Genomic DNA, 61109 nt, shown 5'->3' with positions numbered 1-61109 from the left:
CATGTAAAATGAACAAACAAACAAACAGGAGTTTTACATAACTACAAGCTCAGGTAACTGCCTAGAAAGCCAGATGTTTACCGAGATGAACTGACAGAAATATATGTCCATAACATAGGGGTAGCTATTGCATTGCATGTGTCAATAATTGATTTGGTTTGGCTGTGTCCCCACTCAAATTTTACCTTGAAATGTAATAATTTTCATGTGTCAAGGGTGGGGCCAGGTGGAGATAATTGAAAAATGGGGTCAGTTTCCCTCATATTGTTCTTCTGGTAGTGAATAAGTCTCATGAAATTTGATGGTTTTATAAGTAGAAGTACCCCTGCACAAGCTCTCTTTCCTGCCACCATGTAAGATGTCCCTTTGCTCTTCTTTAATCTTCTGCCATGATTTGTGAGGCCTCCCCAATCATGTGGAACTGTGAGTCCATCAAACCTCTTTCCTTTATAAATTTCCTTTATACCAGTCTCAGGTATGTCTTTGTTAGCAGCATCAGAGTAGACTGATACAGTAAATTGGCACAGGGTAGTGGGGTGTTGCTGTAAAGATACCCAAAAATGTGGAAGTGACTTTGGAACTAGATAACAAGAAAGGATTGGAACAGTTTGGAAGACTCCAAAGAAGACACAAAAATGTGGGAAAGTTTGGAACCTCCTAGAGACTTGTCAAATGGCTTTGACCAAAATGGTGATAGTGATATGGGCAATAAGGTCCAGGTTGATGTGGTCTCAGATGGAGATGAGAAACTTGTTGGAACTGGAGCAAAGGTGACTCTTGCTATGTTTTAGCAAAGAGACTGGTGGCATTTGCTCCTGCCCTAGAGATCTGTGGAACTTTGAACTTGAGAGAAATGATTTAGGCCATCTGGTAGAAGAAATTTCTAAGCAGCAAGGTGTTAAAGAGGTGACTTGAGTACTGTTAAAAGCATTTGGTTTTATGCATTCACAAAGATATGGTTCGGAATTGAAACTTATGTTGAAAAAAGAAGCAGAGCATAAAAGTTCAGAACATTTGCAGCCTGACAATGTGATAGAAAACAAATACTCATGTTCTGACGAGAAATTCAAGCCAGCTGCAGAAATTCTCATACGTAACAAGGAGCCAAATGTTAATCACCAAGACAATGGGAAAAATGTCCACAGGGCAGTACAGAGGTCTTCACAGCTGCCCTTCCCATTACAAACTGGGGACCTAGGATGAAAAAATGGTTTCCATAGGCTGGGCCAGGGCCTTGTTGTTTTATGCAATCTCAGGACTTTGTTCCCTGCATCCCAGCTGTGGCTAAAAGGAGCCGATGTAGAGCTCAGGCCGTTGCTTCAGAGTGTGCAAGCCCTAAGTCTTGGTGGCTTACATGCAATGTTAGGCCTGCAGGTACATGAAAGTCAAGAATTGAGGTTTGAGAACCTCCATTTAGATTTCACAGGATGTATATAAACGCCTGGATGTTGAGGTAGAAGTTTGCTGCGAGAGTGGAGCCCTCACTGCTAGGGCAGTGTGGAAGGGAAATGTGGGGTGGCAGCCCCCACGCAGCATCCCCACTGAGGCACTGCCTAGTGGAGCTATGAGAAGAGGGCCACTGTCCTCCAGACCCCAGAATGGTAGATCCACTGACAGTTTGCACTGTGCTCCTGGAAAAGCTGCAGTCAGTCAAAGCCGGCCCAGGGAAGCAGCCGGAAGGGGGGCTTAACCCTGCAAAGCCACAAGGACAGAGTTCCCAAGACCATGGGAACCCACCTCTTGCATCAGTATAACCTGGATGTGAGACATGGAGTCAAAGGGGATCATTTTGGAGCTTTCAGATTTTACTGCCTCACTGGATTTCAGACTTGTGTGGGGCCTGCAACCTCTTCGTTTTTGCCAATTTCTGCCATTTGAAATGCATGTAATTACCCAATGTCTATACCCTCATTGTATCTAGGAAGTAGCTAACTTGCTTTTGATTTTACAGGCTCATAGGCAGAGGAACTTGCCTTGTCTCAAATGAGACTCTGGACTGTGGACTTTTGAGTTAATGCTGAAATAAATCCAGATGTTGGGTGACTGTTGGGAAGCGTGATTGGTTTTGAAATGTGAGAATATGAGATATGGGAGGGTCTAGGGCAGAATGATATGGTTTGGCTGTGTCCCCACCCACATCTCATCTTGAATTACAATAATCTTCAGGTGTCAAGGGCGGGGCCAGGTAGAGATAATTGAATCACAGTGGTGGTTTACCCCATATTGTTCTCATAGTAGTGAATAAGCTTCACGAGATCTGATGGTTTTATAAACAAAAGCTCCCCTGCACAAGGTATCTTGTCCACTACCATGTAAGATGTGTCTTTGTTCTTCCTTTGTCTTCTGCCATGATTGTGAGGCCTCCCCAGCCATGAGCAACTGTGAGTCCATTAAACCTCTTTCCTATAAATTACCTAGTCTCCATTAGGCCTTTATTAACATTGTGAGAACAGACTAATACAATGATATTACATCTTGGATGTTACAAGCACTACGATTATTTTTACTTCAGTAGTAAAATATCTAAACTGTAGTTTTAGAATTTGGAACACATAAATATAACATACATTATAAAACATAAAATGGGTTTGGGCAATATTAAAATATGAGTGTCACTCAGTAACTTAAAAACAGAATCTTAAGGTGTATTAACTGCCCAATTTTATGTCTATTCAATAGATAAACAGGTTATTCATTGATTGACACATGGGAGGACTAAATAATACATATTCACTATTCTGATGATATTTCTAGGAGACAAAAAAATTGGTAATAGAACATAAAAAAAGTTCTGTGGAGAAATTGAATAGTTAAAGAACAAAAAGAAACCTCTACAAATTTTGGAAATACCTCACAGAATCATATTTTAAACAAATCACCACATGGTGTGGAAAATTGATGGACAAACCCTGCTGCTGAGATCTGCTATTTTACTTCCTCTGGCATAAATATAATATACTATCTGAAAATCCCCAGACATTTAAGAAAGATCTCAGAAAAACTAAAATCAAAACATAAAAGAAACAGAGACATTGCAAGTAGCAAGAAAAAAAGTGGGGGAAAATCCCAATTAATAATTAATATCTTGTGGAATATTAAAAAAAAAAAAAAACCTACCTAACAAGGATAAGAAACTTTTTTTTTGAGACAAAGTCTCGTTCTGTTGCCAGGCTGGAGTGCAGTGTCACAATCTTGGCTCACTGCAACCTCCACCTCCTAGGTTCAAGCCATTTTTCTGCCTCAGCCTCCCAAGTAGCTAGAACTACAGGCGCATGCCACCCATGCTCAGCTAATTTTTGTATTTTTAGTAGAGAACAGGGTTTCACCATATTGACCAGGATGGTCTTGATCTCTTGACCTCATGATCTGCCCACCTTGGCCTCCCAAAGTGCTGGGATTACAGGCATGAGCCACTGTGCCTGGTTGAAACTTTTTTTTTAAAGGATATTTGGGGGAGGCAGAAGGAGTTGAAAATAGGAAACTAAATTTTAAAATTAATTTAGGGTAAGAAAGATAAATTGAGAAAACCTGCCAGAAATTTAATAATAATAAAAAAAACAGAAAAATAAGGAAGAAAAGAAATGAAAGGGGTAGGGAGGAAGAGAGAAAGAATGGGAATAAAAGATAAAATTAAATTTAAATATCCTATTGTAAGATGGCCACAGGTTTACGTTGGCCAGTAAAAAGAGAAATAACCATTGCAAGCAAAGTTGTACTCACTAAAAGGCCATGCTACTCTGATTCAGAAGACGCTAATCTTGGTATTTTTTATGCTCTGTTTCATATTTCATGAAGGCAATTTTCCCTCTGGATTCCTGGGTTTTGCATCTGTGGATTCAACCAAGTGCAAATCAAAAATATTCAGAAAAAAATAATGTAATAGAACTTCAAAAACCAAAACTTGAATTTGCTTTGCTGAGTACTATGTTGAATCCACACAAATGAAGTAAAATGTGTGGATTTTAATAGACAATGTAAATAATCTAGAGATTATTTAAACTACAGAGGAAAAAGTTTGTAGATCACATGCAAATACAAGACCATTTCATATGGGACTTAAGCATCCACAGATTGGGATATCTGAGGGGGATTCTGGAACAACTCTACCAAGGATTCCAAGAGACAATTGCACTCTTTTTCAAAATAAAATGTTTCATTTCTTCTACGAAACAGAATTATACACTGGATGTGGTGGACTCACACCTATAATCCCAGAATTTTGAGAAGCCAAGGTGAGTAGAACTCTTGAGCCCAGGAGATCGAGACCAGCCTGGGAAACATGACGAAACCCCATCTCTGCCAAAAGTATAAAAATTAGATGGGCATGATAGACATCTTTAGTCCCAGGTATTGGTAGCCTGAGGTGGAAGGATCAGTTAGCCTGAGAGGTTGAGTCTGTAGTGAGCCATGATCATGCTACTGCACTCTAGCCTGGCAACACAGTGATAATTTTTCAAAAAAAAAAAAAAAAAAAAAAAAAAAACTATATATAATTTGTAAAAGAGTTTGATATGGTTTGTCTGTGTCCCCACCCAAAATCTCATCTTGAATTGTAATCCCCATAATTCCCACATGTCAAGGGAGAGACCAGGTGGAGGTAATTGAATCATGAAGGCAGTTTTCCTTATGCTGTTTCCCTGATAGAGTAAGTTTGCCTTATGCTGTTTTCCTGATCTCATGAGATCTGATGGTTTTATAAGTGTTTAGTAGTTCCTCCTGGGTTCGTTCTCCTTTCTGCTGCCTTGTGATAAAGGTATCTTGCTTCCCCTTTATGCTTCTGCCATGATTGTAAGTTTCTTGAAGCCTCCCAAGCTATGCAGAACTGTAAGTCCTTTAAACCTCTTTCTTTTATAAATTACTCAGTCTTGGACAGTTCTTTATAGCAGTGTGAAAATGTGCTAATACAGTAAATTGGTACCCATAGGGAGTGGGGTACTGCTTAAAAGATACCTGAAAATGTGGAAGCAACTTTGGAACTGGGTAACAGGCAGAGGTTGAAACAGTTTGCAGGGCTCAGAAGACAGAAAGATGTTGAAAAGTTTGGAACTTCCTAGAGACTTGTGGAATGGCTTTGACCAAAATGCTGATAGTGCTATGGAAAATGAAGTCCAGACTGACGTGCTCTCAGATGGAGATGAGGAACTTGTTGGGAACTGGAATAAAGGTGATTCTTGCTATGCTTTAGCAAAGAGATTGGTGGCATTTTGCTTCTGCCCTAGAGATCTACAGTACTTTGAATTTGAGAGAATGATATAGGGTATCTGGCAGAAGAAACTTCTAAGCAGCAAAGGGTTTGAGATGTGACATGGGTGCTGTTAAAAGCATTCAATTTTAAGCATTCGCAAAAAGATGATTTGGAATTGAATTTACGTTTAAAAAAGAAGCAGAGCATAAAAGAAGTCTGGAAAATTTGCAGACCGATCATACAATAGAAAAAAAAAATCATATTCTGGGAAGAAATTTAAGCAGACTGCAGAAATTTGCATAAGTAACAAGAAGCCAAATGTTAATCACCAAGACAGTGGTGAAAATGTCTCCAGGGCATGTTAAGGGTTTTCATGGCAGCTACTCCCTTCATAGGTCTGGAGGAATAGGAGGAAAAAGTCATTTCATGGGCCAGGCCCAGAACCTTACTGCTTTGTGGAGTCTCAAAACGTGGTTCCCTGTGTCCCAGCTACAGCTAAAAGGGGCCAACATACAGTTGAGTCCATTGCTTCAGAGGGTACAAGCCCCAAGCCTTGGAAGCTTACATGTGGTGTTGCTCCTGCAGGTGCACAGAAGTCAAGAATTGAGGTTTGTGAACCTCCACGATTTCTGAGGATGTATGGAAACACCTGGATACCTAGGCAAAAGTTTGCTGCAGGGGTTGAGCCCTCATGGAGTACTTCTGCCAGGGCAGTATAAAAAAGAAAATGGGGGTTGGAGTCCCCACAAAGAGCCCCCACTGGGGCACTGCCTAGGGGAGCTGTGAGAAGAGGGCCACTGTCCTCCAGACCCCAGAATGGTAGATCTACCGACAACTTGCACTGTCCACCTGGAAAAGTCACAGGCAGTCGATGCCAGCCTGTGAAAGTGGCTGTGAGGGAGGCTGTACCCTGCAAAGCCACAAGGGTGTAGCTGCCCAAGGCTGTGAATATCTCCTTCTTGCATCAGCATGACCTGGATATGAGACATGGAATCAAAGGAGACCACTTTGAAGCTTTAAGATTTGACTGCCCCTCTCCATTTGGGACTTGCATGCAGTCTGGAGCCCCTTTATTTTGGCCAGTTGCTCCCATTTGAAAAGGGTGTATTTACCCAATGCCTGTATCCCCATTGTATCTAGGAAGTAACTAACTTGCTTTTGATTTTACAGGCTCATAAGTAGAAGGAATTTGCTTTGTCTCATATGAGACTTTGGACTTGGATCTTTTGGGTTAATGCTGGAATGAGTTAAGACTCTGTGGGAGTGTTGGAAAGGCATGATTGTGTTTTGAAATATGAGGACATGAGATATGAAAGGGGTCAGAATCAAGGGTAGAATGATATAGTTTAGCTGTATCCCCAGCCAAAACCTCATCTTGAATTGTAAACTCCATAAACCACATAATCCCCACATGACAAGGGAGAGACTAGGTGGAGGTAATAGTATCATGGGGGCAATTGCCCCCATACTGTTCTCATGATAACGAATGAGTTCTCACAAGATCTGATGGTTTTATAAGTGTTTGGTAGTTCCTCTTGCATTCATTTTCCTTCCTGCCACCTTGTGAACAAGATGCCTTGCTTCCCCTTTACCTTCCTCCATAATTGTAAGTTTCCTGAGTCCTCCTTCGCCATGCAGAACTGTGAGTCAATTACACCTCTTTCCTTTATATATTACTCTGTCTTGAGCAGTTCTTTATAGCAGTGTGAAAATGGACTAATACAGAGTTCTCGAAGTACTCCGCAAAGGTGACTCAGCTCTATTGTAATGGGAGAAAATGCGCTTCTTTTGAGAGGTCCCTCTGAAACTCATATCCTATGGTTATTCCAGGACTCAAGGGATTTTTTTTGTGGGTACATAGTAGGTATATTTAGGGGGTACATGAGATGTTTTAAGGTCTCAAGTCTTCTCCAAAAAATGGACTTTGAATTTTCACAAACTCTAATCCAAAGTAAGTATTTCCACAGCATACGACACTGACAGCTTTTGGGATCATTTGGAGCTACTGTGGACCTGTACCAAATTATTACCTGTGAGCACGAGGTTAAGCACCAAAAAAGCACCATTTTTCCAAATCTTGGAACTTCAAACAAGCATTTTTATGGGCAGGACAGATGGTAAAGTTTAACTTGATTGATTCTTGAGGACTTGGCCTCCTAGATAGGGAGTTAGCTTGCAGAACTTCTGATAGAATGCTGAGAGTGACTCAGAACCATCCATATGATAAAACAGCTGCAATTGCAATGGAGTTCAATACCTAGTCATACCAAGATTACAACTGGTTCTCCCACAAGCATGAATGCTGAGTAGAGGAATAGTGCTGACAACCAAGGTTCTGACATATCTTACTGCTATCAGGAAAATATTATATTCAGGAATGATAATCAAAAATATGACTGGGATGGCATGGGAGCTGAGCAATTAGAATAGATGCTGTGATTGATGGAATTATAAAGATTTCTCCCCAAGTTTTCTTTACCCTGGTTATTTGATCAAACATTAGTCTAGATTTAACTAAGGCTACCAATCAGTTGACCTTAAGATGGGAATAGCATTCTGGATTATCCAGGGGGGATTTAATGTAATCACATGAGGCCCAAACAGCAGATGAGGTAGTCAAAAAGTTGCATCAGAGATGGAGGTCAGACAAGTCACTGGTCCTGAGATGCAGGGGCCCCTGTGGACCTAAGGGTGGTTCCCCAGCTGACAACTAGCAAGGAAGCCAGGACCTCAGTTCTACATACTCAAGGTAATGGATTCTGCCAACAACCTAAAGGTGTTTGGAAGTGGATTCTTTCCAGGGCTTCCCACTAGTAAAAGCCCAATTGACCAACACCTGCTTTCAATCTCATGTGACCCAAATCAGAGAACCCACTTGTGATGGTTAATATTGACTGTAAGCTTCATTGTATTGAAGGATGCAAAGTATTGTTCCTGAGTGTGTCTGTGAGGGTGTTGCCAAAGGAGATTAACTTTTGAGTCAATGGACTGGGAGAGGCAGACCCACCCTCAATCTGGGTAAGCACCATCTAATCAGCTGCCAGCACAACTAGAATAAAGCAGGAAGGAGAAGATGGAAGAGCAGACTTGCTGAGTCTTCCAGCTTTCATCTTTCTCCTGTGCTGGATGCATCAGACTGCCCTCGAGCTTCAGGCTCCAAGTTCTTCAGCTTTTGGACTCTTTGGCTTACACCAATGGTTTTCCAGGAGCTCTCGAGTCATTGGCCAAGGACTGAAGCCTGCACTATCAGCTTCCTTGTGTTTGAGATTTTGGGACTCGGACTGATCCACCAATGGTTTCCTTACTCCTTAACTTGCAGATGACCTATCATGGGACTTTACTTTGTTATCATGTGAGTCAATTCATCTCAATAAAGTCCTTCTCATATATATACATATACCCTATTAGGTCTGTCCCTCTAGAGAACCCTGACTAATACACCACTCAAGCCTACCCAGATTTCTGACATACAGAAGTGTGAGGCAACAAATTTGCGTTGTTACATGCTGCTAAATCAGTGGTAATTTGTTAGAGCAGCAATAAAAATGACAAAAAAAAAAAAAAAACCCACTAATATAAGTGTCAACCAATTTGTATAACTTGCATTCAGGCACATAACTGCTAAATATCAGCCCAGACTATGCCATAAAATATTTTACCTAAAACTAGTAGCACTGCTGTCAACATAAATAGCAAAGAGAGAGGCTCTCTAAAAGACAAGATGTTTATTTGAGAATACAGCATTACAATTAGAGTATCCCTACCGTAGTACACCATGCTCATATTCAGGAATATAAAGAAAGACAAAGGTTTTTAACGGAAAAAATTAGGATTACCTAATTATTTTTTAAAAATTATCATTGGCTACAAAGATCAATAAGATGGGTGATACCAATCTGAGGTTGTACAGGCAGTTGCTGGGCAGATGTTCTTGCAGAAGGACTTTTTGTGTAAGGTTGTGGTGGCCTTTGTGCAAGGTTGTGGCTTTGTAGAGTCTTTTTTCCTATCAGGCATGTAAGCATGAGAACCTTCTCTTCATGGCCTTTCCAGGCTTTATTTGTCAGGATTTTCCTAATGGAATCATTACTGATCCATTTTGATTCTGACAACTTTTGTACTGCCAAACTAACTGCTGAATTACAGAAAGCTTGTTTGTTGCATATTTATTTCTGCATTCTATCTGCAAGCCTGTATGGATAAAATAGATACCAGACTCCTCATTCTCCATGTACACTAGTTCCATTTTGTACCACTACTTGTTAGCAACAACAAATAGGACTGATTACCTAATGATTTTATTCCTAGGACTTTAACTCACCCAAATAATTCTAGGTGCTCATATATTTGATGTATAAGGTTGCTCACCATGTTATATATAATAATAATGTTTAAATATACTATGATATAATTATTAGAAGAAATAATTTGCAAACCTTGAAATACATTTGTAGGGATCCAATTGTCATGTATAATTGGAAAGTAGGAAAGTAAATTGTATCAACAGTCTGAAGCGATTTTATTAAAAATACAAATAGAACTGCACACACAGAGAAGACTGGAAAGAAGAACATTATGTTTGAGAGGTTAATATGTAGTAAGGTTTTAGAAATTCTTATTATTTGTGTATTTTATAAAAGTTATATTTATTATGACTTCGTAATATATAGAACTTTTATAAAATAAAAAAGGTAATTAAGAAGACAATAATCTGTAGAATTAGCCTTCTATTTATATATATGTCACTAACTCTACATACTTCCTTGCCAAATTAACAATTTCGCAATTTAAAAATAAAATTGACCTAAAAGGCCTAGCATTGGTTTGAACACAAACATTCTAGAAATATCCAGATTTAGAAATCACTTAGTCCACTGCATTGCTATGAAAGAATACTTGAGACTGAGTAATTTATATATTTAAAAAAATGTTTATTTGTCTTACTGTTCTGCAGGTTGCAAAAAAAGCATGGTGCCAGCATCTGTTTCTGGTGAGGGCTACAGGCTGCTGCCACTCATGGCAGAAGGGGAAGGGGAGCCAGTGTTTCTAGAGATCACATGATGAGAGAAGAAGCAAGAGAGAGAGGAGGGAAGTGCAGAGTGAGAATTCACTCATTACTGCAAGGATGGCACAAAGCCCATTCACATAGGATCAACTGCCATGACCCAAGCACCTCGTTGTCGCCCCACCTCCAACATTAGAGATTAAATTTCAACATGAGTTTTGGGGGAAAAACATCCAAACTATAGCAAGCAGCTTCAAGAAAAGCTTAAGTGTATGATATATTGCCCTACAATCATCACCTCGATTTGGCAGTTTGCTGTTTCTGTCCTTCATGTCACTATTATACTGGTCCCTTACGAGCATTAACATATTCTGAACACTGTGAGTCTTCTACTAAGTCACAATAAATAGTCTTCTTTATTTTTCATCCTACTACTTCATTTTGAGTATGTTAAGACAGTACAAACTAGAAGGCAAATCACTGGAAAGTTGCTATCTTAATTTCTCACTTTAAGTAACATCTTATGTAAATGACGTCTATATAGAGTACTTTATTTGTGATTTTCCTTTTCAAATTCTTCATGCTATTATTATTTCCTGGTATTAATATTATACATATGAAAATAATATTTGTATGCCGAGACCAGCTTGGTCATGGAGACCCTAACCCAGCGGTGCTAGAGGAATTAAAGACACCACACACAGAGAAATATAGAGTGTGGAGTGGGAAATCAGGGGTCTCACAGCCTTCAGAGCTGACAGTCTCAGAGATTTACGCATGTATTTATTGACAGCAAGCTAGTCATAAGATCTACTAAAAGTATTCCTTACGGTAAACAAACGGATGGGCCAAAATAAAGGGATGGGTTGGGCTAGTTATCTGCAGCAGGAGCATGTCCTTAAGGCACAGATTGCTCATGCTATTGTTTGTGGTTTAAGAATGCCTTAAGTAGTTCTCCACCCTGGGTGGGCCAGGTGTTCCTTGCCCTCATGTTTGTAAGGAAGAATTTTAAATTAAGTTCATTATTTAAAAAATTATATAGATACGCTTACAAATACATAGAGACTATATTTATCAAAACTATTCTTCAAAATCATTTTAGCCATCTAATTTAAAGCTTAATAATCTAAGCACACATCAGCCTTCATGAATAAAAACATCTTATTTTTCATGCATATTATCCTAGAAGTAGATATATAAATCAATGTTCATGTAAAAGCAAATGTGATAAAATTCTTTTGGAAAGCATTTTGACAAGATGATAAAGCGTATCAAAATGTTCACGCACTATGACCCAGAAACCCACCTGGAAATTTATCTTCATGAAATGATTCAGAAGTTAAAAAAATAGAAAAATGATGGATATTTATTTCCGGTTTTTAAATTTTATTACATTTATGAGCATTATGAAATCTATAACCATCTATTGTGAATTGTTGAATTTCTCAACTACTATAGCCCAGACTAAATTTAACCTGGTAATACTCCAATTTGCAAAGGAATGAATTAGACATTCAGTACCCAGTGAAGGAAAGTTTTTAATCTGCTTGCCAGACTAACAAGTGAAAGTTACTTTCTTTGAAGTAACATCATATTTATCAAGCTAGCTATGAAAAATTTTTTCTTTATGATTATCTCTTTGCAGATAAATGACTCAATCTATAAATGAAATTCCTGCTTTGGTATAAATTTGTATTATATTAGTTTGCAGATGAATTCAGGTCACCATCTGAATTTTCAAACCTGCAATAAACATTAGTAATTACTTTCTTATATCACAAAAGAAATAACTAGCAGCTATCATTACTGGAAAATTCAAGATTAAAATATTACCCTTCTAAAATATAGATAAAATTTTGGACAACCACCAGTACCGAACTTGTGAAAGGAGAGCCAACATCTAAGAAACCATATGTGGTTGCCACATGTTACTGTTTGTTTTCAATTTTGATTCCACTGGTGACCTGGGTGTAGGTGTTACAAATAAAGAGTAAAGTGATCAGAGGACACAGCAAGCAAGGGGCAAACAAGATAGATTATAAGTAATTGTGATGTTTATCTATAGACCTTATGTAATATGTTACCTATATTGAACTCAGGTTAGATTTATATATGACAGATTCATAATGATTTTAAAGAACTAAGGGCATTATTGACCCTTTTTGGGTTTTTGTGATATTTTACTTTGTTTAAATTTAGCATTCATAAAGGAGTATGAATTTCACATCTAATCTCAGCCTCTGACTGAATAAGCAAATGTTTGTACTTCAGAAGTATGAACCCTTTTGTGATGGTTAATTGTATGTGTCAAACTGACTGGGTCAAGAAATGCCCAATAGCTTGTTGAACATTATTTCTGAGTGTGATTTGTGATATCATGAGGTAATAAGAAATATATATTTGGTGTCTGCCCCTAGGTTTCAGCACAGAACTCCTAAAACTATCTTAATTTCTTGAACAATGGGAGTGTTAGATGCATCCTTTGCTGGATTTTTTGTCTTTGATCCAGGTTCTTGATGCAGACACCCTCATTAATCCCTTGGAATTTACTGTATGATAGGAATATTTCTTGTTCTAGTGAGATAACTGTTGATGAGCTCCCAGATAGCCTCAGGAGCAAGCGGTTATCAAGAGAGACAACCATGTAATTAGAAGGTTGGAACTTTAAAGTCCCAACCCCTGGGAACACAGGGAGAGAGGCTGAAAGTTGAGTAGATAAGCAACAGCCTATGATTTAGTGAATCATGCCTACATAATGAAGCCACCAAAAAAAGGACTGGGTTTGGGGAGCTTCAGGATTGCTGAATCCATGTAGGAACCTAGAGGGTAACACACTCAGAGAGGTTATGGGAACTCCATTCTCCCTACCCCAGACCTCACCCTGTGCATCTCTTCATATGTTCATCTGTATCCTTTATCATATCCTTCATTTATATAATAAATCAGTAAATGGCAGTATTTCTCTGAGTTTTGTGAGCCATCCTAGCAAATTAGTCAAACCTAGGAGTGGGTCATGAGAACCCAATTTATAGCCTGTTGGTAAGAAGTATAAGTGACAATTTATTCCTCGTGATTGGCATCAGAAGTGGGGGCGACATTTTTGGGGGACTGATCCCTTAACCTGTAGGATCTGACTCTAACTCCAGGTAGACAGTGTAAGAACTAAATTGAATTATAGGATACCCAGTTGGTGTCCTTTTGGCATGTGAAGAAAAATACACAAACATCCATTGTCAGAAAGTGAGTGCTGAGTAGTGGGTGAGAATAGGAAAAACAAATTGTTTTTTTCTATCTCTTATAGACTGTGAGGGCGTTCCCCAAAGAGATTATTGTTTGCATTAGCAGACTGAGTAAAGGTCTGTCTCACCAAAGTGAGTAGGCAATATCCAATCCACTGAAGGACAGACGAAATCGAAGAAAAAGGCAAAGGAAGAGATGATTTTGCCCTCTCTTCTTCTGCTAGGGCATGCATCTTCCCCTGCCCTCAGACATCAGCATTTGTTGTTCTCAGGCATTTAGACTCTGGAACCCACACCACTGGCTTCCTTGATTCTTAGGCCTTCAGGCTTGGATCGGAACTACACTACTGGTTTTTTTGTGTTTCTCCAGCTTCCAGATGGCAAATTATGGAGCTTCTCAGCCTCCATAATCCCAGTAGCCAATCCCTCACAATAAATCCTTTCTATCACCTGTATGCTTCCTGTTGGTCCTGATTCTCTGAAGAGCCCTGACAAATACACCTTATATCTGAATCTTAGGATCTTCAGTTAATAGGGTTTCAAAGTGGTCTCAGAACTTTATATTAAAATGTCTCTTTCCTTGTTTTTGCTTGTGATACCTCCAGGAAAATTTATGTTTCCAATTAATAAATGTAGAGTTCAATGGATTCACGGTGAAGTTTAGGTTTTCATTACATATTATGGTTAGTGATCATGATATTTGCCTATAATGTCTTTTGAGTAAGCTTGGTTAACAGTAATTGAAGTAACTTTAAAAAAAATTCTAAATGTATTGCTGTATTTCATTATCTTCCCTTTTATTCTGCAAACAACTGAAATATAGTTTCTACCCCCACCATTTAAATAAAATTGACCTTTCTGTAATTGGTAATGGCCTTTTAATTGTTAGAGCTCAAGTAAACTTTTAAATATTGAACTAAAAGTGAGAAGAAATCTATGAAAATTCTTTTCTGTGTGTGCTTCAATTTCTATAATATTTGTCTCTTAAGATGGTCACTCAACAATTGGCTAAATAAGTAGAAAACTTTAGGCCATAAATCTAACCATTTTGTTTGGTTTGGGAGGTTTGGATTTGTGGTAAGTGGTAATTGTTTGCAAAGTGAATAAATGAAGCAGTCAAGTTCATCAGGTGGTGCTTGATAAAACCATAGCTGCAACTGGCTAGCCTCATAGATAGATTCAGCCTGTGCCTCCTCCCAGAGAAACCGGAGGCAGCAGCATGCTCACTCCCTTCCTGCTGGCTAAAAGAATGCTCTCTTTCTCTCCCCTGCCTGAAGAAAACATGGTAACTACATTAGTAAAACCAGAAACTACACTGTGAGTTCCTACTTTCTTTCCATTCAGATAGCATCTGCCCAGTAGGCTTCAGATTGTGGCATAACATTGTGGGATATATCTTCTGATTATTGACATTTTTTCCTTTATGGAACTGGGGGGATGGGGAGCATAGTCAATCAGACATTGTGTTTTACCACAAGGTATATGTAAGTATTCTTTCACTGACACTAGGTAAAAACAAAAGGACATGATACTATGTGAACTGTGAGGCAGGACTTGACGTCCACAGCTCCAAATTCTTTTATTTCCTTTCAATTTGTGACACCATTCATCACTTCCTTATGTAAGTCTGTCATATTTTAGTTTCATAAAAACCACATTGCTGTCTTACACATCTTTCTTGGTCTTCTCTTTCATTTGCTTTAGGAAAGATTAACAAACCCATGGTCTTTAAACACGAGTGTCCCCATTTCCCATACTTGAACTTCCTCTTCATGCAATAACATTTCAGCAGTGTTGATCTATCTAATCCATGGGTTCAATTACTGTGCATATAGCTGTTTCACTCCTAAGAGGTAAGCAAGATTATCTGAAGAAGCTATCAGTTTTTCCCACTTTGATGTCCCATAAGCCTCTCAAACTAAATTAATGTAACCAGACTGTTCCCCCAAATCTTCTTCTGCAATCCCTATATATACAGGTACCATCAATTGCCCAAGGTGGAAACATTCTTAAGATAATTCTCTTCCTTCCTCTCCCCCAAATCGATTGAGTGGCCAAGCATTGTCTATTCTTTTTTTAAAATTCCTTAGAGACCTCCCTCCTTTTTACTTAACACCACCTCACTATTTTAGTTCAGGATTACATTATTTTGATATTGAATTGTAACTAAAATGATCTAGCTGTTTGTTTCTCCTATCATACAAATCATTCTTCACACTGTCACTAATTTAGTCTTTTTAAAACAAGAGCTTAATAGTGTCTTTATGATACTTAAAATTATATCATTTTTCAATCTATCCTCCAAGATAAAAGCCAATGTCCTCTCTATGGTATACGGCCTTATACCAACGACTCCTTTTCAATCTTTCCAGGATTATTAGTTTGGATAGTGCTAGTTGCTATAACAAATTTTCCAACAGAATTTGTTTATCCCTTATATGACTATCAAGGTGAGAGTTTCTGGCTAATGGACAATTTCTATTCATGTGGAATTTCAGGGTGGAGGGATTCTTTGTTTTGCAGTTCAGCCATCCCTTAAGAGCTCATCATCTTCTGCATCAAACCAATGGATGGAAAATAGCAGTGAAGGCTCACCTATTAAAAATTCTTGCTTAGAACTTAAACCCTTGTTTCTTCTCACATTCTAATTGTCTAGAATTCAGTCACGTGGCCACACCTCTATGCAAGGAAATACAGTCCCAGGCTAGACAGCCACTTCTCAGCAACAATTCTATTCCATGAAAGAGAGAACACTAATTTTGATTCACAGTTAAGTGTCTCTTCCTCAAGATCCAGAGTCTCTGTAAATTCCATACCTTGCTCCATCTTGCACTATAGTCATACTTAACTTCTTGTATTCTTAAAATACACCATGGCCTTCCTTTGCTTATGTTGCTGTCTTTTGCTTGTGAATATCTTCTACTCTTCTTTCAAAACTTAGCTGAGAAGACTTTTCCTTCACAAGGTCAGCACAGAAATGTTATTTCTGCATTAATACCCTCCTTATGTATTCTATATTTTTCTCTTGCAATAAGGTGCTTGGAAAATCTTGATAGGTTCATTTGTAATTTCTACACATTATTATTCTAAAATATCCATTTTCTCTTTCTCAGAGGGACCTGAAAACATTGCCATTGAAAATCTGGCTTGCTAAAAATGATGGTTATTACAAACTTCTGGAAGTGTTTTTGTTACAGCACTAGGATTTAAGATTTTATAAATACTTGTGATCATATATCTGGCTGCAGCTTGTTAAAGAGGGGCTTTTATTTTGGCCTTACTCTTTAGTGAAAATCTTCAGAAGATGGTGTAAATATTTCTTAATTAATCACAAATATATTTCCTCATATTTCTGGGCAGATACTAGACAGCATCCTCCAGCCTCCTTTTCCATTAAGTGTGGCTGCTATCCAACTGACTTCAAACCAATACAATGGAACCAGAAATAATATGTGTCAATTTCATGTGTGGTTCATAAAAATCTCCCCTATACAACCCTTTTCTCCCATCTTCTGACTACAGACTCAATGTCAAAGCCCAGAGCCACCTGGGAAGCCATATATTAAAGATTCCAGAGTTTTCATTAACCTGGATTTCTAAATGATGCTGTGAAGCAGAGTCCTCCACTTACAAAGAGGAACATTTCTATGTAATTGTTTTATAGCCTAATTTTAATATTTTATTTGTTATTAAAGTCTTGGGGTTGATGGTAATGTCCCCAGCATTACCCAATATAATATAGCCCAATGTTGATTAACAAAATATTGGGAGGCTGAGACGGGTGGATCACGAGGTCAGAGATCAAGACCATCCTGGCCAACGTGGTAAAACCCCATCTCTACTAAAAACACAAAAATTAGCTGGGCATTGTGGCGCATGCCTAGAATCCCAGCTACTCAGGAGGCTGAGGCAGGAGAATCAGTTGAACCCGGGAGGTGGACGTGGCTGTGAGCCGAGATAGCACCACTGCATTCCAGCCTGGTGACGGAGCAAGACTCCGTAAAAAAAAAAAGAAAAGATTTTGTGTAATTTAGGTGACATTCAGGCACCCAGTTGTCAGGACCAGTGATTCAAAGTGAAATTTTCCTTCTGCTGCTGTTTCCCATAAAGCTCTGTTATATCAATTCTTCCTTGGAGCTGTGGGAATCTTGGAAGTATTGATTCTAAGCCAGAAAGCAGAGTTAAGAGCACTAAAGATTTCAGAAGGAATACAATTAAAACCCTCAGGAGTACAATGATTTTGACTACAAATAAACTTTTATAGCTCAAACAAAAAGCCATAATCACAAAGAACTACAACCATAGAATAAAATTGAAAAGAAACTCCACCATGCAGAAGAGAACAGCAATAAAGAAGCTTGCTTGAATTTGAAATCAGGTCAAGAGCAAAGAGAAATATCTATAGAGTTTATAACCACAAGCCAGCTTTCATGTAATGAGTCATCTGAAGTATGTGAGTCCTCCATGAGTGTAGTGGGTCATCAGTGCATCACGCGTCCTTAGAAAGATACGTAGAACATCTTGGATCCACCATCCTTAAGACTTGTTCTCTCATATTCTGTCATCTGAAGATAACTGCCATAATTCCACATATCACTGCCTTATACAAGAGAGAAAGAGGCACATATATACTTGTATGTGTATCTATGTGTGTATGCATGCAATCACACACACACACACACACACACACACAAATGTAAGCAGTAAACCCTTTCCTAGAAGCCCTCAAGAAGATTTTCCCTTAGCTAAATATAAATTATATGCCCCCAGTTATACAAGTTACAGTCAAAGGAGAATAGAATCACTATGATTGTCTACTACTCAAAATTCATCCTTTGTGCTATGACCCTCCTCTTATGATGCATTGTTCCACAATACCTGAAAAAAATAGAGTTCTTTCAGCAAATGCTTCTTAAAATGTGGTCTGTTGAAAACAATCATCAGCATCATATGGAAAATTGTTAGAAAAGCAAATTCTCAAAGCACAACCTGTACTTACACCATCAGAAACTCTAAAGACGGGACTCTGCAAATTTAGTTCTAATTAGATTTCTAAGTGATACTTATGCATGCTAAAATGTGGGAACCACTATTTTACTATGTCAAAGCAAATAGTGAGCTTTATTTAGGCAAACAATAATTTATACGGTACCTGGATGTTTTCTAATTAAACATGGTATCTTTCTTCAGAGACTATAATAAAATGAAAATGAAGACAGTTAAAACAAAATAAAGAACCCAAAAGCAGTAAATGCCACAAAGACTATGAAAAGATGAGAATTTACTGTAATGAGTGAGATTGCAAAAATTTGAGAAAATGGGAGGAAGAGGCAAAAGTGGAAACTGATTTTGCAAGACTCAGAAAATCATAACCTAAAGTGTGTAAAAAGGAACATAAGATTCAGGAGATCTACTTTAACACCACAGAAATCCAAAGAGGTTGAGGACTTAGTGATGTCAAATAAAAAAACAAATTTATGAATTAGAAAGTAAATAGAGGATGCTTGAAGGTCTAGTCACAAGCCAATTAACCCAGCCTAACTTACTACCTCCACGAAGACAATGTGGTACCACCCTAAGCAAAGGATAGGAGAATTCTTCTGTGTAAAATTGACAGAAAAGTTTTGGGTCAAAAATACACTATTCATCAGGGAAGGAGAGGTTGAAAAATATAGAAAATGAAAGCTACTGGAATTTTACAGCCTCCTGCCCTTCTGCAGCAGAAGTTCATCAGTAAACCCAAAGCAAATGCTTACCCTGTGGCAGGCACCACCCTAAACCTTCTATGTATTTTAACTTCCTGAAGCTTCAAAAAATGTTATGAGGTAGATACTATTACTACCCTCATTGATAGATTTCGTAAAGAGGCACGGAGGCTGTCAGGTAACTTTCATGAGGTCACAGGGATGGTAAATTGAAGAGAAAGAGATCAAACCTAGGTGGTTCTGTTTTCCTTCTACCTTTTTCTATCATGTTTTCTCAATTTCTTTTCCACCTTCCTGTTCTCTCCTCTCACTTCTCTTAGTAAATCTTCAAACGTGGGTTTAAGATAATGGGAATAAAACTAGGGAGTGAAAAGGACAAGATTTCACTTCTTTTCTGCATTTGCAGCTTTATTGTTTGAAAAATCACATTACTTTTGCAAGTAACAAATGTTAAAGGAAATTTTTATTACTTCAGTTCAATAAATATTTATTTATTACATGTCTCTGTGCCAGCTGCAGGGCTGGAAAATTAAACATTCTAAGCAAATCTGGTTGGTTTGATTTCCAAAACATATTTAAAATATCATTTGATATAGTCTCGGTTATTTAATTTTGTTTTTGTAGCCTGAGCTTTTGGTGTGATAGTCAAGAAATCTTTGCCAAGGTAAATGTCAAGGAGCTTTTCTCTTATATTTTCTTCCAGGAGTTTAATGGTTTGAGGTCTTACATGTAGGTCTTTTATCCGTTTTGTTTTTGATTTGTTTGTGTGGTGTAAGAAAACAGTCCAATTTCATTGTTTTGTATGTGAAAATCCAGTCTTCCCAGCACCATTTATTCAAGAGACTATCCTTTCCTCATCGTGTTCTCTTGGGGCCCTTGTGAAAAATTCATTGACCGTGTATGTTTGGATTTATTTCTGAGCTATTTTGTTCCATTGGTTTACCTGTCTGTTTTAATCTTAGTGCCATTCTGTTTTATATAAATTTGTAATATAATTTTTAATTAGGAAGTGTTATTTCTCTGACTTCAATTTTTTTTTCTCAGAATTGCTTTGGCTATTTGAGGTCCTTTGTGGTTTCATACAAATCTGCATTGAATCTATATATTACTTTGGGTAGCATGAAAATTTTAACAATATTATTTCTACATCAAACCAAAAATTTCTGCACGGCAAAGGAAACAATCAACAAAATGAAATGACAACCTATAGTTTGAAAAAAAGTATATCTGCATACCATGTTATCAGAGAAGGGTTTAGTTTCCGAGATTTATAAAGAACTTATACAACTCAATAGCAAGAAGACATAGCCCAATTTAAAAATGGGAAATGGACCTGAATAGACACTTCTTCAAAAATGACATAAAAATAGCCAACAGGTATATGAAAATGTGCCCAACATCACTATTCATCAGAAAAATGCAAATCAAAATCACTATGAGATACTATGTCATACCTATTAGGATTGTTATTATCAAAAAGACAAGAGATAACAAGTGTCGGCAAGGGTGTAGAGAAAAGAGAATCCTTGTACACTGTTGGTGGGAATGTAGGCTGGTACAGCCATTATGGAAAACAGTATGGAGGTTCCTACAGAAATTAAAAATAGAACTACCATATGACCCAGAAATCCCTCTTCTGGGTATATACCAAAAGAAAATGAAATCACCATCTCCTGAAGATAGCTGCACTCCCATGTTCATTGTAGCATTATTCAGAATAGTCAAGATAATAGAAATAATCTAGGTGTCCACCAATGGACAAATGTATAAAGAAAGATACATATATTCCATTGTGTGTGTATACACACACACAGACACACACACGATGGAATATTACTCAGCCTTATAAAAGAAGGAAATTCTGCCAGGTGCTATCACATGGATATACCTGGAAGGCATTATGCTAAATGAAATAAACCAGACACAGAAAGAAAAATTTTGCACAATCTCATTTACATGAAATTAACAAAAGGTCAAATATATACAGCAGTGGTTTATAGCAGGGGTCTGCAAGCCCCAGGCCACAGACCTGCACATGTGAGGGATCTAGGTGCATATTCCTTATGAGAATCTAATGCCTGGTTATCTTAGGTGGAGCTCAGACAGTGATGCTAGTACTGGGCAGCAGCTGCAAATACAAATTAACATTAGCAGAGAGTTTTGACTGCACAGAGACCATAATAAATACATTGATTGCAGACTCATATCAAAACCCTATCAGTGAGGAGCAAGTGACAAGTGACAATTAAGCTGTGTCCGGAGGCAGGCTTTATAGTGGAAAATTGATGTACTTCAATTGTACAGCTGCATCTGGTGGCAGGCTTTCAGTCAGAATCCAACACTTATTTTAGTCTGTGCATGGCTCACCCATTATTTTACCACTTCCATCCGCACCTCTTTCCCACACTGTGCACTTGTCTTAGTCACAGTTTTGCTAAGCCCACAAGCTAAGCCTAGCCTAGCCAAAGTGAGTGAAAAACAAACATTACTGGACAGCTTCTTTGAAAATGGGGAAAACCCAATGATGAGACAACAGAAGACTCTAAAACTGCTAACAAAAATAAAGCCACATTTAAAGGAAAATGCCAAGAGTCCTACTTAAATTACAGGTTCACTGCAACAGGTGGTTCACATTCTCCAACCCTGCTTTGTATAATATGTGATGATCGACTATGCAATGAAGCCTCGAAACCTGCAAAACTGCTTTGCCACATGGAGACCAAGCACCCTGCGTTAAAAGACAAGCCTTTGGAGTTTTTGTTTTGTTTTGTTAAAACAAACAAACAAACAAACAAAAAAACAGAAACCATGAAAACATGAACACAAAGAACACATAGAAGCAATTATTGAAGGCCACCACGTCATCAAATGTGTCTGCACTGACAGCATCATTATATATTACAATGTAACAATAATAGAAATAAAGTGCACAATACATACAATATGCTTGAATCATCCTGAAACCGTCTGCCACTCGACCCTGGTCCATGGAAAAATCCTCTTCCGTGAAACTGGTCCCTGGTGCCAAAAAGGTTGGGGACCACCGGTTTATCCAGGGTCATCCAGGTTGGAGTAGGGTCAGGAGATATGGGGAAATTTAGGTCAAAGAATTCAAAGTTACAAACATGTAGGATGAACAAATGGGAAGACCTAATGTACAACATGAGGGCTATAGTTAATGATCGTGGTATTCAGGATTTATGCTAAATGACTAAATTAGAGCTGCTCTTGCCCCAAGGGGGGAAATGTGTAATTATAGGAGTTGATGGATATGTCATACGCATAACTTAAATACAGACAATAAAAACTATTTTAGTTTAAAAAGGAACAATATTTATTAAAAAATAAGGTGAGCTCTTAAAAACATTTAAATAACTGCCTAAAAAAATAAAAAATAATATCACATAATTTAATAGAAGGAAAGAAAGAGCAAGACAGCAAGAAAGAAAAGGCACCATAAAAAAAAACAATTTTGACCACTCCTCATTTGTAGTCTAAGCTGCCTCTGCTTCCTCGCGTTGAAAAGCCACGGGCTTTCGAGGGATGGAGGTCAAAGTCAGAGTAAAGAAAGTTCCCGGGGGAGGCCACTCCCCAGCTGATGACTTTCCAGTTCCAGTTAGTGACAGAGTCCCAGTTCCTCTCCTTAACCACCGGTCAAAAGTCTCTGGAGTCTCTCCAATGAGCAAGAAAGCAAGTCGGGGGTAGGGGAGGGGCCTCACACCTGGTGGTGGGTGCAGTCCCTCCTCCAGCTTCTTCATCCTGCAATAGTCCCGCGGGTCCCCCGGCGCGAACGCGGGAACCAGGAAAAGGAAACCGCGTTGTGTACGTAAGATCCAGGAAACGAAACCAGTAGCCGCGGCTGTTGGCGCAAGGGTTACTCGCAGACCCTGTTCCGGCTGATTTCCGAGAAGGTTGCGCAGTAGCCGTTCCTTGCAGTCTAGAGGCGCAGGAGAGGAAGCCACCGCCTGACCCCGGCTCTCTAGACCTCGGCTCTCTCGGGAGCGGAAACAGCGGCAGCCACAGGTGCGCGAGCGGCTTTCTCTGCCGCCTCCCCGGGGCTCGGGCGCGAGAACTGCGCGGAGCCTGCGCTGGGGCCAGGGCCGGGATCAGGTGTGGGGGCCAACTTACGGGGAACGGGCGCGAGGGCCAGCCGGTTGTGTTTGCTGCTCTGGGGGTGGAGGATGTGGGGTGAAGGCTGGGGCCAGAAATGCAAGAGACCTCTGAAAGGGACCCTGTAAGTGGAGCAGATGCACGGCAAGGGGCCCCAGGCGGCCCAGCGGCACCTGGGCTCACCCAGAATCATTCGAATGAAAAGGGGTGTCCTGCCTGAAAACGCCTCGCGGGGCTCGGCTTCCCCTTAGCTACACTGCTCTACAGGCAGAGAGCGGCGCTGAATCCTGGGCAGAGACTGGGCTCGGGAGCATGTGCCAGCATAGTGGGGCTATTAGAAGGGACGGTTAATACAGCCTGCAAGCTGGCATTTATCAGTAAGTATTCACTGAAGTCCGCCTGGAGCCCACATCTATGCTAAACCCTCTACAATACTAGCTTGGAAAAGATAGCGGCGGTATCTGGCACGGTTCCTAAGACCATTAGCTCCAGTCAGGCTCCCCGACTTTAAATTTGGCCTCTACTGCTTCACATCTGTGGATTGTCAGCCACTTTCTTAATATATATTCTTTCCATTGCCTCATCTCTGAAATTGTGTAACTATTAAAAGAGCTACAGAGTATTATATGTGTTAATGTAAAGTTCTTAGAGCAGTGCCTGGCACTACAGAAAGTACTCAGTGAAAGTGAGCTTTTATTATTTTAAATATTTGACAAAGTTCCTGCTTCTCCAAGCTGACTCTCCGGTTCCCATGTGGTTTCATTCATGCACTGTTATTCCTGGAAGTCTTGGCATGGCCACTTCCCAGTTCCAGGAACAGGCAGTCGTTGTTTTTTTTCTGGCTTATCACATTGAGATACATGGTTACTACAAGTGACACTTAAACGTGTCAGGCAGTTTGGGGCCTCCTTTCTTGAACTTTTCCTAAGAGCAAACTTTTCCCTTAATGCCACCCTGTTTACAACCATAGTAGGGCTTTGAACAACGAGAAAATGCAGGGAAATGAAAGACATATAAAGGGAAATGAATGGATTTCTGCAGTTGGATAGCAAAGTGGCATGTGAAATAGCTGGTTTATAGATCAAACTGCCTTTAGATCTGTAAAGGAGCTTGGAGTACAGGTGGAGAGACATCAAATGTGTGTGAGCAGACGCTTATGTACCTCTCCGTCTTCATCTCTAAGAATGTCTCCCTCTTCTGCTCTGTAACCTCACTGGTCTTCCTTTCCTTGAATGAGGCATGTTCCTCCAGCTCAGGAATTCTATCTATGAAGTTCCCTGTCTCTATAATGCCCTCCAACACCCCACCCACCATACCTCCGTAGACTAGTTGATTTGAGATTTCCTTCAGCTCCCAGTCTGACTTTTCTTAAACCCCCTACCACTGTTTAAGTTAGTGTCCTGTAACCCTTTCTTGTAGCAACATTAATTTTATTGATAGCACTTAGAGTGTTTATAATAATCTATTACATTCTTAATTGTCTGTCTCCCTAGTGTCTAGGTATTGTGCTCTAGTGCCTGGTATAGTGCTTTGCATGCTCTATGCCTTCAATTAATTCCTTAAAAACCACACCAGCTTTATATTTAGTGAATATTTATATAGGAAGTATTTCTATATGTATATATGTGTATCTGTGTATATACACACTCTATAGCACTACCCTGAATAGTGCTAAATTAAAAAGCCAAAACACTTTTTAGTTAATCAGAACTAACAGTTGCACTCTTCAGTTTTCCATATGTTCTTTTAATAAGTCATTAGAAAAAAATGATGTCTCCATATGTTGTCTGCTGCTGTAGCAGAATACCTGAGACTTGGTAATTTATAAAGGACAGAAATTTATTTCTTACAGTTCTGGAGACTAGGAAGTCCAACATAATCATGTGTTACTTAAAGACAGGAATACATTCTGAGAAATGCATCATGAGGCAATTTGGTGGTTGTGAGAACATCATAGAATTTACTTACACAATCCTGGATGGTGTAGCCAGCCTTCTATTTAGGCTGGGGTGGTGGCGTGGGGGGTGTTGAGGAGAGTCAGATTGAGAGCTGAAGGAAGTCTCAAATCAATTAGTCTATAGACGTGTGTGTGTGTGTGTGTGTGTGTGTGTGTGTGTGTGTGTGTGTGTAGTGGTGGAGGGCATTATAGACAGAGGGAACTTCACAGGTAGAAGTCCTGGGCTGGGTGTGTGTGTGTGTGTAGTGGTGGAGGGCATTATAGACAGAGGGAACTTCACAGGTAGAAGTCCTGGGCTGGGTGTGTGTGTGTGTGTGTGTGTGTGTGTGTGTGTGTAGTGGTGGAGGGCATTATAGACAGAGGGAACTTCACAGGTAGAAGTCCTGGGCTGGGGGGAACTTGGCTCATTCAAGCAAAGGAATGACCAGTGAGATGGCAGATAGCCTACTAGACCTAGACTGTGTGGAATAAGGTATTGCTCCTAGGCTAGAAACCTGTATAGCATGTTACTGTGCTGAATATGGTAGGCAAGTATAATACAATGTCAAGTATTTATGTATCTAAACATAGAAAGGGTACAGTAAAAATAATCTTATGGGACCATCATCATATATGTGATCTGTTGTTGTGGTGCATGACTCTATGGAGGAACCAGCATCTAGTGAGGGTCTTCTTACTGCATCATCCCATGGTGGAAAGTGGAAGGGCAAGACAGCAAGAGAGAATGGAACTTGACAAGACTACTCTGGCAATAATTAACCCACTCCCAAGATAACAACATTAATCTATTCATGAAGGTAGAGTGCTTATGAACTAATCATCCTTTATTAGGCCCCACCTCCCAACACAGTTGCATTGGAAATTAAGTTTCCAACACATGAACTTAGCACCTGACCTAGTTAAAGCTAAGTGGTACAAGAGTAAATTGAAATTCAAGCCTTTTCTGTCTTACATAAAAAAGATACTTTAAAAGAGTCTCTTAACAAATTTCACTGAAGGGTGTCAGTCTTCCTTTTTTCAGTGAATTAGAGACATCGATGCAAAGAATATGCATTATTGATCATCTTAATTCAGCTAGTTAGTGAACTGTATCACATTTATTAAAGTCACTTTTATTTCTATGGGTTTAGTTTCCCCATTTATTAGGAGGAAAGGAAACAACTCAAATTTGTGAGGGAGCTCTGGGTTGTCAGGAAAGGCTTTTCAGAGCAGTAAAGCAATCAAATGACAGTAACTGATTCAATATTTGTTTCCTTTGTCTCTTTTTTTTACTTTTTAGTTTTGTAGAACACTTGATCACTGCCATCTCACTTGGTCCTAGTTGATGTATCATCTACATTTTTATTCAAGGTGTACTATAAAATGCTATAAAAGGCTATCCTAAACTGGTTTTAAGCATATTTATTTTGTTTGTTAAGCATAAAATACGCAAGAGGATTTTTATGGAGTGACTCCTTGTTACAAGGTACTTTGCGTTTATAATCAGCCTCAGTCCCCTCAGTTTCATTCCATAGCTTACAGGTATGATGTGCTGTATACTCAAAAGCCTCACCAGCTGCTTGCCCCACCCATTTGCTTAAATGCATCAGTTTTTTCTAAGCTTAACATTTACCAAAACCCGAGTTCAAAAGATGAATATTTTTCCTTGTTAGATGTTAACTAAACATTTTTAAATGTACAAAGTTTGCATACAAACATAACCCAAATGACATGAAAGTTATTTGATTCATGACTTAACCTGTGTAATCTCCTGGCCTACTTGAAATTCCTCCCTTCCCTCTAGTCTAGTATCTATATTCTCAGTTATCGGGAGGAAGTTAGGGAGCTAGAATTCTTGTGATTGTTTTCAGAGCAGTAGCATTTTGCTAAAATAATTCAAAACATATATCCCTATCTTGGGACTTGAAGAGAATGTGAAATGCTTTATCCTCTGTTTTGCGGGAATGAGGGAAGGAGGTTGTTCTTAGCCAATTAACAAGTAAATGTAAATAAATAATCCAAATCTGGTGTGGGTAAACAAATTTTAGGAACTGTCAAAATTAAGTATGCTTCCCCTTTGGGTTCCAGATTTTACTTAATACTTTTTGAAAGCAGTAAGATAAAAATTTCAGGACCTCAAGAGATGGGTCAAAAGAGTTTCACTGTAATACGCATCGTGAAGCCAGAACTGGAAATCCCCTGTGCTGTTTCTTCCTCTTCATGGTGGTAGAGGTTACAGTTGTCAAATGGTCCAGAGAAACAATGAGAACTTAGGATTTCTGATAGAAAAGTTTTAACAGAGGTGTACTTGTATGCAAATAATGTGTGATGCCTCAGTTTCCTCCAAAGTCTTAGTTAACAGAGTTAGAAAAAAATCAGATTATATTTGAAGTTCTGTGTTCATCCTGGAGTAATTATTATTCCAATGGTGCAATATACAACATAACTTTAATGCACTTTTTGGTATAGCATAAAGATTTTCTCTTTCTCTGAAGTATTTCTGAAATGAAAAACAAAGTAAGTGTGGTAGAAGCCGTTATTTATGAATTATCATGCTAAATTAATTAACTCATTAATTAATTTATTCAGGGCACACCCAGTTATTCCCCAAACTGAGTGACATGTATCTTGTAATAGACACGTTAACCTTGAGAAAACCCAAAGGATCATTATAACAGCAAACAAGAATGTAGGCATCCACATAGTGGATGACTTTAATGACCTGGCACACAGTGCTTTATCTACTTGGCACATGTATAGGTACAAGGAACACTTAACATTTTGCACCAGAGCTTATTATATACCTTTTTCAATGCTTTAGGTATTACGTAAATGCTAAAATTCTAAAACCTATAGTAAAGCAAAGACCCAGGTTTTATTCTACAGTAGTTTTGCCAGTAGGTCTCATCCTTACTAACTTACCTTTTAAGATGAAGAACAATGTAACCAAGTGGGAAGAAAAAGAGCCAATATGAAGAAATTGTCATTGTTTTGAAATCTGCTTCTTTTCCTTTGCTGTATTTCTGTGCAAGAAGAGAATCATCTCTGACCTTGTGAAAGGCAAATACCATGTGTTGGTATTTTATTACATAATTATTATATTATATGACAATATAATAATTGGTTGGTACTCATTTGGCAAGGACTTGAAATTCCCTGCTTAAGATCCTCCACCTATTTTTTACAGCTGGGCTCCCCAACCCCTGGATCACCAACCAGTACCAGTCCGTGGCCTGTCAGGAATTGGGCTTGCACAGCGGGAGGTGAGCAGCTGGTGAGTGAGCAAAGTTTCATCTGTATTGACAGCTGCTCCCCATCACTTGCATACATTACCGCCTGAGCTCCACCTCCTGTCAGATCCGCAGCAGCATTAGATTCTCATAGGAGCAAGAACCGTATCGTGAACTGCTTGTGTGAGGGATCTAGGTTATGCTCTCCTTATGAGAATCTAATGCCTGATGATTGGTCACTGTCTCCCATCACCCCCACATGGGACTGTCTAGTTGCAGGAAAACAAGCCCAAGGCTCTTGCTGATTCTACCTTATAATGAATTGCATAATTCTTTTGTTATATATTGCAATATAATAATAATAGAAATGAAGTGCACAATAAATGCAATGCGCTTGAATCATCCCCAAACCATCCCCAACTCCACCCGTCCACGTCTTCCACAAAACTGGTCCCTGGTGCCAAAAAAGGTTGGGGACCACTGTTTACCAGAATACATACCGTGGGTTTATAAATTCCCTATCTTTGCAGCACATCCTTTATTTCTGGCTTGCATGGGACTTGAAAGCCTAAAACAAACTAAATGCTAAGAAAAATTGTTTTTAAAATTATGACAAATTTTTTTTATTTCAGATATATAGATCTGCAGTCCAGAACTATGAATTTTTTTCAGTTGAGTAGTCTGTTTGCCAAAAAATAAATAAATAAATAAATAAAAACTTGCCTATGTTTCTTCTCGTACATTTTATTTAGGATTTGCCCTTAGACATTATTTAGTGCTTTTCTGACATTGTAGGGAAAGTGAGAATAACTGAAACACTAGTTTCTTAAAATTTCTGTTAAAATTGGTTAAAGGCCATAGAACCTTTTTTTTTTTTTTTTTAAGTTAAGCATGTTATTGAGAGAGGTATCCTATAAGAAGTAAGGGGCAGGTAAAGATTTTAGAGATGTGTAGTCCAGTATATTAATTAGAGGGGACTACCTATTTCTAATCCGGAATTACTCATTCTGATATATCTGTTAAAGTACTCTTAGCATATTTTAAGAAAATTGGCATTTTAAAGTATAGTCTTTGATGGTAGAAATGTGAGGTTGACAAAAATCATGTCCTCTTATATGTATGAATTTAGTCTTCTTTATACAATTCTTCCTATGATGGAATCTAAAACACAAATGTCTTCAAAACTTTTAGTCTACTTTGGTTACATGTGTTTATTAGCTTATTGTTCACCTTATAGATTAATGGCAAAAAAAAGTATAAATTTTAATATTTCTACCTTTCTGGCTTGATGAGGTCTACAGCATTAATTTCTGACTGGTTAATGCAAACTGGGATTCCTGTTGTCCTAAGAAAATCTGGGAAGTTAAATCAGTAACACAAACACATCTTTTGATTTATTTCAGGACCACATAAACCCATTTTGAATTATTCAACCATTGCTCAACATCTTGAGTATGTGTAATTAAGAGGTGACTATAACTGGAATGTTCTTAAGACTTTAAGTTGATTATAAAATTTTGTGCTTAATGTTGGCAATAATAAAAACAAAACAAAAACTTTTATTTTAAAACACAGTCTTGCTCTGTCACCCGGGCTGGAATGCAGGGAAGTCATCATACTTCATTACAGCCTGAATATCCCAGGCTCAAGCAGTCCTCCCACCTCAACCTCCTGAGTAGTTGGGACTACAGGCACATGCCACCATGCTTGGCTAATTTTTTTTTTAGTAGAGACAATGTCTCTCCATGTTGCCCAGGCTGGTCTTAAACTTCTGGACTCAAGTGATCCTCCTGCCTCAGCTTCCCAAATACTGGCATTATAGGCAAGAGCCACCACACCTGGCCAAAAAATAATTCTGAAACAGCAGGGAGGAAGGTGGTTTCTTCTCAGGAATTCTAGATTTTAGTTAAGCATGTAAAGGGATCGGTTGACTTACTAACCACTTAGGATCGCACAGTAAGAGAATTTAGTTAAAGGGTAGCCAGCACGGGAATGGGCCTGGGAAGAGGAAGGGCAGTTTGTGTTAATGTGCGTGGGTCCAAGATAAAAATGTTGGGTAACAGAGTTTTGCCTAATGTATTGTTGCTAAAAGGGATGAAGGGCATCAGGATCTACAGGAGATGGAAAAAGTAGTGACTGGATAGTACTGGGAAAAACTAGAATCGGATCAAGGCACTGGAAGGCAGAATTACTAGGTAGAATGTTTGCTGCTATTTAAGTTTCTGTATAAATACCGAGTACAACGTTTCACTTGGGTGGTCAAGGTGCTATGGCTGTGACGACTCCTGAGAGTGAGTTTTCTAGTAAAAAAAAAAAAAAATCTCCAAATGCACAGAATAGTCTCAGGCCTTCTCAAATTTGCAAAGAACAGGTCCACAAGACCTAAATTGCAGTAGTGTAACCTGATACTTAACATTTTTTGCTTTCCTGCTAGAACATTCCTGGGGCCTAAGTCCGGAGACTGGGAACTGAACCACGCATTTCCTTTAGATTGTGCAAGTTGTGAAGGTTGATGTTATTAGCTTGGTTACTATTTGGAGTCTTAGCTCATAGTGTGTCTTTATGGCTTTCTGCCTCACTGGACCCTCTTCCCAAAAGGCTTTAGAATGTGTTCACCATCATGAGCTGACCAACAATTTCTAAATTCCTGCTCAGAAACACAGCAAGGGGAATGCAGTCAAGCATAAAGGGCTTAAATGACCAGGTAAGGCTGGGCTGGATGAATAAAGAGGAATGTCCTATGAGTGTGACTGTGTAGTTTTACAGTATCCTGTTTCAACGGTTAACATTTGACTTGTGGCCTTGTAGACAGTGTATTAATATCAGATCTTCTTTTTCAGAACTGTTTTAATCATGGACAAACAAAGTAAGTTATTTTAAATGTTTACTTTCCTCCCTATAATGTTAATCTGTTGGTAACTTGTTATTTGTCATAATGTTTTATTCAGCGTCTGAAAGTATATAATTTGCTTTCTGTTGTTTATGCTCCAGAATACAATGTCTAGTTCAGTATTTTGACTATAGAGAAGATGTACAACAATACCACTACCACCAGGTTCTTCATTAAAAATAAGAAAACCTTTTGGAAAGCTAAGAAATGCTAGATTTATTGGGAAATAGGTTCTGTAACATATATTCAAACCAGAACAATATTCTCTTTTCTCTATGTATTTTCTATCTATAAAGATTATTCAGTCATACTAATTAACAGATAATAAGATTTCAGTTCATTGTAATAAACTCCTCAGATATACACTTCGACATATATTTCATCACAGACACATGTTTGTATGTTTAAATAAATACCAGTCATTATGTTCTGGCTTTTTTTCTCAAGAAAATTCTAAGTAAGATGGATATTTATCAAGCAAGTAATAAAAACTTTGTCTTATTAAGATATTAAGGTTCTGAAGAGGGACACCACTACAGAGGGAAAATTATGTTCAAAATTCCCACTACATAGGGAAAATTAAATTCAAAAATTAAATCCTGTTTTTCTAAAATGCTTTTCTTTATTCTCTCTTTCATCTTCGTTGAGGTAACAAAAAAATATTTATCTATTGCTACAGTGTCAGCCTTATTAAATATATGAAATAATCTCTAGGACTAGACTCCTCACTTTTCCCATGTGAAGTTTTATGGTTTTCTTTTTACTTACAAAACTCAAAGCTTTTTAAATGTAAATTTATATAGAATTACACTGTTTTATTTGCCACAAGCTTTAAGTTGATTCCACTGAATTTGCAAAAATTTATCTCGTCATGGTCATAGTTAACTTTTAACTTTTCAGTTTTGTATATATAATTGTATGTATATATGAATGCATTTGCCTAAATAGAAATAAAATGTGTATATGTGTGTGAATAAATGTGTATATATGTATATATACATACATGTAGACATAAAAATAAAATATCTTTAAGACAATGCGATAGACTTGTACTATTTATAAGCCATTTTAAGTTGCATTTCAAAAATGCAAAAATGAAACCATAGTTAGCATGCTCTTTGTTCTACTTGAACACCTGCCCATTCACTCATTCTCCTTGTATGAATTCCCCCTGGAATGCCTGAAATCAGAATCATTGCTTTGGTACCAAAAGCCCAGAGATTGTGAGCTCATGATTTCTTGAGTCTGTCTGCTCCTGGATATGTGTATGTGTGTGTGTGTTCTATGTTCTAGTATTCAAACAATGTTGCTTATTAAGAGGTATCACAATGTGACATACCTGTCAAGGATAGATCTTTACTTCACACTTGGAGAGTATTTTCCTGAAATCTCTTCTGAGTCTGATGCTGTTGTTTCCAACTTAAGTTTGGAGTAGGGGCTGCAGGCAGGGCCTTATTAGCTAGAGAACTAGGGAGTTAGGTCAGTCACTTAATGCTGAGAAATAGAAGAAAATGGATGGGAAAGAATGATGGGGAGTTTCAGAGATTTGTAATGACTCAGATCACAGGGTATGTTGCAGTGTTTTTCCAGGGAAAGCCTTCATGTGTTTTTTGTTGTTGTTTTGTGTTTGTTTGTTTGTTTGTTTATTTGAGACGGAGTCTCTCTCTGTCGTCGCCCAGGCTGGAGTGCAGTGGCACCATCTCAGCTCACTGCAAGCTCCGCCTCCCGGGTTTAAGTGATTCTTCTGCCTCAGCCTCCTGAGTTGCTGGGACTACACGCATATGCCACCATGCCTGGCAAATGTTTGCATTTTTAGTAGAAATGGGGTTTCATTATGTTGGCCAGGCTAGTCTTGAACGAGAAGGAAAGCAGTTTTTTTTGCCTGATTGTACACAATCACCATGCCCTGCATTCTGCTGAAGTCATGATGAAGCCATTTATGAAGGAGAAAGGCCAGGGCAGGGGGTGAGGAGAACAATCCAATCTTCCTGATAAAACCACATGATTAGCAAGTTGAGTGGTCTTTGAAAGTTCATAATAGAGACACATACGAAAAAAATGTTATAGTGAAAGTTTGACCTATATGTTCTTCCATATTGATGCCATGCCTCCATGATTCTAAAAAAATATTTTGAATTTACAGTTAGTAATTCATAAGGAAACAGATAAGGAGATAAGTGTAGTGTCTGCTACACCTTAAGCTGTATGAAAGCAGAGCCATTGTAGCCACAGAGCCTAATTCAAGTGACACAGGACACGCTCAGTAAATATTTAGAGGCTGGCTGTGGTAGGTAACTGAATGACTAGATGGACATGAATATTAATATTTAGGAGGCTGAACCATTTGTGCATATATTAAGGTTACTCAAGCCTTCTTAGCAAGTAACAAAGTTTAATATGCTAGTGTATTATAATTAAACATTATGGCTTTTGTGGGTCAAAAACAGTCATATTTGGGGAATTTCATATGGTTCAACTTTATTGGTGTAGTTCCAGAGTAAGCATAAAATATATAAATACTGAAGTATATTCATTATTTTAAATATTTAAAATAATAATTCTTATAGCAGTGACGATAGATATCTTTAAAATCATCCATAATTCTACCATCCTCACATCCCATTAATTTCATTTATCTCTTTCTTCGTAGTCTATATGTAATTTTAAAGCTATCTTTATTTTATTGTCAACAAAACATGGAACTGAACATTCATCAGGGATGTTTCAAAAACTGGTGATTCAGCCCCAGTAACTTAGCTGTCTCATTTTATCTAAAGGAAAATTTGTTTGAAACAAATTTGCTAATCGCAAATTAGCTCTGATAATAGGCATAGCTTATGTTAAGTGAAAATTTTACTTCCCCTATTTCAATATAGCATAAGACCACACAAGTGACAATTATCTGAGTACAATACATTGTTTCTTTCTAATATGTATTTTATTTAATCGGACATCTATTTACCTCTCCTTGAATTGCAGACACACAGATGAATGCTTCTCACCCTGAAACAAACTTGCCAGTTGGGTATCCTCCTCAGTATCCACCGACAGCGTTCCAAGGTAAAGTAGTTGATTAAAGAAGAAAAATGAAAGTTAATCAATCAGTCTCTCTTGAGAGAGAGAGAATTGTGCATTTGTTTTTATTTTAGTTGCTCTTTTTTTAAAACTATATTAATGAAATTTTGGCAGCCTAGTTGTTCTTGATTATTTTTATTTGGCTATACATTTTCCATAGAAGTAATTTTTATTTATAGAGGACAGTAAAGGTATAAAGAAAGCTAGTAAAAACAGCATTAGGTTTAAATTTAGCAAATGAAATACAAGACTGCACATCCTAAAACACAAATGTTAAGTAAAATATTTTATTGATCCTCCATCTGTTCTGAAAATTATGATCATTTAATCACATTTAGGAAATTTATTTCTGATAAATTGAGTCATGTAGCTTGGCATGTGTTCAGTGAGAGTCACATCAAAATGATAAGACTGCTTAAAACTGGAAGTAATAGAAATTCAGTTACGTGGGAATAATTCTCATTTTAATTTTATAATATATATGAAAGCTTTATTTATTTATTTATTTATTTTTTGAGACGGAGTCTCGCTCTGTCACCCAGGCTGGAGTGCAGTGGCCGGATCTCAGCTCACTGCAAGTTCCGCCTCCCGGGTTTACGCCATTCTCCGGCCTCAGCCTCCCGAGTAGCTGGGACTACAGGCGCCCGCCACCTCGCCCGGCTAGTTTTTTGTATTTCTTAATAGAGACGGGGTTTCACCGTGTTAGCCAGGATGGTCTCGATCTCCTGACCTCGATCCCCTGATCCGCCCGTCTCGGCCTCCCAAAGTGCTGGGATTACAGGCTTGAGCCACTGCGCCCGGCCGAAAGCTTTATTTTTGTATATATACTGATTCAGCCCTGTATTTCTAAGAAAAATAATTGAGTCATTTGACTACATATGCAATTGAGTACATTTTTTCTTTTCAACCAATGCCTGAAAGAATTCAGAGATTTTCATTTAGGCAAATGCAGTTATCCAAAATACTAGAACTTTAAAAATAGCAAAGGCCATAGCATGTCCAGATTTACAAGCAGGCAGGCTACCCAGATCTTGAAAGAGCATCCTGGGGATTTAGGATCAAAGGGAATGTGGGTTGGATAGAAGGATGTGCCCATTGTATGCTCTTCCCTGAGTAAACAAATGTGCTTAGGAGCTGAATGTCATGTTTAATTGCCTAGCAAGAAACCTCCCTGCGTCCCGGATCTCATCCAGATGTTTGCAACTAAAAGAATATGAGCTAGATAAGCTCAAAGACTCTCAGGTGGTGGCTTATGGGAACCATGCCTGCACTGAAGTATCATCACCCAGAACCACTTCAAAATAGTAGTGCCAGGGCACTATTCCAGAAAAATTAAATCATAGCTTCTGGTGGTGGAACTTAAGGAATAGTAATCTTTTAACACCCGAAGTCATTCTAATGTGAAGCCAGGGTTGAGAACCTCTGCTCCAAATTCTTACAGGGTTGCTGTTTGGAAAATCATTAGTAAGTCTATAATAGTCATCCAAGGCACTTAAGAGAATTACGTAATCCACCTTATCACTAAATTAAAAGTGGATATACATAAATAATACAGTTCAGATATAATCAGACTTGAGAGTTTGCTGATATATATATATATCAGATATATATATATATATCTGATATATATATATATATATATATATATCACTCTACAGCTTTATTTTGTTTCTCAAGTCCAGGATTACATATAGCACAAGTCTTAAGATAACAATGATGCTAACAGTAAGGATAATTTAAAATTGAGAGCTTACCATGCTTTAGTTATTGTTTTAAATGTGGAATTAATGTGGATTAATACATTTAATTCTCAGAATACTCTTATGAGGTAAATATTGTTAGTTATCCCCATTGTGTATGTGGGAAAGCTGAGGCATAGGGAGTTTGGATCAGACTTCAGGTTCTGCCTGCTTTAAAAAAAAAAAAAATTGTATAGGTAAATGTGCTGGTAAACTAGGTTCTGCCTTCTTTACTGATACTTATATGGTAGTCTTAAACAAGTTGCAGTACCTCGAAGCCTCAGTGTTCCTATCTATAAATGAGGGTGATATTTTCAATGTAGGTTGCTTTGTAGAGTAAATGAGAGTATATGTAAAACACTGAGCACAATGCTTGCAAATAAGAAATGACAAGTATTTGCTAACATATTTAAAATATTTTAAATCAATTAGTCTTTACATAAATGATACTAGTATTCAAATTTCAGGTAATTCTTTATGCTTAATTCATTCATTTGATGAGTAATCAATCATATTTTCAGAGTCTGGGGGAAATTATGATGATGTTAAAAATGTGAGAAATTAAATCACATCTCCACATACCCACTGGTCTGCCTATGGTCTGGGTTCTGTGCTGACGCCAGTGATCTTTAAAAATGTAAATCTGCTCATATTACAGAGAGTGTATAACCCCTATTTTATTAGTGTCCTATTACTTTTAGGATAAAGGCTAACACTAAACCCAGGATGGCCTTTTCCATGCTCTCTCTTTAACCTCCTCTTGAGCCTGGCTTGCTGCTATTCAGCTAGACAGGCTATTTTTCAGATTTTTAAAGGCCTATGTTAGTTATTGTCCCAGGACTTTGCTCTGAAATGTTCTTTCTATGACTCTGGCCTCCTGAACTCCTGTGCATCCTTCAGATCTCAGCGTAAAGGTGACCCCTCAGGGCAGCTGTTCCTACTCCTTCCCTTTTTCTCTTCCCATCTCAATAGCGACCTTTGGCATCTCTAGTCATAAAACCGTGGTCTCTTACTTGAAAGCATTTATCTCTTATTCTAATTAATCAATTAATTACTCTGGTATTATAGCTCCCTAGAATAAGTGGGGATTTAAAGTTGTCTCTCTCATTAAACAATGGTGGACAGGGATTGCATCTGTGTCTTCCATTGTAAATTCTAATACTTTTCTACTCCTGAAAATTTTGTAAGATATAAATAAGACCATGGAACTCATTCTTCTGCTCAGAATCCTCCAGTACTTGCCAATCATAATTGGAACCAAATCCAGACTCCTTACTAAGGCCTCCTTTGATGAACAGCTTCCTATTGCTTTGCTAACAGCATGTCAGATTCATTACAAAGTCAGAGGTATTCTATTTGCCTTTCTTTCCTCCTGAAGCATTTCTCACTAGATCTTCATATAAAGCTTTTCTCATCTTTTAGACTTTGATGGAAATTATATTTACCTAAAGTAACTGCCTCATGCCCTGCCCTCCCTGACATACATTCTTCTCCATCACATTCATATGAATTTTTTTTGTTCTAAATGTGTTTTCTTTCTCTCAGAAGTTGACTGTAAGCTCTCTGACAGCAGGATGCCTCCTTGAGATTTGTGTCCTCATATTCTACAACACAGCCAGTCACATTATGGATCATTTGTAAATATTCATTCATCATAAAGGAATAAATTATAAAAACTTTATTTATGATGCATTATTGTGAGGTTTAATCTGTTTATCTAAGCCTTATTTTTTAAAGGCAAATGAATTTTGTCATAAATGTTCCATTTAAAAGAATGTATACATTTCCTATTCTAAGTATTGCATTTTGCATAGGCTTTAATGTTAAAATATTGAGAAACACAGTCCTTTGAAATTATATTCCACTGCTATGGAATTTTGTGGACCATCCAAACAGGCATATAAATCTTCATTGTAATCACATATTCATAGAGAATATGAAGTACACTTACTCTTATTAAATTTCTGCCTCTACTCTGCCTGTTACAATTTTTTCCCATCCTTGTTTCTCAAATTATATTTTCCAGAGACCAAAGGATGTTAAATTGTGAAATTTAAATTTCTAACCTAAATATTACAATGAAATTTTCTTTGAATGAAGAAGGACTTAGGAAAGCAATACATTATGGATTAAAACATAATGCAAAGGATTAACTCAAGCAGGTATCTGGAATGTACTGAAAGAAATGACATGCTTTCACCTTCAACAGTGGCACTATAATATTTTGGGCTGGACAATTCTTCATTGTTAGGGAGCTGTTCTGGGTCTTTGAAGATGTGTAGCAGTAGCCCTGGCCGCCACCAACCAGATGCAGTATTATCTTCCCCTCCAGTTGTGACCAAAAAGAGTCTGCAAATCTTGTCAAATATCCCTGGCAGAGAGGGGGCAAAACTACCCCCAGTTCTATACATACATTATAAGTCATTTGCTAGAATTTCAGAATTATCATTTTTCACAAGGTACTTTGGCCCTAGAAATGCTGACTCAAAGCCATTATTTTGGGCCTTCGGCCAATGCCATGTCTGTTTCCCTTGAGGCTTGCCAGAATCTTTATGTAGGTGACTGTAGATCATGGTTATTTACTTTCATTTTCTCAGATATTAAAGCATATTTTCCATCTGAGTTTTGAATGGTAAGGGTAAGGCTATTCACTGCCTGCTATCCTCAAAACAGAAGTGGATGTGCAACCACAGATACTTCATTGAAAAATCTCAGAAAGATAAAAGCATATCTTAAACATCACAGATACAGATTTCTATGCTGAAATGTCAACTTATAGATAGATGGCGTAACCCTAAAATGGTTGATGATTCCATCTTTGGTGCAGTTATAAATCATTTCACTTGTTTGTATTTCAGGACCTCCAGGATATAATGGCTACCCTGGGCCCCAGGTTGGCTACCCACCCCCACCAGCTGGCCATTCAGGTCCTGGCCCAGCTGGCTTTCCTGTCCCAAATCAGCCAATGTATAATCAGCCAGTATATAATCAGCCAGGTGGAGCTGCAGGGATACCATGGATGCCAGCACCACCGCCTCCATTAAACTGTCCACCTGGATTAGAATATTTAAGTCAGGTAATTTCAAAGACACAAAATACTCATAAAAAACAGAACTGTGCTTCCAGCTTGCTTAACCAGATTAACAAATGAATAATTCACCAAAGTCTGAAATGGCAAAACTATATATTCTGCTAAGAGATTACTCTCATTCTTTTAGGTCAGGTTCAGTTTTAAAGCAAAACACAAATGCCTTAGAAAATTGTACTTTCTGTGATCTTAAATACAATCTATGATAATGGCCAATAACAAACATTTAATTAACACTGTTTTCCTGTCTTTGTTGTATGCCTGATACATGTATTAACTCATTTAATCCTTATAGAAAGTCTATGATGTATAGGTGCTACAGTTATCTCCATTTTTCAAAAGAAGAAACTGAGGTCCAGAGAAGTTATATAGCTCCCTCTGGGGTGAGAACCTAAAGAGTTGAGACTGTTTTTTTAATCCCCAAACTTTGGTACTGAGCAAAGTGCTCTTTAATCTCAATACTGAATAATTGCTTTATAATTTGAAATAAAATTTAAATTAAGTTTATTTTTGAGTTTCAATAAGTGGCACCAAACAAGGGGTTAATATTTTATGTGTAATACAACTCACCTTTTTATTGTAACTAATAAAACTGCATTTTTATGATGTTGCTTTTGTTCTTTGGAAGACCCAATTTTATAAATGCCATTAATAAAGGAGTAAAAAGTCCTGGATTTTGTTGCACTGAATTATAATTAATCTCAGCAATAAGAGGTTTAACATTTATTTGGTGTTAAAAATCAGGTAGATCAAATAGAAACAAGAAACTCTGTGTGTCCAGCCAGTTTTCATTTCATAAATCACTTCTTTCTTGCACTCTCTTTAGTAACTTAATTTCCCACAATGCACTTAAGTGGCACAATCATAGGAATTTTGGGTCATTATTGTATTATGCAAGAAATACACAGAAATAGATATTTTAAAAATCAGGGTCTCATAAAATACATAAAGGATGTTATCACATATGACAAAGGCTGATATTAAGTATGCTTAATACAAATTTGAAACTTGTAAAAAAATCTCTTTGATGGCTAAAGAAGTTATCAATATTTCTTGAGCCTCCTCTAGAAGGAAGACTGTTTTCTACTTTTCAAATTGTTTTTGACACATAATAATTGTGCATATTTATAGAGTACAGTGTGGCATTTTAATGCCCATGTACTATGTGTAATGAAAAATAAGGATAGTTAGCATACCTATCACTTTCAATATTTATCATTTCTTAGTGTCGAAAACATTCCAGATCCTCTCTTCTAGTTATTTGAAAATATACAATAAATTGTTAATTATAGTCAACCTACATAGCTGTGGAACACTAGAATTTATTCCTCCTATCTAAATGTAATTTTGTATTCATTAACCAACTTGTCTTTATACCTCTCCTCTCTACCCTTCACAGTTTCTAGTAACCAGTATTCTACTATCTACTTTTTTTTGTTGTTTGGATGGAGTCTCGCCCTGTTGCCCAGGCTGGAGTGCAGTGGCGCCATCTCAGCTCACTGCAAGCTCCGCCTCCCAGGTTCAAGCGATTCTCCTGCCTCAGCCTCCCAAGTACCTGGGCTACAAGCGTGCCCCACCACACCCAGCTCGTTTTTGTATTTTTAGTAGAGACGGAGCCTCACCATATTGGGCAGGCTGGTCTTGAACTGCTGACCTTGTGATCCGCCTGCCTTGGCCTCCCAAAATGCTGGGATTACAGGCGTGAACCACCATGCCCAGCCTCTACTCTCTACTTCTAAGAAATCAATTTTTTTAAGCTTCCACTTATGAGTGAGAACATTCAGTATTTTTCTTTCCGTGCCTGGCTTATTTCACTTAACATAATATGTCCCTGGCCGGTCGCGGTGGCTCAAGCCTGTAATCCCAGCACTTTGGGAGGCCAGGATGGGCGGATCACGAGGTCAGTAGATCGAGACCATCCTGGCTAACCGGGTGAAACCCCATCTCTACTAAAAAGTACAAAAAAACTAGCCAGGCGTGGTGGCGGGCGCCTGCAGTCCCAGCTACTCGGGAGGCTGAGGCAGGAGAATGGCGTGAACCCGGGAACCCGGGAGGCGGAGCTTGCAGTAAGCTGAGATCCGGCCGCTGTACTCCAGCCCGGGCGACAGAGCGAGACTCCGTCTCAAAAAAATAAATAAATAAATAAATAATAGTAATAATAATAATAATATGTCCCTTAGGCTCATCCATGTTGCTGCCAGTGATAGGATTTCATTCATTTTTATGGCTGAGTTTTATTCCATTGTGTGTATCAAGAATGAATTTTTCTTTATTCATTTATCTATTGAACACTTAGGTTGATTCTATATGTTGACTATTAATGCTGCAATAAGCATGAGATTGCAGATACCTCTTTGACATATTGATTTCCTGTCCTTTAAAATTTTTGTTCTGAAAATTTCAAAAAATTTGAAAAAATACCTTTTAAAAAAAAACAGTAGTGGGATTGCTGAATCATATGGTGGCTGTAATTTTAGTTTTTGAGGAACCTCTTCACTGTTCTCCATAATGGCTGCTCTGATTTACTTTCCCACCAACAGATTTCCCCTTCTCCACATTTTTACCATTATTTGTTATTTTTTTGTCTTTTTGATAATAGTCATTTTAACTGGACAAAGATAATATCTCATTGTGGTTTGGATTTCATTTCTCTGGTGATTAGTGATGTTGAGCATTTTTTCATAAACTTACTGGCCATTTATATCTATGTATGTATGTATGTATGTATTTATTTATTTATTTATTGAGACGAAGTCTCGCTCTTGTTGCCCAGGCTGGAGTGCAATAGCACAATCTCGGCTCGCTGCAACCTCTGCCTCCTGGGTTCAAGTGATTCTCCTGCTTGAGCCTCCCATGTAGCTGGGACTACAGACGCCTGCCACCACACCCAGCTCATTTTTTGTGTTTTTAATAGAGACAGGGTTTCACCATGTCAGCCAGGATGGTCTCGATCTCCTGACCTCGTGATCTGCCCACTTTGGCCTCCCAAAATGCTGGGATTACAGGCATGAGCCACCTCAATTTACTAATTGTTAAAGATACTCCAGTGTAAATCAATTTTATTTGACCTGAATTTTTCCACATTAATAATGAACACAATAAATCTTTTATTAATTAAAATTAACTTCAGTTTTATACTAAAAAGTAATATAAGCTATTAAATATTGATAACTGATTACATGTACTTTAAAAAATATAAATACATGAATTTTAATTTGGTTAGCTTATAAAAACCTTCATTTGACATATACTTACCACTCATTTTTTTTTTTCCTGTGACAGATAGATCAGATACTGATTCATCAGCAGATTGAACTTCTGGAAGGTATGTATTCATTGTTTTAATCCTGTTTCTATACAGAGTAGAAGTTTATGCAGATAAAGGCACATCAACCTCCACAAATATAACACTCTCACTTATATGGCACAGTTAAGCTGGTTATTTACAGTAATAAACATCAGCAATTCGTTTCTAAAATTTAGGAATCAAAAGGTAAAATGCTATTATGTTGGGCACCTGCCCTCAGGATATTGACACTGAGTTAGAAGAAAAATAATCAAAACCCTTATTTTGCTCCTGTCTTCATACATCACTTTTTTTCTGACTTCTGCCACTTAAGCTATTTTCTCCGTAATTGTGATCAGCTTAAGAATGGCACAGAGCCACATTCTAAAGTAAGTTATCTTTTTTATTCGGATGAGGAAGTTTGGGAAAATTATCATTTGTGCCCACAGTTTCTCTTGGGAGTTAAGATGAATGCTATAAAACCTTTGTATACCAGGTCGGATGCAGGACACTGCAGTGTTGGAGGATGCTGACCAACTAGCCTGCAGGCTTGGCTTCATAGAAGAGCACTCCTGCTCCTGCTGAATGGCCTGGCATTTCCTTGGGTCCAGGGCTCCTTAGGTGCAGGAATAAACTTAGGAAGCCAGTAATGTTTTATAATGACTGCCAGGGGAAGAAGACCCCGGGTAGATTTATGAACCATAGTGTTTTCCTTCTAGATATAAAAGGTTTAGTAAAAACTCTGCCAGTTTTTAGGAATATGTCTGTTAAATTCGTTTTCACCTGTCTCCAAAGTTTCTTTCCACTGGTAAAAATTAGAACATGGATTGTATAAGCAAAATAATGGATTTGGCTAAAATATACAATTGTCATCTATTACATTGAAGTTATTTATAAAGCATAATATTAGATATTTATAATTTACTTGTTTTTTTTTTTTAGTGTATGTAAACAAAGCTTTCTCTGGAAGACAGCTTTGTATTCTGAATTTTTTATGTTTTATAGTATATATTAATAAGGCTATAAAATCCAAACAGACATATAACCAAACATTACACAGCACACTATTGATCTTTTTTTGTAGGTTTATGGGCTTTATAGATATTGTTAAATAATGTGTTAATTATGAAATAGAAAGTTCCAAATCTAATAGTTTTTAATTATGCTTATTTTTCAAAAAAGAAATGTCTCAAGGTTTTTTTGTTTCTTTTTCTCCAAAATTGAAGGTCTATGTTATTTTTTCGTGAGTGATATAAAAAAGACGAAGATTACTCAGTTTTTTAGAATCTGAGCATAAAATAGGCACTTACTTTTTTTCTCAGTTCAAAACACAGAAGACAATAAAGACATAAACAATTTGTATTTTTAAGTAAATGAAAAGAAACTTAAAGGTTATGTAAAGCAATGTTGTTTTACAAATAAGCTGGAGATTTTTGAGATTAAGCTACTTAATGAAACAATTAATTAGATAATAAATGCCCTCTCAAAATCAGCTTAACTTTTTTCTCATTAAACATTTGACTATTTCAAATGTTGATATCAGAAGTGGTTCTTATAAATGCAGAGTACAGGGTCTGTCTGTGTCCCACCAAGGACTCTTAAAGGCATTCATAGTGCTAAGACTTGTGAAGGCCATCTTTCTCTGACTCAGAGTCTTTCCACATAGGCATTGTAGAGTGACTTTTCCTCCATATATTTATTTTAATCACTCATTATTGTAGTCAGGCTTCTGACATCCATGACCCCAGTTACTGAGGGCTATGTACAAGTGGAACAGTTATTGCTCCTTTCTGGCTTTAAATACGGAGAGGTTTCTTTCCAGTGTGTAGTTAGATACGGAAAGCCCTTGATACAAGAGCATGTGAGCGTCAGCATTTTGCAGCCATCTGTTTCGCTCATGAAGAGATTAGCCCAGCTAAGGTGCAGATTCCCATGGTCTAGATATTCTGTGAGATGAAGTGTTGGTTGCTAAACACCCTTTGTCTAATACCCACCTCCCACTTCTGAACAACTACTGCTGAGTTGAATAAGGATGCCCTGGGTCCACTGTGACATTCTGATTCACCTTTCATTTTTCACTCCCTCGGTTTTTATGCACGTACATTGCCTTCTTTCAAAAGCATTGCAAAAAATAAGACATAAGTATGGTTTATGAGACAGTCTCAAACCGATTGATTTAATATAAAATTTCATAGCACATAAACAGCAATCCTCTTATATTCCCCTCCACATTACACAAAAACTATCATGCATTAGTGGACATTTTATCTATGCACCTAGCACCACTGTGCCCACCCACAGCATTGTCCCAACCCTCAGCAGCAAAGTCTCTCTTCTGACAGACATTTATGGAATTAGGAAAATATAACTTGTTTCCTGTGTCTCACATAAGGACTTAATTTCTCTATACATTGGTAATCTCTCCTCCTCCTTTTTTTTGCCATTTTTCTCTGCCTGGATCATCTATGAACATCATGTCTTCTCCTTCTCCTTATGCCACTTGGAGTATCATCTAAAACTGGCATAGCTAGATATTATATCATCTTTGGATAAATTCAATATTTTTAACATAGAGGTGATTATGATTTCGTCTTTTATGTTTTTAGTTTTAACAGGTTTTGAAACTAATAACAAATATGAAATTAAGAACAGCTTTGGACAGAGGGTTTACTTTGCAGCAGAAGATACTGATTGCTGTACCCGAAATTGCTGTGGGCCATCTAGACCTTTTACCCTGAGGATTATTGATAATATGGGTCGAGAAGTCATAACTCTGGAGAGACCACTAAGATGTAACAGCTGCTGTTGTCCCTGCTGCCTTCAGGAGGTCGGTGAGCAATTACCAGGGCATTTTGTAAAGTAGTTCAGCAAGAATTTCTACCCTGTCATTGAACCTTTCATCAAACATAGGCATTACGATTATTACATTTACATATATTATTTTGCCTTGTAGATAGAAATCCAAGCTCCTCCTGGTGTACCAGTAGGTTATGTTATTCAGACCTGGCACCCATGTCTACCAAAGTTTACAATTCAAAATGAGAAAAGAGAGGATGTACTAAAAATAAGTGGTCCATGTGTTGTGTGCAGCTGTTGTGGAGATGTTGATTTTGAGGTAAGAGATGTCATAATGTTTGTAAGATTTGCTTTCCTAATAGAAGAATGTAATTTTGCAGGATATTATAAATGCATTAAATAAGTATTGTGTGCCAATGTCTCAACAGCAAGATAATTTGCTCATATATTTAACTTTGGTCAGAATGATAGTTATCGCTCTGATTAAATAAAGGTCACTGTTGGTCATGATAAATGGAAAAAAGAGAAGCAGACCTATGTAGTCAAATAAAAATAAGCAAATCATCTAACACTTAAATGTGGTGGTTTCTGTGTGATGACACTGTATATTATCCATTTTAAACAGAATGTTAACCTTGTCATCTAAGTCTGATTGCCAAAGCATATGGATCCTTCTTAAATCTGAAATATCAGCTGCCAGTGCTCAAGGCCATGTTCAGAATGTCTGACATCTTTGAATTCCTACTAGAAACCCAATTATGCAAAGATAGTTTTGAGAAAATTAGTATAATATATACTACCCAATTATGCTTCTCTGTGTTCTCTGCTTTTCCCTATATTAAATTAGGTCACTGGAAGCTGCAACATATTAATATTTGTATATTTACTGTAATATATTGTAGAATTTCATTGCAGTAGTTCTTCAACAACAGATGGTCTACTTTTACAATCCAAATTTTTTCATTGCAAATGTTTAAAAATCAGAAGGTTTTATGACTTAATCTTGATTTCTTGTTTCTCTTGGAAAATCAGAAAACTGGGTTAACTGGTCCCACCTTTCCACAGAAAGGGCAAAAATCTACTAAAGATGTGTGAGGCTGCCCCTTGTAATAATGACATGGGAACTCTATCACTGTCTCCACCCCTTACTGAGGTTTTTCAATATCCAGTGTCATTCCTTTACATGATCTGTCTGCCTGCTTTAATCATATGGTATTTGATTCCTCTGTCAGACCTCAGCTATGTAAAGATGAATCCTTTTCCCTCATTGACTTAATAATCTAATGACAGAGATTTGCAGTTCTAAGGAGGAGGTGATGTAGAAACTTTAAAAAGGCTCTTAGAAAGGGATTGTATAGTGTGTGTATGTATATGTGTGCATAATATGCATGTATAAAATTTTATATAGGGGTATGCATAATAGCAGTTCTTCATGTAAGGGATGGAATCTCTATCCTACATCCAGAGAAGTGAAAAGTAATTTCTCATTCAAGGAACAATATTGACAGAAGTTTGGCTGGCATATATTTTACTTTTAGTAAATAAATGTAAACACTGGAAAAGCATTGTGTAATCCTTATATTTGATACTTATTAGAATTTATGTTTCATGTAGCAGCCTTCCTTGATGGATACCTTGAAGCATCCATTCCATGTAATAAATTAACTTTTCTTCTATTTATCCAGAATGATGATATCAAGGTACTCTCATGGAAAGAATTGAGAAATAGTCACTTGAAGAATTTTCCGTAGGGTTGACAATGGAAACTGTGACACCTCAAAGCAGAAATTATTGGTATGAGGGACCACTAAGGAACAGGAAATCCACCAGGGTGCCACTGGGCATGGAAACTTGAAGTAATAAAAGAGATAAAATCCTGTTCCACAGCAGGGGCAGGAGTCATTCTAAAACAGAGAATAACTCAAGAGGCATTTTATCGGTGTACTATGTGGAACTAATTCATGGATTTGATGTCAATTGAGGATGAAAAAAATTTTGGAGATAAACTTGATGTGTTATTATTCTGATATTACATTGGCCAAGTTAAGAATCTTGGAGGAAAAACACTTGATTTGTGTCCTCTTGACCATTATGATAGTCTGCTTTTTAAAAAGTAAGGTATCAAATACTAATACACATCTAGGTCAGGGACCAGCAAAATGTAATCAATGGGCTCTAGTTGATTATATAAAATATATATGGGAAGTTAATGACTTGAATTACAGTCATGTTGGATTTTAGTTATGTAGAGGAAAAGAATGGAGAGTTTTCAGCAAACAGATAGTAATTGAATCTCTAAGAAGGTTATCTCAATGGTGAGTAAGAGAGAGCCTAGTAGACCTTTTATCCAATATAGATAATAAGAGAGTCTGTCTCCTTCAAGGACTCTTGGTAGGGGAAAAATATGGCCACACGAAACTGACATACCAAGTCACTTCTGTCTATGAGCTTGAATTCCTGCCACTGTTGTGTTTCAGGAATCTCAAAATACAGAAATTGATCCTGAGTGGTAATAAATTCTATATGGTCAACTACAGCCCATAGATTTTTTTTCCTGCCCTCTCAACTAGATTTTCATTAGTATTCAATAAATATGTTTTTAAAAAGCAGGCAATCATAATGGTCAAGAGTATAGACACTGGAGCCAGATACCCAGGTTTGAAACCCATCTTCATAACACTTACCTGTGTGACTTTCAACAAATTCTTTCACTTCTCTTTGCTTTAGTTTTTTTACATGAAAATTGGGTGTAATAACAGTAAATAAATAAATAATTAGCAAGTAAATAAAATAGCTTACCAGCAACTATTAATATACTCACGATACACTTATATTTCTTTGCTACATAACTAGATCCTATATACTGTCATTATATTTCAGTATTTTGCATTTATATTTGCATTGTGAGATGAATCTATGGTTTTCTTTTTAGAATGATTTACCAATTAGTATTATGTTTATGGATTTAAAAGTTTAACATTATACAATACCAATTTATTATTTCCAAATGTTGAAATTTTATTACAGTAATTTTCTATTCCAAAATGTCTACAATTTAGCTAAAAATTATCTAGTCCTGATAATTTATTGGTTGAAGATCATTATTTGCATTTCTTATCCTTGCCATAAAAAAATGTATTCTCCACTTCTTTAAATTTCTTGCTGTAGTAATCAAAAAGGGCAAATGTTAATATCTTTGTATAGTGTTAGGTTTACAGTGGCTAGTAAGTTGTCAGCTGCATTTTTCATTTTTTTTAAATTTCAGAATTAAAAAATAAACCAGAGTTTTCATTACTAGCTTCAAATGCTTCAATGGCAGCTATTAGCAGAAAAATACTAACATGTACAAGAAAGGATTTGTATTCATTTATTTTTCCACAGTAGTATTTCATTACACATAATCCCTAAAACTCAGCCACTTGCAACAAGCGTTTATGCTCATGCTTAGGGGTGTGCAGGTCAACTGTATTTCAGTGGATGTATTTAAGTAGTGATTTGGGCTGCATGTTAACCTCAGTCTGCTCCAGGTATGTTTGTTCTGTGGCTGTAGCAGCAGCAGCTACCTGAGTCATGCTTTTCTAGTGGCTTGTCACTGAAGATCATAAGCCAGGCCAAAGCACTTAGCCCAGTTTAAGGACACTACTCATGTCATATCTGCTAACATCCATTGTTCAAACAAGTAACATGGCCAAGCCTAATTATGAAGGAACAGGAAGTATACTGGCCATACAGAAGGAGAGGGAATGAAATGAATATTTGATGAACAGTATTATGCTATCAGTTTCATATTAGATGTTTATTTCTGGTATTTTACAAACTCTCCACTTGTACTAAAATAAAGTGAGTCAAGTGTTTTTAGATTCCCCACATATATTTAGCTGAAAAGGACACTCCTCTGTTAACACAACTATAGATGTGCCTAGTTTTGTGAATTTCAGCTACATTCAGTCCCCACCTGCCCTCCTAGAGGAGTTGCCTTAGTCTGAGCACAGTCCATTCAACCCTATATGATGGCCCTGGGCTTTCCTCAGGCAGAATTGTGAAATTAGAAAATTGCTACTTTGGAGCTCATTTGTTTATACACTCTTCGTCTTTTATTATTCACACCCCACTAGTTACCCACTGTTACTTCAGCCCTTGTCGTGAGGCATTTCATCAAGTTACTTACTGGTATTTGCCTTTACTCCAAACTGCTAATCTTTTCTAGGTGCTTAGCATTTCATGTTTGGTAACTCACAGTGGGTGGTAATAAGCCTTTTCATCATATTTAACCTTTCGGTCTGTGTAAACTGTGCTTCTCCTAAAGCAGAAGTCTAATAGGAATTTTGTTCATTACCTTCCTGATGACTTCTAGAAATGTCATCACATAAACATTTCATATTTATATCTTTTTTTGCCTAAATTTTATTTTGGGTCAATTCAAATAATTTATTAATGTCTATTAATATAAAATGGAAATTGTTAAATATTTCAGAAAAACTACTTTCATATAATTTCTCTATATAATGAAACAGTTTTTTTCATATATCTATAAATAGATACCGGAGCCTCTAGTTATCTAATGAGGGTTACATGTTCATGGTTACATATGGTACATAATTTTAATACCATATTTGTTTCATCTTCAAATTTGAAAGTACTTTTGCTATAAGTTTCCTAAAAATATGTAATACTTTTTTTTCAATTTAGATTAAATCTCTTGATGAACAGTGTGTGGTTGGCAAAATTTCCAAGCACTGGACTGGAATTTTGAGAGAGGCATTTACAGATGCTGATAACTTTGGAATCCAGTTCCCTTTAGACCTTGATGTTAAAATGAAAGCTGTAATGATTGGTGCCTGTTTCCTCATTGTAAGTCTGTTCTTATTAATCTTGATTATAGATGCTTTCTCTATATGCTTTCTACTAATCATTCTGAAATGATTCAGTAAAGTGTATATTTCAAAATGACTTTTTAAAATTTATAGATTTTTAAATCAGGATTCCCATTTAATCCTAGCTCTGAAATTCTATTTGATCCTGACACTCTGGGGTGACTAGTTTCTGTCTGAAGAGTCTATGAATATTCACATGGCAAGAGAGGGACTAAGGAGGCGTACTGAGGAGAGATTTTAGTCTCCCCTTAAATCAGCCATCTCCTACATGCTTTGAAGAAATTGAAAGTGGGCATATGTGGAAAAAATTTAGTGAAACAAGGAAACTTGACCATGACTCATAGTAATTAAATTAAACCATCTAATATAGGAGTATGAACTACAGTAAGAGTGTGCATTCACTCAAGTGTGTAGACCTAACTACCAAATTACAGGAGATAATCGGATATACCAGTGATTCTGAAATTGTCTTCACATTAGAATCACTTAGGGACCTTTAAAAACTAAGTACTAGTCCATACCTCAGTTCAACTGAGTCAAACTTCGAAGTTCATATAGTGCTCCAGGTGGTTCCAATATGCAGCCACAGATGAGAATTATGGGCATAGAGAAAAAGTCACATTTAGAGAAAATGACCGGAAGATTAATTAAATTCATACAGGTATCAATACATGAATAGAATTATAAAATTTATTATTAAAATGGAAAGCTAAAGGTAGAACTTATATAACTATAGAGCTTTTCTGTGTTTATTACATTTAATTTTTTTAACAGATATGTTACTGTGTTTCACTAGATCCCTTAGTATTTCTGCATCTGATAATTGATCTCTGTTTTGTTGCTGAAAATTCATTTGTATATTTTTGTTTTTATCTAGGATTTCATGTTTTTTGAAAGCACTGGCAGCCAGGAACAAAAATCAGGAGTGTGGTAGTGGATTAGTGAAAGTCTCCTCAGGAAATCTGAAGTCCGTAAATTGATTGAGACTATCTAAACTCATACCTGTGTGAATTAAGCTGTAATGCCTGTAGCTCTGGTTGTATACTTTTGCTTTTCAAATTATAGTTTATCTTCTGTATAACTGATTTATAAAGGTTTTTGTACATTTTTTAATACTCATTGTGAATTTGAGAAAAAGGACATCTGAGTTTTTGCATTTATTAATGAAACTTCCTATAAAAAACTGCTTTGAATTATGATCTCTGATCCACTGTCCATTTTACTACCGAATATTAACTAAGGCCTTATTAATTTTTATATAAATTATATTTTAAATCTAGTTACAATTTATTTCATGCATAATAGCTAATGTTATTTTGCAAATGCCATATATTCAAAAAAGTTCAAAGATAATTTTCTTTACTGTTATGTTCAAATAATATTCAATATGTATATTATCTTTAAAAAGTTAAATGTATTTTTTTAATCTTCAAGAAATCATGCTACACTTAACTTCTCCTAGAAGCTAAGCTGTACCATAAATGATACATTCATGTTCACAAGATATTAAATTACCAGTTTTTAAATTATTATTAAATAAAGAACAAAATAAAGAACAAAATGATTCTTGTCCAAAGAAAGGCACATTTTAAACACTCCTTCACTCTAAAACTCGTACTATTATAAATTTTGAAAGTTAATATTTATATATGAAATGTATAGCTTTTATACTCTATCCTTTCTAGAAAATGGTAATTTTCAGATGTTAATTAAATATAATATTATATATATATATTCACAGAAAATAAACCTAAATAATGATCTATTAGATTCAAATATTTGAAATAAAAACTTGATTTTTTTGTATATTTGACTTTTGTTTTTAAACCAAATGTGTTCAGATGGTATTTTGAACACTCATTCAGTTAAATGATGGTACATTTGAAGCAGGATATTTCCCTGACCCCTTCCTGGGACTCGAGAAGGGGTGTCTTGTTTACTCAGCCTGCCACTCTCAACTCCTCCTGGGAGGGAGTGCGCAGGCAAACAAGGCAGGAACTGGAGTGCACAAGCACTGGACCTGGCTGACCGCTTTGGCACAGGCAAGAGCAAACTCCGTGCACGCCCTGTGGTAGCAACCAGGTGCGGTTGCCTGCGATTCCTGAAGCCCCAGAAGGTGTGTTACAGTGCTCTTTTAGCTCTGCAGTCTGTGGACAGCTTAAGTGTTAACAGCTCAGTGAGCCCTTTGTCTTGTCACGTGGGACAGCTGCCCTCCACCAGCAAGGGCAAAGGGCGAGTGTTAGTGCCTTTTATATCTGCACTCATGGCTCCCAGGCTCTTGTCCGGCATCCAGGAAAAATGTGGTCACAAAAACAACTGAAGGATGGTAAATGCGGGGATTTTATTGCTGAGGAAAGTGACTCTCAGTGGAAAAGGGAGCTGAAAAGGGGACAGTGGGGTAGGTGATCTTCCCCTGAAGTCTAGCCATCTCCAGCTGGATTCTTCTCTGAAGTTACACTGTCAAGCTATCCCTCTGAAGTCAAGCTGCTTCTCTCCAATGTCCAGCCATAGTCTCCACTCCTCTCTGACTGAGTCTGGGGTCTTTGTAGGCACAGGATTGCGGGCAGGGAGAGCCATGGGCAGTTTAGGAAAAGGCAACATTCAAGGAGAAAAACATGGATATAAATTCTCACTTTGGGCCAGGGTTTCAGGCATTTCAGCTTGGAGGTAGAGTTTTCACTGGGGACTCACCCTTTTCTGCCTAGAATTTCTCTGCCTCCTGTCCCCATCATGTTTAACTGCCTTTTCCTTTCAAATCTCCTTTAAAAAGGAGCAAGTACATGACACTTTGTAGTAACATCTGTACCAGAGTTGGAAACTAGGTTTTCCACCTGTCAGAAGCTGGTAAGAATTTAGTAATCTCTTTTGTAATGAAGATTGAGTTGAAAGATGACATGAACAACCCACAATATTCCTCACGCAATGGAAAAGTGTGCTTAAGCAATAAGGGCATGTGGAAGAGTCTCTCTTTCATAGTCAGCACAATTCTTATAACAGCAGCTCTCCTCATGGTGTTAGTGCCCTAGACCTCAATAGCTCCAAATGGCAAGTGGTGAGAACATTAGTATGCAGGAGATCTTCAAGAAAAGCCAAGTCTAGATGATTTCCCACAAGCCTAAACAAATCGCCAGATGCCACATTCCAGTGATGAAGTGTACCCATGGAACTCACTCAGAGCGTGTGCTTGGTAGAGATAGCATGTCAAGAAAAGTGGAGGTACTTGCATAGCTGAATCCCAGTGGCATTGTTACGCCAGTTACAGAAGAGAGTGGAAATAGGATTTCCAAACTGGCCCTAATGTGTCAAAACTGACCCAAAATAAGGCTTAGAGTACTGACATTATCTCTGTGACAGCTACATCTTACTTTCATTATTTGTCTCTCTCTAAACAGGATTCTGAATCTTTGGTTAAGTAAAATAAAACTAAACTGATCTAAACATTTTTTTTCTTCAACTCTGCAAAGAAGATCTGAGCAAAACCCCACATATTTTCTGCAGAACCTATACTAGACAAATATCTTATCATTGCATAATTACATAGAGAAAAATAATCACACATGAAAAAATCGATATTTAATTAAGAAAATACCAGGAATTGTTTTTCAAAGTTTAACTGTAATCTTAATGAGATTTGAGGAAATGTTGCATATTTTTTTATTTCTGCTATGTGAGTTATAACAGTGAATGGAAAGTCACTGCGTGTGCCTGACTAGGGAAAATGTTGAGGAGGAAAAGCTGCAATGGATAAGCATGGAGCTGTATTTTTGGTCTTGGGAAGAAAGTTCTAGGTAGGTGGTCAGTGAGGAATGGGGAGAATGGGGAGGGAGGAGGAAGACAAGATTTAAGGGATGTCAGTACCTCTCCTATGTACCTCTTGGGGGAGGGTTGAAGAGTGAGGGGCGTGTAAGTGAAAGCAGAGACAAGGCTGGGAGAGGAAAAAACAAAAAGCACCAGCCACAGGCAATTAAGTTGCCAGAAAATCGGTGTCTGGGCTCCCAGCATCAAGTTAGCTAGCTACTCTAGGCATAAGTACTAAAGCTTTAACTGCATTTGGGCTAAAAAAGCGACTGTAACTTTAGGGTAACTAGAAAAGACTCTGTAGAGAATCCCTGCCATCAGTAAGAATGGAATGATTTAAAATGTCTCTGGGCACAATGAAGTGCTCCGAGTGCTTAAAGTGCCAGAAAAGTGTACAGGGTTTCCCTCCATATGCTGCCTCTCTCCTTTCCTGTCCCTAGCCCAGCATACACTGCCTGAGTTTCCTAGGACCACGTTCCTGCACCTGGCACTGTCTCCTTCAAGCTCTGTGCTCCTCTTTATGCCTTCATTTCCCTCAATAGTCAATAGTATCGTTGTCAATTGATTATGTTATCTACCTTATAAGGTCAGTGTGAAGATTCAGTATTCTAATGCAGGTTCAGAGACCTGAGCAGGTTCCTGCAGTAGAACCAATGTAAAAAATGAAAAGGGCTATGTGTTGATAAAAATCAATGGGTTTCGAAACACAGGGAAGTGTCTCAAAGCCAATGAGGAAGATTTGGGCTAAATTAAATTTCTGTGTTATGATTTGAATAGCAAATAAAATTCATTTAAACCCTAGGAAGAATACTATCTCCTCAAAAAAAAAAAAAAAAAAAAAAAAAAAAAAAGCCTTATAGTGTCAAAATGTGGCAAGCCATTTTAAGAGAGGGACAGTAGCTGGGCTCAGTGGCTCTTTCCTGTAACCCAGCACTCTGGGAGGCCAAGACAGGTGGATCACCTGAGGTCAGAGGTCAGGAGTTCAAGACCAGCCTGGCCAAAATGGTGAAACCCCGTCTCTATTAAAAATACAAAAATGAGCTGGGAATGGTGGCGGGCGCCTGTAATCCCAGCTACTGGGGAGGATGAGGCAGGAGAATTGGTTGAACCTGGGAGGCAGAGGTTGCAATGAGCCGAGATCACGCCATTGCACTCCAGCCTAGGTGACAAGAGTGAAACTGCTTCTCAAGAAAATAAAAGAGAGAAAGAGGAACAATAATCTGGGTCCCTGAAACCAGATGAAACAACTGACAATACAGGGTTTGAACTCATGATTTACAAACTGAGAGGGCCATAGAATGATAAGCAATAAGTACAGCTGGTCACAGAGCTCTGCACTTAACAACCCCCGACACACAGACACACACATCAAGCATTCAAGTTAACGTTAATCTACTGTTAATGTTTATACGGTAGGAAACATCAGATTTATGCCAAAATGCAGATTATAAATTTACCCACATTGAATTCTGACTAGATTTGGAAAATTGATCTGCTTGCCTACTAAGGACAATTTGTTTCTACCTGTGGATTCTGGGAGTTTTCCATCATTAACACATTGAGGTTATTCTGTCTGGCAGTGATAGGGAACAAACATTGACCTATTTATTTCAGCAAAGGAGTTAGTTGCTAGGTAAAATTTCAGCTTTAATCGGGCATTGCCAATAGACTGCAACCACCTGGAAATATCTTAGAGAAATTCTCAGTTATATTGACTTTACAGAGTTAATTAGATCTTAGTTTACTACCCGGTCCGCTCGGGCTTCTATACCAAAACACCTTAGACAGGGACAGTGTAAGTATAAATGACTCAAATTTGTTAATTATAGTTCATGAAGCTGAGAAGTCCAAGATCAAGTCACCAACAGATTCTGGTGTGTAGTGAGGGCTGCTCTCTGCTTCCAAGATGGCACTTTGTTGCTGCATTCTCACATGGTGGAAGGCAGAAGGTCAACAGGGACCCAACCGAGCCCTTTTAAAACGTCACCGATCCAATTCGTGAGAATGGTGCCCTCATGACTTAATCACATCCTAAAGACCTCATATCTGAATACTGTCAAAATGTGTCTTAGTTTCCAACAAATGAATTTGGGGGGACACATGCCTTTAAACCATGGCACCTACTAAGCACATTTCTGCTCAATCATACTGTCTGAATTCTCTCCCCATTATTGCAAGTCACAAGCAGAAGATAATTTACTCACAAAAGTCTTTTTTTTTTTTGCAAATCTATTTTGGTTTTTATGAATAAGATAGATTCGCTCAAATAATTCACATAAATGTATTTGTAAACTTTATAATTGAGGAAATGAATATAAAAAATGTAAAGCTGATTGATTTAGGGGCACTGAAACTGCTCATCAACTATTTAACAAGTACATACAGAGCTTCTACACTGGGCCAAGAGTTATGCTAGGTACAATGTCTCAATAAGCAACAAAAATTATTTTCTACAAGGTGCTTAAGGTCAATTATACCTATGGAATGTGTGATTATAGGATTCAGAGTACTATGGAGAGAGTTAGTAGGGACACTGAACTCAGTTTTAATGGTCAGGAAATTAGGGGAAGTAACTTTTAAACTAAGAAAGCTTGCTGGACAAAAGGGAAGTGAGAAGATTATTTCAGGGAAAGGAAAGAACATAAACAGAAGTCACCTCAGGGGTCTGAAATGTGGTTAGGCCACTGGTTTTGTGTTCCTTCATGAGTGAAAGACATGCAGGGGGTGGGACATCTAAAGAGTGGCTACATCATACAGTGCCCTAGTCACATTAAGAAGTTCAGGTTGGGGCCAGACGTGGTGGTTGACACCTGTAATCCCACCACTTTGAGAGGCTGAGGTGGGAAAGATCAAGTGTCCTTTCCTCCTCATAGCTCTCTCTCAGTCTCTAGGAATCCTGGTGGCGGACTTCTCTAAAGCTCCTTCCCCCCCGCCCCCCCGCCAAGCAGCATGGCTTACCTGATTATTCTCTAGGAACTAGTCTAGCCTTTTCAGATGGAAAAGTTACTTTGTCTACACAGAAATTTTCTCATGGTGATTTGGTATCTCCCTCATCACCAAAAACTTGTATACATGGTAGATGGCCTAAAATTGTTGAATTATCTATCTTTCAAATTTACAGTGTGAGCTGATAATACAGTTCAGGTCCTGAAAGCTATCAAAATAACCAAAGTTCATTTATCTGAGGAGATTGGTATTAGTAATTAGTTGTGTAAGTAAAAAAGTCAATAAAAGATGAAGAAGCATATCTGTAAAAAAGATGAATATACTTAAAATAAATTAAGGGTAAATTTTATTATTTTGTTATTATCATTTATTTATTTATCAGTCTTTTAAGTAGGGGCAAGGGCCAAGTGTGGGTCTACTATTCTGCATTGTCTTTCTTGTATAAAAATACACAGTTTATTTTTGTTTCAATAGAGTCCGAATTCTAAGACACTTTCAAAGGTATCTTAGTGTAAAACAATAAATTTTTACTATGATTTACATAGAAACAATCTTTTATGTTAATATTTAATCAAAGCAAGTAAAAATATTTCCTTTCTGTAACTACAATAATCTTTTGTATAAACTGATTTACAAATAAATACAAATCACCTTTATTTGGTGTAGAACTTTTGAGAGAGTAGATGTACCCTAGAACTAGAGAATCAATAGGGACTCTCTTGATGTAATTGTCAAGCGCATTCAGCATAATTTGAGCTAATAATTAGGTCTTACCGACAGAATAGGAAATGTCAATCCAAGGAGTTGGGTAAATTAAGATCAGTTAAGAGAGTGTCTATATTTTACTTTCTTTAGTAATTATTTTCTGACAAGGAAAACAATAGTCACCATCAATCCAGTAGCTAAAATAATATGACACTTTTTTGATATGATTCATGGCTCCCTCAAGAACTTATCTGCTCCAAAAAGTAAAGGAGAAAGCAGGAAAGAAGAAAGGGAGGGATTAGATGAAAAGGAAGAAGAAAGAAAAGGGGTTTTTGTTTGTTTGTTGCAGTAGAAGTCAACTAAAAAATATAGAAGAAATGATGAAGGTAGGAAAAGACCATTTGACAGTCATCATCACAATAATTTTATTCCAGCAAGGAAACATCAGTGGCTGCTAAAATTAGTGATGATCTTTTAAGGAAAAGCAGTATGCAGTACTTACATTGTCTCAAAGTAGCTTCTTATAAGATACTTGTTTATTTCAAAAGAATAAAATAGTAAGTAACTTTACATTTACTGCATGATACAATTCAGCTGAGCTGCCTGCCATGACATGGAAAAGATCTCCATTCCTCCAGTTTCCAAAAACAAGTTTTTTTTGGCACTCATCTGAACTTTCACCTGCAGTGCATTTAATTCTGTATTTTTCTACCATAGGTCTCTTCATGTTGATGTAAATCTTCTCTAAGATGATCAACATTTTCTTAGAGAAAATACATACCATGCTCCTCACTTCCTTTTGTGGACTCACCAGTCATTGACACCCATATCTCTTCAGTCTTGTCTTAGTCGGCACAGGCTGCTACAACAAAATATCATAAGCTGTCCTAAACAGGAGATGCTTGATTCTCACAGTTCTGGAGCCTGGGAAGTTCAAAATCAAAGTACCAGCAGACCTGGTTTCTGGTGAGGGACCTCTTTCTGTCTTGGAGACAGCCAGCTTCTTATTGTGTTCTCATATGGCAGAGTCCAAGCTCTGGTTTCTCTTCTTCCTGTTATAAGGACACTCATCCCATCATGAGACCCCCACCTTTATAAACCTAATTAACTTCCAGAGGCCTTGACTCCAAATATCATCACATTAGGGTGAGAGTTTCAACATATGAATTTGGCAGGAGAGGTACACAAACATTTAGTTCATAACATTCCAGCCCTGGCCCCCATCATTCATGTCTTTCTTGCATGTAAAATGTATTAATTCTATCCCAATAGTACCAAAATCCATAACTCATTCTATCATCAACTCTGAACTTCAAAGTCTCACTTAAGAAACATCTAAATCAGATATGAATGAGACTCAAGGTACAAATTCATCCTGAGGCAAAATTTCTTTCCAGCTGTGAGCCTGTGAAACCAGATAAGTTATATACTTGCAAATTATAATAGTGGGACAGGCATAGAATGGACTTTCCCATTACAAAATGGAGAAGTTGGGAGGAAGAGAGGAGTAACATATCCAAATCAAGTTCAAAACCTAGCAAACAAATGCCATTAGATCTTGAGGCTCAAGAATAATTCTTTTTAGTTTGATGCTCTGTCTTCGAGACCCATGTCCTGCAAGGCCCTTTCGGGTGGGGGTTGTGCCCTCAAAGCTCTGCAATGTGAGAGTCACATCCACTCCCAAGGCTCAGCTGAGTGGAATTCTCATTCTCCAGGCTCCAGGCTGCCATTGTCTAGCCTGCTGAAACCAAGGCAATGGCTCTCTCCCCCACTGAAAACCAAGGAGGCAGACCTGATGACCTCCGAATTGCCTTCAGGATTACTGCTTTTTCTTATCTTGAAGAGTAGTACACATCTGCAGCCAAATAGCTTGATGTTCTGGTACTGTGGCCTGTAAGAAGTCCTGTAGCTTTCTTTCTATTGATACTGTTTCCATTGTCTTTAGCTCTGTCAATCTGAAATAATCAAAAGAATCAGAATTCAGTCTTAAAGAATTTATTCTAGCAAAAAGTTTGTTACGATCATTAGAGAAACATTGGCTCCTGAAAATGAAGTACGTTACAATGCAGTCGCAGACTAGAAAATGAGTCAATGAATATACCTGATGCAAATCTCATGCAGTTTTTTTAAAATTTTTTTTAATAATCAACTAATCTATGTTAACTGAGACTCCTTGTTCTCCAGCTACTCAATCCACAGGTGGCCTGTGGCTCCTGGTAAACAGAAAGGATAGCAATGTAATTGAAGGCTGATGCTACTCCTCTTATTGTAGGCCAACTTACAAATGTCACCAGGAAATAAACTCTCATCATTCTCATTGACTAGACAATAAAAGGACAATGGACCTTGTAAAGTGGGAACAAGGAAATGGAACAATTAAAAAAAAAAATGATTGGTTAACATTAGGTTACTTCAGGTTACTTTTTTGTAAGGGTTAAAGCAGAGCAACTTCCTTATTATGCTGACTCAATCAGATTGAAATTTCCTGTTTTCAGGAAAAAAAAAATGGTCTGCTTGGGATCTATCTGCTTCCTTAAAGTTGCAGTATGATTACGTGACATTTGGCATGAGTGACTCTGCTGTGGTTTAATCTGGTTTGTTGGAGTCTAGTGCGTGAGCTCACCCCAAATCAATGACCGCCCACAGTTTTTGTTTACACACACACACACACACACACACACACGGTATATATTCACTTTTTTTTTCCCCCGTTGGTTCTCTTTCTCTGGAGAACCTTGAATAATATACCAACTTTCCTCTATAATCAACTTCAGTGAATATTTCTGTACATGTATCCTTTTGCTCATGTCAAAAAAAAGCATTTATCATTATCCTTATGAGTAAAATTGCTGCTTCTAAGGGTCTAAACATCATTATGAAATATTGTAATATTGCTCTCCAAATAAATAATACCAATTTATTGTCTGAACACCAGTGTATGACCATCACTACAGCTTTACATCTCCCATCAGATCTGGTATTGTTGGGTTATGTTTTGTTTTGGTGAATTTCCAATATTTTTAACTGGGAATCTCATTCTTGTTTTCATCTGCATGAAATGGTGAGGTTGAGTATGTTTTCATTTGTTAATTAGACGTTCATGTTTCCTCTAATGTGAATCATCTTTTTGCATACTTTAATAATTTTTGTATTTGTTTGCTGTCAACTTTCTTATTAATTTGTAGGAGTTTCTTTTTATGCAACCAAATCTTTTATAAGTTTGTATGCATTGTAAATATCTTCTCTCAGGATATGGCTTTCAATTCACTTTATTTGTGAAATAATATTTTTGTTGTATAGAGAAATTTTAAATCATCATATTTATCAATTTTTTCAAGGTTTGTATTTTTTTTCTTTTGTTTTGCAGGTTTATTTTTCATACACAGGTCATTATTGCACTTGGAACTTTTTAAATGTATGTTATGAGTAGATATCCAATTTTATTGTATATAAATAGCTAATCACTCCAATAACAGCAAAGAGTTCATCTTTTCTACTGATTTGT

The 61109-nt window shown here is 37.4% G+C and overlaps 1 protein-coding gene across 9 annotated transcripts; it reads left to right on the top strand.

The window, feature by feature from the left end:
* The first annotated feature begins 23041 nt into the window (after nucleotides 1-23041).
* LOC126947482 (phospholipid scramblase 1) lies at nucleotides 23042-51961 on the top strand. 9 transcript variants are annotated; one of them, XM_050778168.1, is made up of 11 exons: nucleotides 23056-23154; nucleotides 28365-28451; nucleotides 31006-31111; nucleotides 31248-31273; nucleotides 34277-34357; nucleotides 38970-39187; nucleotides 42482-42524; nucleotides 45092-45312; nucleotides 45439-45600; nucleotides 49971-50132; nucleotides 51033-51961. In XM_050778168.1, the coding sequence occupies exons 3-11, from the start codon at nucleotides 31104-31106 to the stop codon at nucleotides 51087-51089; spliced, it is 978 nt and encodes a 325-aa protein (XP_050634125.1). In that variant the 5' UTR covers nucleotides 23056-23154; nucleotides 28365-28451; nucleotides 31006-31103; the 3' UTR covers nucleotides 51090-51961. The 9 variants fall into 9 exon arrangements, with proteins under 9 accessions (XP_050634129.1, XP_050634125.1, XP_050634131.1 ...); XM_050778174.1 differs by lacking the exon at nucleotides 31006-31111 and having other exon boundaries at nucleotides 28365-28440; XM_050778173.1 differs by lacking the exon at nucleotides 31006-31111.
* The last annotated feature ends 9148 nt before the right edge of the window (nucleotides 51962-61109 follow it).

Source organism: Macaca thibetana, chromosome 2 (genome assembly GCF_024542745.1).
Source record: "Macaca thibetana thibetana isolate TM-01 chromosome 2, ASM2454274v1, whole genome shotgun sequence".
Lineage (NCBI taxonomy): Eukaryota > Metazoa > Chordata > Mammalia > Primates > Cercopithecidae > Macaca > Macaca thibetana.
The sequence above is the reverse complement of the archived record's forward strand: the minus strand, read 5'-3'. Positions and strand labels throughout refer to the sequence as shown.

What these genes read in the sequence shown, in the direction of transcription:
- LOC126947482 (XM_050778168.1), top strand. An exon ending in GTCCCTGCTGCCTTCAGGAG is followed by an intron (nt 45,313 to 45,438) that starts GTCGGTGAGCAA and finishes TTTGCCTTGTAG; the next exon opens with ATAGAAATCCAAGCTCCTCC. An exon ending in GTGGAGATGTTGATTTTGAG is followed by an intron (nt 45,601 to 49,970) that starts GTAAGAGATGTC and finishes TTTTCAATTTAG; the next exon opens with ATTAAATCTCTTGATGAACA.